The sequence below is a fragment of the Phragmites australis genome, chromosome 14, assembly GCF_958298935.1.
Source record: "Phragmites australis chromosome 14, lpPhrAust1.1, whole genome shotgun sequence".
In the NCBI taxonomy this organism is placed as follows: Eukaryota; Viridiplantae; Streptophyta; class Magnoliopsida; order Poales; family Poaceae; genus Phragmites; species Phragmites australis.
Genome location: NC_084934.1, coordinates 27,619,084 through 27,680,031, shown reverse-complemented (window position 1 = coordinate 27,680,031; position 60,948 = coordinate 27,619,084). Strand labels below are relative to the sequence as shown.

At 45.0% G+C, this 60,948-nt stretch overlaps 8 protein-coding genes and 1 pseudogene across 11 annotated transcripts; 5 read left to right on the top strand and 4 right to left on the bottom strand.

The window, feature by feature from the left end:
• Positions 1–1,546: 1,546 nt before the first annotated feature.
• Positions 1,547–2,585, bottom strand: LOC133890841 (uncharacterized). The gene has a single exon (XM_062331444.1). It carries the CDS (start codon positions 2,520–2,522, stop codon positions 2,034–2,036), a length of 489 nt encoding a protein of 162 aa, XP_062187428.1. The 5' UTR covers positions 2,523–2,585; the 3' UTR covers positions 1,547–2,033.
• Positions 2,586–2,751: 166 nt separating this feature from the next.
• Positions 2,752–7,905, top strand: LOC133890840 (uncharacterized). Of its 2 annotated transcripts, none has more exons than XM_062331442.1 (6): positions 2,752–3,044; positions 3,134–3,213; positions 3,985–5,556; positions 5,966–6,160; positions 6,230–6,381; positions 6,965–7,905. In XM_062331442.1, the coding sequence occupies exons 3-6, from the start codon at positions 3,990–3,992 to the stop codon at positions 7,433–7,435; spliced, it is 2,385 nt and encodes a 794-aa protein (XP_062187426.1). In that variant the 5' UTR covers positions 2,752–3,044; positions 3,134–3,213; positions 3,985–3,989; the 3' UTR covers positions 7,436–7,905. The 2 variants fall into 2 exon arrangements, with proteins under 2 accessions (XP_062187426.1, XP_062187427.1); XM_062331443.1 differs by having other exon boundaries at positions 3,134–3,232.
• A 547-nt stretch (positions 7,906–8,452) lies between these two features.
• On the top strand, positions 8,453–12,354 carry LOC133890442 (uncharacterized). Of its 2 annotated transcripts, none has more exons than XM_062330810.1 (12): positions 8,453–8,703; positions 8,800–8,887; positions 9,175–9,274; positions 9,363–9,436; positions 9,523–9,591; positions 9,723–9,800; positions 10,082–10,206; positions 10,621–10,693; positions 11,070–11,128; positions 11,255–11,605; positions 11,699–11,801; positions 11,885–12,354. In XM_062330810.1, exons 1-12 carry the CDS (start codon positions 8,621–8,623, stop codon positions 12,086–12,088), a joined length of 1,407 nt encoding a protein of 468 aa, XP_062186794.1. In that variant the 5' UTR covers positions 8,453–8,620; the 3' UTR covers positions 12,089–12,354. The 2 variants fall into 2 exon arrangements, with proteins under 2 accessions (XP_062186794.1, XP_062186793.1); XM_062330809.1 differs by having other exon boundaries at positions 11,228–11,605.
• A 138-nt stretch (positions 12,355–12,492) lies between these two features.
• Positions 12,493–16,572, top strand: LOC133890443 (uncharacterized). The gene is made up of 6 exons (XM_062330811.1): positions 12,493–12,853; positions 14,049–14,123; positions 14,966–15,105; positions 15,646–15,783; positions 15,887–16,104; positions 16,191–16,572. The coding sequence occupies exons 1-6, from the start codon at positions 12,613–12,615 to the stop codon at positions 16,210–16,212; spliced, it is 834 nt and encodes a 277-aa protein (XP_062186795.1). The 5' UTR covers positions 12,493–12,612; the 3' UTR covers positions 16,213–16,572.
• A 3,375-nt stretch (positions 16,573–19,947) lies between these two features.
• LOC133891020 (uncharacterized) lies at positions 19,948–22,250 on the top strand. Its single transcript, XM_062331701.1, has 5 exons — positions 19,948–21,023; positions 21,117–21,148; positions 21,225–21,589; positions 21,660–21,741; positions 21,814–22,250. The coding sequence occupies exons 1-5, from the start codon at positions 20,987–20,989 to the stop codon at positions 21,889–21,891; spliced, it is 594 nt and encodes a 197-aa protein (XP_062187685.1). The 5' UTR covers positions 19,948–20,986; the 3' UTR covers positions 21,892–22,250.
• Positions 22,251–22,706: 456 nt separating this feature from the next.
• Positions 22,707–24,424, bottom strand: LOC133891377 (uncharacterized). Of its 2 annotated transcripts, none has more exons than XM_062332089.1 (3): positions 23,814–24,424; positions 23,259–23,725; positions 22,707–23,145 (listed from the first exon to the last, which is right to left on the bottom strand). In XM_062332089.1, exons 2-3 carry the CDS (start codon positions 23,712–23,714, stop codon positions 22,915–22,917), a joined length of 687 nt encoding a protein of 228 aa, XP_062188073.1. In that variant the 5' UTR covers positions 23,715–23,725; positions 23,814–24,424; the 3' UTR covers positions 22,707–22,914. The 2 variants fall into 2 exon arrangements, with proteins under 2 accessions (XP_062188073.1, XP_062188074.1); XM_062332090.1 differs by having other exon boundaries at positions 23,881–24,424.
• A 1,166-nt stretch (positions 24,425–25,590) lies between these two features.
• Positions 25,591–26,065, bottom strand: LOC133890389 (SKP1-like protein 1B). The gene is made up of 2 exons (XM_062330775.1): positions 25,911–26,065; positions 25,591–25,813 (listed from the first exon to the last, which is right to left on the bottom strand). Exons 1-2 carry the CDS (start codon positions 26,063–26,065, stop codon positions 25,591–25,593), a joined length of 378 nt encoding a protein of 125 aa, XP_062186759.1.
• A 10,359-nt stretch (positions 26,066–36,424) lies between these two features.
• Positions 36,425–36,998, top strand: LOC133890388 (GDSL esterase/lipase At5g33370-like; annotated as a pseudogene).
• Positions 36,999–49,332: 12,334 nt separating this feature from the next.
• On the bottom strand, positions 49,333–53,240 carry LOC133890939 (trehalose 6-phosphate phosphatase RA3-like). Its single transcript, XM_062331586.1, has 11 exons — positions 52,869–53,240; positions 52,599–52,739; positions 52,368–52,439; positions 51,723–51,819; positions 51,519–51,568; positions 51,251–51,352; positions 51,032–51,109; positions 50,344–50,413; positions 50,161–50,231; positions 49,872–49,964; positions 49,333–49,613 (listed from the first exon to the last, which is right to left on the bottom strand). Exons 1-11 carry the CDS (start codon positions 53,106–53,108, stop codon positions 49,557–49,559), a joined length of 1,071 nt encoding a protein of 356 aa, XP_062187570.1. The 5' UTR covers positions 53,109–53,240; the 3' UTR covers positions 49,333–49,556.
• Positions 53,241–60,948: the final 7,708 nt, after the last annotated feature.

Sequence of the window (60,948 nt, the reverse complement as noted above, 5' to 3'; positions counted from 1 at the left end):
TCCAACACGAAGACTACCAGAAGAAAACACCGATGAAATGTTATAGCACGATAAAAGTGCAGCATCATGTAACAACAACCTAGTTTTGAATTTATGAGCAGCCTGTTAGTCAAAAGAGTTCACCAACAATAGCAGATTAGCTTGCAAACATTGCATTACCCAGGTTTCAGAAGCACTTGGTAGATCCCATAGCAAATTTAGCTACATAGTTCAAGTGCCGTAGATCTCAGCTCGGGTGCATGACTAAAAACCTTTGCTCAACACATGAGACACGAGTGCATCACACATCATGGATCAAGACTCCTCTCTTTTTTTTTCCTCGACAACACACAGCATTTTTACAACATTTCATTAAGTTGGAGAAACACACTTTACAACGATGCACACGATCCTACAATAGGTAAATGCTAAGCAGAGTACAAAGATGAAACATACAACACGATAAACTGCAACCTACTGCAGAAGACAACTCCAAATTTCCCGATGCAAAACAACACACAAGCCGTATTCCTAATATGCAAGAACTGACACCTACAAGTTTAAAGTTTGAATAGCTAAAGGACAGAACCTCATGCAAGTTTCATATTTTCTAGCTTTATAAGCACACTCAGAGAAGTTACAAGAGATGCCATAAGGTTTAATTTTTTTCCATATTGTTCACAAAATCTCTGTCAAGAATTTTAATTTGCATAAATACTAGCATGCCTAAACTATGGTTAGTGTCTAAGAAATAAACCATAACTAAATCAGTTTATGAGTATTCAACTAGTGGATGCTTGAAGCTAATCAGCTACTTTATAAGCACTGTGATAGTGTCATTCATGCACCACATGATGAACTCCGGTTATATCTTGTTCTAGATAGACGGTGGCTGAGTATTACATAATCTTAAATTATACGGAAAATCATCAAACAGCATGGCATTCAGCAGCAAAATGATCCAAATACCCATCTCCCAGCAAAACATGGTACATATAAAACATTCAAGTAGTGAAATTCGTACAACTATGCGAATGTGTTTGGTTAGACATTTCCATCTACGAAAACCTTTGTTCTTTAATGTTCATTCATTACAAAACAATCACTTTAGCATTGGATTTTGAAAAAAAAATCTTTGCCTCTTAATGACTGTCTTAAGCCTATCCAGGAATAAGCATCGTGTGATGAAACATAAGCAAACCATGAGAGCTAAAAAGTAGCAAATAGAAGCACCTTTATAATGCTTGTATTTCTCACAGCTAAACCTTTATATAAGCTATATGTCTTTGCCTCTTTGGACTAAATTATCCAAAACGGTTTAAACTTTAAACTTGTGATCTATCCATGGTATCAAATGTCTTCAATTCAAATGAGATTATTGTATACCACAAAGAAAACTTCCTTGTTTATACCTTCAATCCCAAACAAAGTCCAGTTAAACAGACAACAAATCCCAGATGCAAATGAACATGCGGAATGCAACAAATTCACCATTCATTATCAGGCAAACCTTTAGGCATTCGCTTTCAAACAGTGCATGAAACTAATGGGACTCATGGCCGATATCTGATCAAACATGGGGTTCAACTTTAACAATACGATCAGAAAATAGTTACATGCACCATAACAAAGAGAATGGAGGCCTTCCATTTGGGCACCACTCAAGATCAACAAAAAGTTGAAACTAGCATATTCTAGTCACCTTATACAGTAACGCTAACAACAATTGCATCATTTTTTCTCCTCAAAACACAATGGCACCAGTTTGTCTCTCAAACTAGTCAAGATGGGCTATTCTAAACCAATCGAGGCCAGGAAAACAGAGCGTAGCACAGGAACATCTTATTGTGTGATTCAGAAAAAATCTACCACTCTATGTCTCTATCAGTAGTGATTAGGCTTGAAACTACAACAATGCAAGCAAAAACATGCATCTTCTTATACCCCTACACGACCGCTCCAACCCCATCGAATTCCAATCCAAACAAATCAAGCCGCAAGCGTACGTTGCATCATCTAAGAACACTATGAACAGCACCTTCCGCTCGGGATCATCACTCGAGCGCGACGGCAGCGCCGGCGGCCTTGAGCTTTGCGGCGAGCGCCTCGGCCTCCTCCTTGGGCAAGCCCGCGCGCACAACGACGGGCGCCTTCTCCACAAGCTCCTTCGCCTCCTTCAGCCCCAGGTCCGTCACCGCGCGCACCTCCTTGATGATCTTTATCTTCGCCGCGGCCTCGTACTTCTCGATCTTCACGTCGAACGCCGTCTTCACCGCGGCTGCCTCCTCGGAGCCCGCGGCCCCCGAGGCGGCGTCTCCGGACCCGGCCGGAGAGGCTCCCGCAGCGGCGCTGGAGGTGAGCGAGAGGCGGAGCTTGAGGCGCAGAAGCGCCGCGTAGTCGTCCAGCTCGGCTGGGGAGAGGGCGAGGAGCTCGTCGGCGATCCGCAACAGCTTAGGATCCTCCCCGGCAGCGGTCGCCGCCGCGGTGGAGAGGCGGCGGAGGCGGGGGACCAGTTGTGCGAATTTGGAGAAGAAGAGTGGCATTTCGGTAATTTCTGGGAATTACGTGGTGGCGGTTAGGGTTCGAGCCCGTTTGGGACGAGGCTTCCAGGACAAAGAGGCGCTAACACTCAAATACGTGTTCCAACAGCGGAAGCGTTACAAGCGAAGGCGTACTCACTGACGCGTGACCCACCTGTCAGTGGATGGTCCGCTACTCCGCTGCCACTTGGCTGTCCTCCATGATGGACCCCCACTGGCTTCCGACTCCTGGGCACCACACGCGGCGCAAACACCACGCCATCTGTTCACAGTTCACTTGTAGTCTGGTACCTCTCGCACTCGGCGGAGGAAAGCAAAAACCCTCCTAGGAATCGAAATCGAAAGCGACGCGAGTGAAATCGCGGAATCACGAGCACGCGAAACTCCATTTCCTCTCCTCCTCTCTGACATAGTCACCGATCCTCCTTGCTGATCTTTTTTTTTTTTGATTTTTTGCGGCTTTTTCGGTGGTTTTTTTTTGTTTCGTTTCAGGAGCGCGCGGCCTCGGCAGTTTCGCGGAGTCTGGTCGGTGGATTTGCTCCTCATTTTGTGTTTGTGATTTTTCATTAGGGTTTTGCCACTTGGGGTTTGATCTGATGGCTGCATGCTTGTAGGTTTTGGACTTTGGAGTTTCGCGGCTTGGAGAAGGGTGGTGTGCGCTAGGCCCTGCCGAGATCTCTATGCGCGATTGTTGGTACATGAAGTTCCATCTGGTTGCGATTTTTATGCTTTTTTTCGAGTGCTCATACGTTTCCCCTAATGTTTGGACTATATGTTATCGAGGTTATTAGGGGTTTAGGCGTGGATTTTTGTTTCAGTGGTTTCGGTGTACGATGCATGTGAGAGGGATTAAAATGCGATCTATGGAGTTCGCTCTTTGCTGTTCTAGGATATATATGTGCGTTGTCTCTTGCGATGTTGTCACTGTGAAGATTTGCCTGAGGATCAAGTTGTTTATTGAAGAGTTCCATATGTAGTTTACCATGTCGCTTACGTGAAGAAACGGTCTGTCGAAATTTAATATTATATGCACGTTACTGATAAAGTTATGAGTATTTTTTTCTGCATTTAGCATGCATCTCTTGTCAAATTCACAGGGTTAAAATTCTGCATTGACATGTAACTTGTCACTCTGAAAAATGGGGATCAACGTCAGAAATTTTCAGTGTAAAGTTGCATCCACATCTAAGAGTTTCTAGAACAATTATGCTTTAAGTACAAACTATTACATTATCAGAGTTCCTAGAACGAAAGCAAATAAGTTTAGATACTCTCTAATTTTGTAGTAACAACTCAAGGACATATCAATCCTTCAATTTGATTCATAGACTACAATCTGATAATTTGGATAATTTTGTCTCATTAGAACTGTCGAATCTATTTTTCTGCTCTTGGAAATGTAGTGTAACTTTTGTAATAATTGTTTTAGACATTTTTATTGAGATTATGTGAAATTTTATTGCAGTCACTATGTCAACATATCCTGTGCTGAATGACCAGCCAATTGATCAGTGGAAGGTCACTGAGTTGAAGAATGAGCTCCAGAAGAGGAATCTGCCTATCAAAGGTTTGAAGGATGATCTTGTGAAGAGGCTCTTTGAGGCCATTCAGGGTGAGATAGTTGATGGTGGGGAACGAACACATGGTGGAACTCCCCTGGCTGAGGAGCTGAAAGGGGGTGAAACTCCTGGTCCTGTTGATGCATCTGTTTACCAGGCTTCAGTGGAACAAAATGTCGATGAAGATCCTTCTGAGGTTACAAAACAGGGTGAATATCCTGTTATCTCTGTTACAGAAGCTAGTAATGAAAGTTTAGTTGCTACTACAGAAGTTAGTCAGGAGGCTGTCGTTGGTACTGCGGAAGTTAGTCAGAGAACTTTGGATGCTGTTGCAGAAGTTGAGGCTCCTCCAGTCGATGTGGCACTGGCAGCAACTGATGAAAATCACTGTGAAACTAATGGAGTTGGCATAGAATCAGCTTCAAGTGGCAATACTATAGTGAAGGAAGTACATCCACATTCTGAAGGTGTCGTTGATACTATTGAGAAGACCCCAGAAGACACCAGTAAGAAAATGGATATTGATGATGTACCGTCTGATGTTACCAGGATTAACATCAAGTTAGGCGTTGATGTGGACAACAAAATTCTAGAACAAGAAGCAGTAACCACACCTGGTATTATCACATTGCATGCTGATCGTAGGGATTCTGATGTTGCAGCTGCAGAGGCAGAAGATGACACTAGCAAAAAAATGGCTATTGATGATGTACCGTCTGACTTTACCAGTTCTAATGTCAAGTTAGCTGTCAATGTAGATTGCAAAACCGAACATGATGAAGTACCCACACAGCCAAATGCCATTGCATCACATGCTAATGTTGTTGCGACTTCAGAGAGTGCGATTCCTGAAAACAATTTCAGTGAGAATACTTTTATATATGGCAAGGATCATGAAGATCCGAAGCACACTAATGGGGATTGCAAGACCATCCTATGTGGACCAAATGACCAGGTACCTGAGGTCAAACCTGATCTAGGGTCTCAAATTAAGTGTGTGTCGATTTCTCATGATAATATATCGAACCTGAATGCTGACAATTCCGACTTAGAACTAGAGTCTAAGCAGGAGATGGTCAAACCATCATCTACCATTCCCTCCGTAGGTGATGATTTGCTGGCATTGGACGATGACAAAGAGATGCATAAGAGCGGGACCTCTTTGCAAGAATTAGGATCTACAACTAATATAAACTTGGACAGAAAAGAGGATAGCCCTGATGGTAGTTCTCCTGAGAAACTGAATTTAGACGGGAGTTCAGGTGATGAATCAATGGATGAGGATATGATGGAAAGCAATCATTCCGATTCCAATATGAAATCTGATGATCCCAGAGGAAAGACTAAGGTTACCTCACACCATGTGTTAAAAGAGCTGACCCTCCTTGATACCGTCACTGAGGGTTTCTCTGCACATACTGAGGAAGTTGTGGCTGAAGAGAAGCCACCAACTCCAACTGAAAAGAGGAAACTTGAAGGTTATTCTTTATTTTCTTACAGTATTCTTACATTTCCAATGTTCTTTTACTATATGAATATCTTTAACCTTTTGTATTGTCTCTGTATCGTTAGTTCTTTTATGACATCCAAACTGTGTGGGTGTACAGTTGCTGCTAGAGTCCAGGGTAAAGTTTGAGTTGTATGATCCTTCTATAGTCTTTCTTTATCCTTTGGCATATATTGCATGGAATAATTGTCCCTTTTTTTGCACTTCTAGTCTTCTACTTTGCTGAGGTATAAGACAATTTTTTTTATTGCAGTCCTCTAGTAAGATTAGTGACCACCATATTTAATTTATGTGATGTTCCTCATGTCAAGTTGCCAGTATATAGTTTAAATGGTTGGTTTAATTCTTGACTTTCTTTTAACTCATTGTGAAATGAACAGATCAAGAAGTTGCTGCAAGTTATGAGCAAAGCAAACGTCAATGCCAATGGAATGCAGACACTGTCAATATTTCTGACCAACAAGCATCCACACTAACTGGCACTGGTACTCGGAAGGAAGTCTTTCGGTCTGCTCTGAAACGTTCTTTTGGCAGGTCTGATTCAACAAGTGGAGATTCTGCAAAGGAGCGGATTGGTGAGGTTTTGCCCTTCTAATAAAGCAAATATTTCACTGTTATCTAATTCTTTTCTCCTCCTATTGCAGTACCACCTCCTCAAAAACCAGCAACAACTTCCTTAAGAATTGATCGATTTGTGCGCCCATTTACTCTGAAAGCTGTGCAAGAGCTTCTTGGTAAAACTGGATCTGTATGTAGCTTTTGGATGGATCATATCAAGACCCACTGCTATGTTACAGTATGTCCTTATCTTCCATACCTTGTGTTTGCACCTTCTTGTAGATCTTCTCTTGAAAAAGAAATGCATAACATTCTTCTTCCGACTTGGTTTGTTTTGTCACAAGCACTTTCTCTTTCTTCCTTTCTTTCTTTCTTTCTTTGAAAGCTAACAGTTGCATTACAAGTTACAGCTAAGGTTGAAGCTGTTCGGAATATTATCGGAAGTGCATTTTAGCACAATGACCTTTGTCTGCGTGCACAATGTTGCCTTTCATGTGCCTGATAGTAGCCAATTTTACGTCTTCAATTTACTAAGTGCATCATGACAACAATAGTGTTTCAATCTATCGCTGTTAATAGTTTGGTTGTTGACCAATTGCTTTTGTATCTAGCTTGGTAACAATTGATTTGTTATCCTGTGGGGTTAGAACATGGTTTTGATATGACTCTGTATGAAGGATGCAATCTGAGATGGTAGTGTTCTTGTGTGGCGCTGTCTGATTGTTATTTAGAAGCATTTGATGATGTCACTTTGTTTCACTGTTTATTCCTCACAGTGTTTTGTGCTGACTTGCCTGCTTGTCATACTCTCTGATTCTCAGTACTCTTCAGTGGAGGAAGCTGTGGCCACCAGGAATGCTGTTTACAACCTCCAATGGCCTCCAAACAACTGCAGTTACTTGGTTGCTGAATTTGTTGATTCACAAGAGGTGAAGCTCAAACATGAACTCCCTCGCCCATCTCAAGTGCCTATCAGTCCCGTCACCGCTACAGCACCAAAGACAGCATCACCGTTCCAACAATCCAAGGCTAACCAAACCATACCTTCCCATGCTGCTGCTGCTTCAAGGGGGCTGTTGCCCACTCCACGTCTTGCCAAGCCAACTCCTACATCTGACCCTGGACCAGCAAGAGAGAGGCTTCCTCCCCCTCCAAAGAAGCCGGAACCTGCCTTGACACTTGATGATCTCTTCAAGAAAACACAAGCCTATCCGAGGATTTACTATACTCCCTTGTCCGAAGAGGAGGTATCAGTTAAGCTTGCAGCTCGTGACAAAGGAAAGAGGGGGTAGCGGGCTCTAGTTTGCTGCTCCAGCTGGTATTTTGGTGTCTTGTGTTGGCTCTTCTGTTTTTAAGTGAAAGTTGCTGGAAGATCCTACGTAGGATGATAAACAGATTCTCTCCTCGTACCTGACTCCATCAGTAGGCCGCTAAATACATTTTGGTGGTATTGTGTGAAAAGACAGGGAGTAGTTCTTGTGAGGGAAGGCCTGTTTACGTACGTGGTATTTTGGGGGTTTTTGGAGAGTGCCATGGGCCATTGTTTTCTCGAAGGTACCAAATGTTGGGTTTTTTTTGGGTACGAGAGATTGTAAATGCAGCAGGTTGTCAGAGCATTGCACTAAAACTCGTTGAGTTCGTATCCCTGCTGCTCTCATTGCGCTACAATGTAGGAGCATTTCCATTGTACTCGCCTTGACGATTCAACATCCACTATGGTTCTGACGTGGAATGCAGTGTTCTGTAGCCCATAAGTGCGTTCTGTTCGTGTTTTTGTTTCTCTTTTTTAATCACGGTACGGATATATCTTTTCCTTGCGGATGTTGGATCTACACTTTGTTAAATTGGTGCCTTGGAGGATGCAATTATAAGTTGGCAGCTACTAATGCGCGACCGGTACGTGACTGATTGCCGTCTTTGTCTCCGGTGAGTCACTCTCGACGCCTCCGCCGCTCGTTGAGCTACCGCCGCCGCCACGTCTCCTCGCCACATCCACTGCTGGTTGTGCTGTTCCCCGCCGTCCTTGGAATTCGCAGCCAGTGCCCAGCGGCGCCACCGTCCCCTCGCAGAACACAAACCACCACCAACCTCCCCGCTACAACCGGGTTCTACTAACTAGCGGTTTCAAAAATGAAAAATGTATCCGGTTCGGACTCATTTTGGGCTTTGAAAAGAACTAGTGTACGGCCCAGGTCTTCGTTAATAGGCCTCGGCCCCATGCAGATTGTGCAAGACGAAAGGGTCGCAGACTCGCCGTGTTCTCGCTGTGCCTGGGTTTTCTTCTCCACGCTGGAATTATCTCCCTCACGCAAAGGACTCGCACGGCTACGGCGCGACGGCACGGCTACGGCGAGCCATCACGCCTTGTCGCCTCGCCGCCGCCGGTGATCTGGCCTCCTTGAGCGCCGGCACCAGATAGCCATCCCCATACCTCCCCTCCCCTCCCCTCCCCTTCCCGTCGAATCGGCGCCAAGAGGATGGCGTCCCGGTGGGGCAGCAGCTGCGCGCTCTGCGAGGGATCCAACCTCCCCTCCTGCTGCGCCGCGTGCGTCAACACCAGGTAGGAGTTGGCTCCTCGCCTCACCTCTCCGAAATTCGGAGCAAGCTTGCATCTTTCTGCCGTAATCCTCACGCTGCCGCTGCTGGATTTGTGCAGGTTGGTCGAGTACCACACGAGGCTGCGCATGATGAGGAGCCTCCGCGACTCCCTCCACTCCCGCATCGCCGCGCGCCTCGAGGCCAAGGTTGCTCTCCCTCGCAACCTTGATCCCCCGTCTCCAGTTCGGCAATCAATTTTGGGTCTTGATTAGCAGTTTCCGCTTGGAGACTATATTAGTTAGTTGTATTATTGCTGGGTTAAACATTAGCATGGCCGAAAACTTGTTAAGAGGAGGAGTATATGCATGAACCAAGTATGATGGTGTCGGAGTAACTGTGTCTGATCTTTGAATTGATGTGGCATTTTTGTGGTTCGTTTGGGAATTTGTGCGGAAAGGTTTTAGCTTTTCCCCTGTTTGTGTATTTGTAACAGAGCAAAGCGGAAGAGCAGAGGACCTGGAGAGTTAGCAAAACTCAGGATATCAAGGAGTTGAGGGATCGGCTTACTGAATTGAAGAGACAAACTGAGATAAGTAGGTCAATTCTTTTCACTTGATAGATTTTATGAGCGGTTGCTGGTCAGTTAGTGATACTGAGTTCTGGTTATTGCTGTTTTCACAGAGAAGACCAAGGTCAGGCAGGCATCGAGTGATCACAAGGCACAAACTGCATTGTTGAATTTGGCCTTTGTCACGGTATAAATATGTATATCTCAGTGTTATTAAAATCAAACTCAATAACACCTTACTAATGCTGCATATATCTTGCTTCTCATTGTCAGCTGAAAAAGAGGCGAGGTGATGCAACGATGATGCACACCAACGCCATGAAAGTCGCACAGATGCATCTCGTGAGTCTTAATGTGCCCCTTCTTTTCTCACTTGTTTGGTCCACATAGCAAGACTTCCATATTATCTATCATCTTTGTTATGCACATGAGCGTTTTCCCATGCAATTGAAATACGTGTACTTTGTTGGCAGATGACAACCACCTCAGAACGTTTGAAAATGCAATCAAAAGCTATAAAGCAACTGTGCAGGTTGTTCCTGGTGCAACGAGTAAGTTTCTACAATCCTTGGTGACAACCTCACCCGGCAAGATTCAATTTTGACCACATTTTGGAGCATGTAGTTTTTAATGATTTGCTGTAACATCTTTCATTGATCATATATTAGTATGTTATTATGCTGTTTGCCTTTGCATGTTCACTTGTAGAGTTTCATTGCCTAAAATGAGGAGTGTTTTTTTAAATACTTTATGATATTCTCTAATATGATCTGCTGTACTCAGTTATTCATGCTTACGTGAGGATTTATATTATAAAAATTTAAATATGCAGGTTATTAAAGATGGAGAAAAGAAAGACGGCTACAGTGGCCCATACGATGCAATATGCGGAGTTCGTCTTCCTCGTGGTCTCGATCCACATTCTGTTCCATCTGAAGAGTTATCGGCTTCATTGGGGTTATACTTTTGCTCCAACTACTTCTTATCATAATTGAAATGCTATGCTCATAATAGTTGGAACGACTAAATGAATGGATGTTCTTTTATGACTCGTAATGTGATCTTCTAACCTCAACCTTATGCATGCTCTCTGATTTTTTGTATTTTGTAAAGTTGCTTGCTTCTAAACATTAAGAAGTGCTGTCATGACCATAGAGAACTGTTATCAACTTCATTTTAGTTTATGGAACTGGAATTCATTGCAAGATAGTTCTGTATGGACACCAATAGTATTCCTTGTTATCTACAGCCATTTGAGATGTTGAAATATTATTCTCCTGGGTTGCGCATATTATTTGCTAGAACAGTTTGCAGTAATGATTTGTGTATTTGGTTCTAAATTACTGAAACTAAAGTTTCTTCTTGTTACAGATACATGTTACAACTCGTCAACATTGCAGTTCGTATCCTATCCGCACCTGCTCTTCATGTATCAGGATTTGGGGTAAGATCCATTTCACTGTCTGTATCAAACTTTGGGGTAAGATCTATAATTGCAATGCCAGATTGTCAGATTCAATTGGCTAGTCCTGGAAGTTAAATAGTATGTACCACAAATAGTAGTATGTCCTGTAAATTTGGTTATTTTCATCAAGACTATCTGTTGTTTGATTTTGAAGTATCTGTAACTATAGCACTTTGCACTTAATAAGGATATGTCCTCCCGACCTCCACATGTCATTTTTATGCAAACTATGTGCAAGTGTATTCTGCAAGTTATACTTGTTTAGATTTGTGATATGCATGTGTAGCAGCATGAACTTTCAATTGGCTATCCAGTTGGTTCATTGGCTAACATATTTGTAAATGTGATGTCTTAGGCTTCATGTTCACATATATGGCAGCGGAGTTCCTACTGGAACACACGACAGTCCCAGAGGTATTGTATCTAGGAAGAGCAGCTGCTCTCTATCTCATATTCTCATGAACATGAACATATAAAACTCTTACTGACATGAGACTGTTTAATTCTATTCAGCAAGGTTTACCCACTTTTTGTACCTAGGCAAAATATTTGCTCGGATGGTGAGGAAAATTCATTGACAGGAAGTGATTCGGGTAACTTTGGTGTTGACTCTGTGGATTCTGTCAAGAAACCATCTTTTGATTCCAAGAGAAGCAGTAGCTTCAACTTTTCTGCTGCATCTTCTCACTCCATGGAAAGACATCAAGACTTGCAAAGAGGAATATCACTATTAAAGACGAGTGTTACCTCCATTACTACCTACTATTATAATTCATTGGGCTTGGATGTGCCATCCAATCTTTCCACTTTCGATGCATTTGCAAAGTTGCTCCATATGTTATCGTCATCAAAGGCCCTTCGAGCTGCTCTTGAATTGAACATTGCTTCTAGGTATCTTATGTTGTTTCATAATAGCAGTGCATATCTGTGATCACATATTCTTGGTTCTCAAAAGGAAAAACTGACCCTGTATGCTGCTCGCAGATCAGAGAAGCAAGCACAGCAGTTGAACAGATCAATTTGGAAGGCGAGCTCGGCCATCTCATCCGAGAGCAGTATTATGGACAGCATGCACACAGCTATCATGGTAAATTGTTACGTTGCTTTTGCTTGCATTTCATCTGCTTCTATTCCATTGCATCGCATTGCCTGAATCTCTGTTCTGATCAGCCGAGCTCCCTGAACAACCTCCTCCTGAACTCCAACGAGAGCTTCTTGTACACCGGTAAGCCAGCAAAGCACCGTGGCGTGCCCGACAGCATCTTCGATGGCTGGGATTTGGTGGAGCGGGAGGTTTTACCGCCACCACCCTCGCAAGCTGAAGACGTTGCGCAGTGGGAAAGAGCCATGTCTGCTGGCGCCAAAAGGAAATGAAGCTTGTTTATGCATCTCTGAAGACCAAGCTGATAGAACACTGCAAGAGCTTCAGTTAGATATCTACCTGATCATGAGTTGTTGGTTTATGTACAGAACTGACCTCAACCTGTGGCTGAGTTATGCATATTACAGTCTTCACAGACTGCAGACAAGAACGTAGTAGGGTAGGGTTGATCAGCTCTCATCTGTACATCACATGTAAATTTGTAAATATAACTTTTATAGCGTTTACAGAAGGAAATAAAATGCTTCGAATGCTCCTACTGCTCTCTTTCCTGTGAAGGAAAATATTTCTTTTACACTCACTGCAGCCTACACGTATAACCAGAAAAGGAGTGTAAAAAGCAGCTGTGAAGAGGGAAATTTTAATTTTATTTGAGAAGAGAACTGATCCACGTGTCACCATCGTGAGGCATTCCCTCCGTTCCACCACAAAACCGCTCCTCCGACCTCGCCTCCTCGTCGTGCTCCTCCTCCACGCCCGTAGCCGTAGCTCCCCCCACCCCCCCGCGTTGCCGGCGATGAACAGCCTCCGAGCCATCTCCTCCCTCCTGCACATCTACTCGTCCGCCGCCACCGGACGAGGCGCCAGGCGGTTGGGGTTCGCGCCGGCGCTCGGAGGTAGCTTCCGGATCACGTCGAATCCGGGGCCGCCCGCGCTCGTGCTCGACGAGGTCGCGAGGGCGGCGGGCGGTGCGCGGAGGAGGGCGTCCACGCGCGCGGCGAGCTGGGACTCGGAGAAGTCGCCGTACGAGACACTTGGTACGTCGCTGTGCTATGGTCAGTGTGAGTGAGAGCGAGTGCACGAGTTCGCAATTAGGATTGGTGTCTGGGCGTTTGCTCTGTGCAACCTGGGGATCTACTTGTTCGTATGATGCCGATCAATTCAGTTGTCAAGGTCTTTGATCCGTCGGTGCTTCGCCTGATCGAAATTTGGTGATCGGTTGCCAAATTTTGATCATTTGCTGTTGTCATGCTTCTATGGTTCGGTCCTAAATTGGGATAGTTCTAGTAGTAGTACCAATCTGGCGTACACCTTCTTTTGTAGTTTGAGATGTCCTGTGTATTATGGACTTTTTTTTCGAATCGAGAATGTCCCCTTTTCCATTACATATGAACGGGAAAAGAAGCATTACATGGGCAGTAAACTGACTCAAACTAGCCTATCAAACTCAAACTCAGACAGAGTTCAGAAGCCAGAAAGAAAGAAGATAGGTAGAGTTAACTGACTCAAACTAGCCTATCATAAACTCCAGAACAGACACCTGAACAAACTGAAAGAAAAGATAGCTGGACATCAAAAGCACATCCTTTTTGCCTCAATTTTCCATCTCGCTATCCTGCAGTTGTCCTCCCGCGGGCGTGTCAGCACAAGCAGGAAGGAGGAGCAGTGGCAGCATCAGGTTGTTGAGTAGCAGCACCCCATCATCCGCTGTGCCACATATTGCATCATGCCTTCCACTCCTTGCAGAAGTTCTTCTTTGCTCATCCTGCTCAGCAACTCTGCCCAATGTTTCAGAAACACACATGCATGGAAAATTATCTCGCTAGGAGATTGAATTAATTTCTTTTTGAAGCAGGCTCGATTTAGCGTTTCCCAAATTGCCCAATACACAGCTGCCAACCCAATTACATGGAAATTATTACCTTTTGGGTTAGAATTTCTCAACCCACCGGTAAAATTGAGTAGCTGATCCGGGAATAACATCACCACGAACGAACATTGTCAGCACTCCCCAAACAACTTTAGTTATAGCACATTCGAAAAATAGGTGTTGGACGGTTTCAGATTGATCACAGAAATAGCATTTTGGGTTCACCCTGCCCATTTTTTTTAACATGTTGTGTTTTGTTAACAGCACACCTTGTTCTAACGGCCACAAAAAAGATTTTCATTATGGACTTGGAATTAGAGGTGAAGCTAATGTGTGTTCTTTCTGTGGCATGTCGCTCGAAGAGTTGGGTAGGGATGCAGACGAGGAGACCATAAAGACAGCGTACAGAAGATTGGCCAAGTTCTATCACCCAGACGGTTCGTTCATTCACCTTTCTGTATTTTTCTAGTATTCAGCAATTCTCCTTACTGCATTCCAGGCATTATTTGATTTAGCTGGTGTTTCCAGACTTACAATTCACATGCTCCTACAAACATGATGAACGTCTCTTTCAGTCTTTGTTAAGCGTTGGTGTTATGTTTGTTTGTCACTGAGCTGTTTGTTCGCCACAACACGATTTTTGCACAATGCATCAGTGTCAACTGTACAAACTTGTGCACTGTGACTATCGCTTCACAGTAATGGACCCTCATGTGAATTGTCGAAGTGAATGAGAACATCTGGTTATCTGTGAGTTACTTAATGTGCTGTGGATTCAGTGCTAAAGCATCAATTGCCTTATGTACTGCAGGTCAAGATAATTTTTCCATTGGGAATTTATGTGTTTATTTATCTTAGTAGCATGATTTACGCAGCATTTAGCTATTTCTCCATTCATAAATATGTGTCATTACAGTGGATGCATCTTTAGCTTGAGCAGCGGTTGTAGTGTAATACGGTCCATGGATCTTTCTTAAACTAGAGCTGCAATGGTAGAGTTCCAGACCATGTGGAGGACTAACGATCAGATTCCTTCATTCTTAATTATCGAACATGTGTAGTTCCCTTAAGTATCCTCTTTAGTCCTACTGACCGGAGAGTATGCACTAATAAATAAACTCAAGACTAACAAAATACATCTAGCAAGTAAAGGCTGTGGCTGGCTGTAGTTTACCAACAGCTAAACAAGTGATTCGTGGAAGACACCGGTGCCATAGGAATATAGGTTAATGCTATTTGGCACACATGTATTCTGTCTGATTATGTTGTTCTGTTACAGTTTATGATGGTAAGGGAACCCTTGAGGAAGGGGAAACTGCTGAAGCCCGTTTCATCAAAATCCAAGCAGCATATGAGCTGTTGATTGATGATGAAAGAAGAAGGACATATGATAGAGAGCACCATGTGAATCCAATGAAGGTCTGAATTTTCTTGGCCCACTTATTTATTATTTGATTATGTGCAGCATTTGGTTCAATCTTTCTGTTTGTTTGTTTAGTACTGTTGACATTTTCTTACTCATGCTCTGCCAATTTTAGTCACATAATTCGTTTTTCAATCCTGATTTAGTTCCATGATTCTGAACCCAAGAAAAGGAAATTACTTAAAGGTAGCACCATTCCATCCTTGCGAGAGAACCTACAAAACAGCGGTGTTTGTCATGCTCTGTTTATTCTTGCTGCAAAACTGGACGGGGGACAATGGCATTCATAAAGAACTAGCAACTGGTAACAAAAGCCAAACTATAACAACTACAAGTGGGCCTTACCATTCATTTGTCTTGAAATAGTTAAGCACTCTATTGTATTATCTGCAACTAGGAGCATGCAAATCAACATTATAAATTGTTTGATCATTACAGTAATTTGAAGTTGAGGGCACAGAATTTGAGTTGCTGAGCGATGTCTGTTTGAAAGAGGTATTCTTGCTGTTCTGAAAACCATCTTCTCCATTAATCAGGCTTCTCGGGCATGGATGGAATGGGTAATGAAAAAGCGGAAAGCCTTTGATAAACGTGGTGACATGGCTGTGGCTGCTTGGGCTGAGCAACAGCATCGTGAAATGACATTACGCGCACGGCGTCTCTCACGGTCAAAGGTGACAGTAGAACATTACATTTTTACATTCTCCATGATGTCCAACATCATTCTATCCTCATGCTGTTTATCTCTAAATCTGCACCTCCCAATACTGAATCTAGGTTGATCCTGAGGAGGAAAGGAAGTTATTTGCCAAGGAAAAGAAGGCATCTATGGAATTCTACAGCACAACTCTAAAGAGACATACCCTTGTCTTACGGAAGAGGGATATTATGCGCAAAAAGGCAGAGGAAGACAAGAATAAAGAGATCAGTAGACTTCTAGCTGCTGAGGGGCTTGAGCTGGACACAGACGAAGATGAGGACAAAACATTCTTAAAGTAATCCTTTTGATATTTACTGCCAGTTTCTTCCACCTCCAACCCAGAAAATAGCTGAGAGTTTCATTGAATTTCCGTGCAACGAGTATACAAGGCGAGAAGAATTGAGCTCATGGAATACCTGGAGACATACACATACAAATGTTGAATCAGAATACAATCCTCTCGGTGGTGCAAAGTGTAGTATTCTCCCGGGAGCAGAAAGGAAAGGATAGGAAGTAAAATTCATCAGCGTCAGGGCGTAGGGTTGTAGTATGATTCCAGCAAAATTTTATGGACATCATCTTGCAATATACGGAGTAAACAGCAAGCTTAGCAGAAGATGCATCATGCACGTCTCTCAGATATATATTCTCCCGTTTGTCAACCATGATTAAGTGCTATCCGTTTGTACCCCAAATGCAAATACCTCTGAAACATACATATTTGTGTTTACTGAACAGAATATTGCACTTTCGGTCTCGATTCCAGGCCTTGTTCCAGGGCAGGTCCGTCGACGAGCAATTCTTTTCCTCGACGATCCAGTAGCTAGTATTTATCAGTCCAGCATCAATTGGTCAATTTGGATAAACCATTCGCAGGAACTGATCGGGCTAAGCGCCAAGACAATTGTGGTGCCCGGGAACTTCTCTATCGGGTGGAACCGGATTCGTATATCGGAATGTATAATAATGTAAGTTTGGGTAAACAGTACCCTACCATTATACTGTAATGGTTACTGTGTTCCGAATCTAACGGTCCAGAAAGACTAATGTTATGATACTATTTATCCTCTGATATTACTTTAGCAAAGTTAGAGAATACTAATCCGGCACAACCCGGTACCTGAGTACATGATTTGGAGGAATCCCACAGGCCATGACCAGCTACATCGCCTCGGACATGTGCAGCCCATCACACGAGACGTACCTGGACGGGTCGGGGCATTGCACGGCGCCGGGCTCAGTGCAGTGCACGGCGAAGCTGCCGTTGTGCGCCAGTCGAAGGGGAGATGACGTTGAGGACCTCGCCGTAGTAGTCCGGCCACCATCTAACCTTCGCCTCACTATGCAACATATGGGCGATATGATCTTTGAGTCCCTTGCGTGCTACATATATCTCTTCATGGGCACGACGAGTGATCTTATCTCTCACGTTTGGGTTTGTTACTATACAATGCATGGTTGGCATGCAGCCATTTTTAAAAACGATTTAAAAAAAAAATAAACGAATGCAGCCAATTTTGAAGTCCATCCATCCGCATACCTTAGTGCTCTGCTTCTCAGGATGTGACACACTCGTCACTTTTAACTGAGCTCCAAGTTGATCTGTGCAACGATGAAGCATCTTGTATTTTGCCCCAACCACGATGCCTCTTCCTTCATGAAAAGTTTTTTTTGTGAACTTCCCTTTATGAAAAGCTGCATAATTGCACAATGGCCACTGATGCAACTTTCTTTCTCAAGTTCATTTGCAGGCAGTGGCGGGCCTAAGATTTTGAACTTGGGTGTACATACAATATTATATAGAAATTTACTAGATATCTGTTGACAAGTTTCTTCCAAGAAATCTGTCGAATTTCTAACCTTAGGATCCGTAACGAGATTCATGCTCCAGCCATCGAAACATCTTCTCCGGTGAGCTCTCATCATCCCCGGCGATGCCATCGACATCTCCGGTGAGGGTTAGGGGGTTCAGGTTGGAGTTAGGGTTTAGGATTTTCGGGGGGGTTTGGTGACCCCCGACTATAGAGGGATGGCTGGGGAGTTTGTCAGATAGGCGGTGGTGGCGAGCAATGGGCGGGACGATGAGGCGTTGGGGGCGCCGCCTGCTGCGGGTGGTGGTGGACCGCTGATTGGGCAGGGATGGCGGCGGGGGCATCATGGTCGCATCGGTTAGTGAGGGAGCGATCGTGGCTCCGGTGGCGTCTGGGCAGTAGCAGAGGCGGGGGAGCGAGGATCCATTGCCGTCGACGTAGAAAAAGGAGCGTGCAGAGGGAGAGGGGGAGGGGAGGGGGAGGGAGTTTGGCAGCGGAGGAGCTTGGCGGCGGTCTGCGTGGAGCCAGGCACGGCGCCGGCGAGGCCACGCTGAAAGAATCGAATGGCCCAAGAGGGAGAGGGGTGAATTGGGCAATTAAAAAAAACTTCTTTCGATTTCTAGAACAAGAAGCAACCTTATCCTTAGATGAAAAAAAAATACAACTACATGATCAGGCTAAGGAAAGGGAACCAAAACAAACAAGAAAAAAACACAAGGAGAAATACGGAATCAAAGGCTTGTACGAAAGTAAATGCTCAAAGTAAATACGGGATGTAAAGAGATGGACAAGAGAACACCGGATTTTTTTCCCAAGGTATCGAGAAATTGGCACTCCCCCTAATCCTCGTTGGAGCATTCACTAAAGATATCGCTCCTCCTTGAGTCACAAAGACTCAAGTGCTCCCTTATGATTACCATTTCTCCATCTTCAGATTGGCATGCATCAAATCAAGTACAAGCTCTTCTCGGATCTCCCACAAGAACTCCAAGAGCTCACCGAGAATACCTCTAATCTCACCAAGACCGGCTAGATGTTGCCAACCACCAAAAGTAATAAGCCAATAGCTTCACTTGACCAAGATCAAACTTAGACTGCAGCTAGATACACACTTGCTACTCTCTAATTACTAACGATGTCCTTAATCTTCAATTAGGGATTTGGAAATTAACTCAAGTGCTCTCTCTTACTTCTTAATGACACATACAATATATGAACTACTCTGAGTCGCAAGAACAAGGAATGAAACCAAGTGGAGAGTATTAATAGGCTAGAGATCCAAATTATAGCCGTTGCCTAACCATCAACTTTTTCTATTATCACCGAATGGTCCGGTGAGTATACCCTTACTCACATCGGACAATCCGGTGAGTACAATTTTCATACCCAAGTGACAGCTGTCATTAGCCATTACTGCTGAGAATTAGTCCGATGATAAACATCCTGTGATCAATACACTGACACCGGACCATCCTGTCAGTTGAACCAAACTAAACTTCACTTTGCAAGCCTCTCCGCTGAAAATACTCTGATGCTCATACATATCTATCACCGGACCATCCGGTGAGTAGACCACTTCAAACTACCCGAAGAAATCTCTCTGTAGAAATTAATCTGGGGATCTCAACCTTTAATCACCGACTTTTTTCTAATTTCCCTTTCCTCCCTACGGTGGATGAACAGTATCCACTTTTTTCTGTTTTTTTCTTTCCTCTTTCTCTATTTAGATAGTAGAGTTTCAATGCTACAAAATTCACAAGACCTTTTTTATGGCCGATAATTCATGATGAATCTATTTTAAAAAGATTCACATCAATACTCCGTGTAGGTTTCAAAATAAAAGAAACTTCAAAAAGAGCTACTTTTAGAACTTCTAGCAATTTTTAAGGACTCAAAAAAATTCCCATAAATCTAGGAAATTCACTAATATTCCTCTCATGTGTCTTAATAATATATAAAATTATTTTCAATCATAAATTACTTGGTGAAAAAGTGAGTTCCTATACAATGCTCCATTTATATTCATTTTATCATTTTATGTGATACTATCTTTTTAATTCAATTTGAATTCAAACATGTACAGATACAAGGAAATTATTCATAAATTTCCCTTACTGCGACAAATCAAGAGTAGTCTTTCTTGATCTCTCTGTCATGCTCATGCATTCTGCATGTACCACAAAAATATTCTTTTGAGTTAGAGTTGTTCTTTTTTTTATCTTATCTTTATGATTCCTTTTCTGGTGCACTTTGCTTCATATGGGAAAATATCTATGGGTAGTACCATTCGAAATGTAAGGTCCATGTCCATATCCTTGCATCTATGTTTTTCCCTCGCAAACTTGTTTGTCTGTACGCTAGACCCCGTTCGTGCAGCTACACCGAGTGATAAATCAAACAGATTTTTTCTTGTCTTTTGCCCTCTTCCAACCAGTCCTCTTTCTCAAAATTTGCAGCTTTGCCTCAGAATTTTTCGTCTTATTCTGCAGGCTGCAGACTGCAACTGCAGAGATTCCACTCCTTGCCTGTGAAAAGGAAAAGGAAGAAAAAAAGTTTGAGCGAGGCGACGGGAGCAGCGTCGGCTTTGTAGGGAGAGGCCGCAGGAGTGCGTGCAGGGGCTTGGTGTCCTGCTGGGGGTCGAGGGCTCCTTTTGTAGCCTAGCATGGCATGGGAATCGCGTCGATTTCAGTTAGGGTTTAGGCGGCGGCGCGAGCTAATCTCGATTCCATTTGGCTCTGAATCGTCGTTTAAACTTGGGGATAAGGGTCGAAATTGGAAGAGGAGTCCTTCCCGAGTTTATCCATGAGCTTCTGGACGATCTTCCCTCGTAGTCAAGGCAGATTTGGCTGAGGAATGCTCAGCCGGTTTGGAGTCGTTTTCGGATGGGAATCGTACCGTCGCGAGGTGGATGATGGACCTGACCGGCGGGCCCGGTGCTGCAGCGATCGAGAGAGCAGAGGGGGCAGGTGTGTATGTGGGCTGCGGACCGGGGTGTTTGTCTGTACGCTAGACCCTGTTCGTGCAGTTACAGTGATCAGTCAAGCTTTGCCCTCTTCCAACCAGTTCTCTTTCTCTCTTTCTCAATTTGCAGCTTTTTTTCGCCCCCGTTCGCCCCCATTTCTGCCTTGGAATTTTTCGTCTTATTCTGCAGAGAGATTCAACTACTTGCCTGCGAAAAGAAAAAGAAGAAAAAAAATTTTTGTTCAAAAGAACAGAAAAGAATGTGTTCTGCTTGACTGAAAGTTTCAAAAGAAAACGACAACCAAAAGAGAAGGGAAAAAAATCCCATATAAAGCCTCCGTCTCGCTAGGCTTCCTCCACCGTTGCCTAGCTCTCCTCTCCCTCGCTTGCATCTCCCTCGGCAAGATGGATGGAGGCCAGGCTGCAGCCGATGCCCAGCGCGGTATCTTGCTGTTCTTCTTGTTCCTGCCTGTTTTTTGGTATTATTCTCTGGTTTTTGGTGTCCCTTCTGCCTGACTCTTTGCATCCTTTGCAGCGCGAGAGGTGTACACGCACGGTGTTTCGAAGGTGCTTCTCTTCCTCTTCCTCTTCTGTTCTTTCTCTGTTCTACGTCTGCTGAGTCCTGTGAGATTTGGGTTTTCAGGTGAAGGCGGTCCACAACCCACCGCTGGTGCTCATGCTGATGCTGTATCCCTCGCTCCTGGCATTCTCGATGGCGGCGCGCAATGCGAATTTTGCGCTCCTCATCCCCACCCCCACCACTCCAGGCGCTCCCTCTGCCGCTCTCCACGGAGACGATGACCAGTGGGAGAGACCCCTCTTGTACCGTACCATAGTGTGTTTCGTCGCCATCATCTTCGACCACATCTACCTTCTCGTCAAACTCATGGTCCGAGGCCCCGCCGGTGTTGGTGCCCCAAGGATGACGCGTGCCTTCGCTTGGTTTCCGCCCATTGCCTTCTGGATGACGACGTCGGCGTTCTTCTACAACTACGTTACCCTCGCTCGGTAAGTACATCTTGCAAACGTCTGTTCTTGTGTTTTTCTTCATTTACTGCTAATCCGTGTTACTCTGTAGCTATGGCGCAAGCATAAAGGAGTGGTTCGCAGCGGGATGCTCTTCCGGGATCATCCTACTCATTACCATTGTTGTTGTGCTGGTAAGCCCCTGGCTCTTCCATCATGAGATGATTCTCCTGTTCGTGTTCGATCTAATTTTTATTTGGTTTCAGACATCTGTTCCGGTGGAGAGGGTTATGCATCTGCGCGAGGAAGCCGAACCCGTTCCAGCGGCGCATCAGCAGGTCTGAGGGCTGTCTGAGAGCACTGACGCAAACCCGTTTTGGAAAAACACATGTTAGGACCGCTAGGTTTGAGTTACCGAACAATAGCAAACCTTTTTTTGGAAAAACACATAGCATCTGAGTTGGATTAGCCTGAAATCTACGAATTTGCAGAGTCATTCAGTTAGTTGTTTGCTTCAGTTTCAGAATTTGTTAGAGTTCAGAGCATAAGCCGCAAATGTGTGCGAGCTATGCGCGTCCTGGGTGCCGCATGATCTGCTCGTGGGATGGCACGAGGTGACCGGATCGTGAGGAGCAAGTTCTTACTATTTTGATATGCAGAACAATTGCATAGTTATGCATAAGCCTGAAATCTATTCCCCCTACCTCAGCTGCTCTGCTCTGCTTCTCGGAAGCTGATCACTTTTAACTGAATTGCGAGTTGGTGTGGGCATGATGAAATGTTGGGAGAGTTTCTGGGTCTGTATCTTCTTTTTTTTTTTTTTTGCGGAGGACATTGCCCCCTCGGTAGGCAGTAACACACAACGGAATCCGTTGAAACGGATAACTGGCTAGATCGATGGCAACTGCACACTATAATATCTCGTCGTCCTCGCTGGCCATGCGGCGAGACGACGACTCTGCCGCCTTTAAATTCCACCACCACCCCGCGCCAGCCAGCTGCTACCCATCATTCCTCCCACGGCGGCTGCCTCGATAGAGTTTGTACTTCCCGAGTGATAGAGTTTCAACTGGAAACAAATTTTAGCGATAGCGATTTTTTCATAGGAGAGCAGCACAAAGTTCAAAATATTTACAGGCAGAACAGAAAGGAAGGGTCCATCTCGGGGCCGAAAACAAAAACAAGAGAGCCACCGCAACGGGTGCACTGCAGTGCCAGGCGAAAAGGACAACTACAGCCGACAAGCTTCTGTTTGTTTCGTGTCCTGTCATTGCCCGAGGATAAAGGAAACACAGTTGTTGCACAACATATAAATGGTCAGCTTGCCCTCTCTTCCTCACAAGCCTCCTTGTAGTTCTTTCTAGTTGCTAGTAGGGAGTCCCTAAAACACGAATTTGTTCACGAATTTGTTCTAGCTCCAGAGGATCTTGTGTGCACTTGATACAAGACCAGATTATGGTACCAATCAACATTGGAAAGAAGATACCAACCGCGTAAGCTCTCACTTGCGTTGACCTGGGCTTCGTTTGGTCTGCAAGAGCCATACCGATAATTGATCCCTCCATAAGCCAACAAAGGAACCATACTATGAACCAAATCTGTAAAACCATGGGTAAATAAAAGGTAATTAGGTGCCAAAGGCTCTACATGGGGCACTTAATATAATTCATCAACAAGACACCTTGACAATAATTAAATCACATACACCTACCCATGGTTGATAGAACGGCGACAGGATTCCTTCACATGCAACCCTCGCTGCTTCGTACTCTTCTTCATCCTCGAAGTAGGCCGCCGTGTGCCTGTGATACCAGTACTTGCCCACCCGGCCCTCTCGAAACGTAAATAGCGGCAACGTCGACAGGACAGTGCTGCTGGCTTCTCTCTTGGTTACGATGACTTTATAGCAACGGGTTCTGCAGATGATGCAACGTTTGTTACGGTAGAAGAAGCGCATGCGCACCATGCACCCACGGCACACGACACGGTGGCCACACCGCCCGATAGCCACCCACTCAAGGGGCGCGGTGCACAGCACGCAACGGTTTTTACCGTCGTCGTCGTTGTTGCTCTCGGCGTCGTCGACGACCTTGACAGGTTGCAGTTCGATGTCCACAACATAACAGTCCGCACTTTGAACGCCTGTGGGATGAGGTGGTTGCTCCATAGGATGGATGCCTGGGATTCAAAAGAGCGAAGGGGTAAGTTACGATTTAATATAGACTATTCAGATCAGAACGGATGGTTGAGATTTAATGAGACCTACTTGCAACCAGGGACGTTGCCGTGCTGGATCTTCGGCGGCGGAGCACGACCAGAGCGTTGTGGCGAACCCGCTTTGCGGCGAATCGGGCGTCGCAATCGGCTGCAGCGTGCTGGCACCGGTGAGAGGCGACGGAGAGGGTCGGTGCGCGTTGGTGACGGTCCTCCGGGTGTAGACGGTCGACGAGCTTGCCACAGGGAGCTTCCTCGGGAGCTCGCGATGCCGTAGAGTCCTTTGGTGACGACGGAGCGGTCTCGGTGAGGAAGATCGAGCGAGGCGACGGGAGCAGCGTCGGCTTTGTGGGGAGAGGCCGCAGGAGTGCGTGCAGGGGCTTGGTGTCCTGCTGGGGGTCGAGGGATCCTTTTATAGCCTAGTATGGCATGGGAATCGCGTCGATTTCAGTTAGAGTTTGGGGCGGCGGCGCGAGCTAATCTCGATTCCGTTTGGCTCTGAATCGACGTTTAAACTTGGGGATAAGGGTCGAAATTGGAAGAGGAGTCCTTCCCGAGTTTATCCACGAGCTTCTGGACGATCTTCCCTCTTAGTCAAGGCGGATTTGGCTGAGGAATACTCGGTCGGTTTGGAGTCGTTTTCGGATGGGAACAGTACCGTCGCGAGGTGGACGATGGACCTGACCGGCGGGCCCGGTGCTGCAGCGATCGAGAGAGCAGAGGGGGGAGGTGTGTATGTGGGCTGCGGACGTGGGTGTTGGCGGCCCAATGGGAGAGAGACGGCCCAGGGGGAGAAGTAGCGGGATGGGACGGCTGAGGTGATTTTTTATTTTTATATTTTCTAACTCCGTGATAATTCATGATGAACTAATTTTAAAAGAATTTACCTTAATAATTCGTGTAGATTTTAAAATAAAAACTTTAAAGAGGGCTACTTTTAGAACTTCTATTAATTTTTAAGGCCTAAATTTTTTTCCAAAAATCTAAGAAAATTCACTAATATTCCTCTCATTGTGTCTTAATAATTTATAAAATTATTTTCAACCCTAGATTACTGGGCGAAAAAGTGAGTTCTTTTATGATGCTCTCTTTATTAAATAAATTCAAACATGCACAAATACAAAGACTTTATTCATAAATTTTCTTTACTGTGACAAATCAAGAGTCGTCTTTCTGGGTCTCTGTCTTGCTCATGCATTCTGCATGTACCAAAAAATATTCATTTGAGTTATAGTTGTTCTTTTTTTTCTCTTATCTTTATGATTCTTTTTCTGTTGCACTTTGCTTCCTATGGGAAAATATCTACGGGTAGTACCATTCGAAATGTAAGGTCCATATCCTTGCATCTGTGCTTTTCCCTCGCAAACTTTTCTACGGAGAACATTGCCCCCTCCACGGACGGTGGCGGCGGCATCGAGGGCCGGTGACATTGCCCGTTGGAGGAGAAAGAGTGGGAAGATGGCGGCGCAGTCGCGTTGCCGTCACGATTTCCAACGAATCGGGCGGTAGATGATCGCATCTCGCGGATTTCTCTAGGGTCTATTTGTTTGTCTGTACGTACTCTCAATTAGATCTAGTGGATGCAGGTGCATATGTTTGATAGCCTGTATGTTCTCTGAGGCCAGGCTAGGCCCGTTCGTGCAGCTATACTGTTAGAGCCAGACTCGAGGAAAACGTAGAGAAGTTTCTTCGCTCCTTAACCGCTGGGTGATCAGTCAACCAAACACGCCCTAGTGTTTTCAATTGATTCTAGCCTAAAAAGTCGTGCCATTTTGATAAACCACACCGACGGCCAACCAGCTAGCAGCAGTAGGACACCACAGAATCCGTTAAAACTGCGCCGTGGTCTTGCACTTCATCATGTCGGTGACCTTCTGGCCGGTGGCGTTGAGGAGCCCTTGGATGTCGAGGTAGTTGGCGGCGATGATGAGGTCGTAGAGGGCGTCCTGGCCGAGGCCGTCGACGAGCTCGCGGTCCCACTTCTCCAGGTTCTCGGATGCCGCGGTGTTGACGCTGCTGTTGCCGGTCGCGGCGCTGGGGTCGGAGTCGGGCCTAATGGCGGCGTTGGCGTGCTTGTTGCAGTACTAGGTCACCTTGTCGAGGGCCCGGGAGGTGACGTTGGGGAGCGGGATGTTGTCGTCGCCGAAGCCTTCGCTGATCATGGCCGCGCGCGACGATCGACAACAGCCGCGCCACCGCCTCCGACACACGGAACTCCTTCCCCTTCGAGCTCTTCAGGGTGATCTCCTTGCTGCCGTCACATGCATCCTTCTCCGCCTCCGTCGCTCCCTTCTCCGTCGCCATCGCTCTCGCTCTCTCATTGACGAAACCCTCGCTTCGCTAGACGCTCACGATGAATGGGTGAGGGAGGGGACTCGGCCGGAATGATCGGGTTGGGGCTTTGCGGTGGCGCCGATTTATACGCGCGTCTCACGGGTTCGGGTCGGCCGGGGAGAGGCGTGCGCTGGCACAAATATGTTTCTTCTGCCCCAAGAACAGGTCGTGCCGTCTGGGCCGGATGGGTGTGTTTGTCCATCCAACTGGTGGGCCGAAATCGAGACGAGCTCAATTTTTCGGACCACCTCTGGGCTTCTCTTACTGAGCTGACTGGGCATATTTGAGATTAGCTGGTTCGGCCACTCATGCGGGCCATAGTTATATTTCGAATTCATCTAAAAAAGGGTATATTTGAATGGACGACTTTTTTGTTTTTTCCTTCGAATTATTTCGAATGGATTTATCTTAGCAGTCATTCTGTAGCTATATTAGTTTGTACAAAAAGAGAACATAGATCATTATAAACATAAAGGGAACCTTTTCTCCTCTTATGCTATTGCTAACTAAATTGTGGCACTTATGAATAAAAAATACATTTTTAATGTGTCAAAAACCACCAGGAATCGCTTAATCTACTTCCGTATCTGTTAGGAAAATTGTAACAAAGAAAACATTTGTAACCGGAGATATTTTTTAAATTGTGCCATTATAATTGCACCACCTCTAGCTGCACAATTTTTCGATTTTGTCTGTGTTTGCTAGCCCAGTGTCTCTGGGTGTTGTGCTCAGGTCTGAATAGCAACACACCTTCCTCTAAAAAAAATTAGACTACACCTCAATAGAAAAGGAACACTAGTACAGTTCCTCCCAGCCTCCCAGGGGAAAAAGCAGCAGTATCACTAGGATGAGGCATGTTCGGTGACTGTTTATGTAATTTTTTTAGCATTTGGATGACAGTTTACTCACCGTACATGTTACATGTAGCATTCACACTATATGACGCCAAAAAAAAGAATAAACAGTACATTCTGTAACAAAACACAAAAGAAAACAGAGCGAGTTCCCTTGTCATTCTGGATGCAATCTCTATAGCCATCTAACCCTCCTTGCCATGCGAAAACTATTCTAAAACAGCACAATGGAACAAATATTTTCCATTTGTTGACTTGCTGCCAACTCATGCACTGAAGGAAGCAGAACACATTCTGGGATTGGGATGCTACTCCCCTGTTCAACTCATACCGGAAACCATGCAAAGTCTGGAACTGGATTATACTCGAGCATTAGAACAAGACATGATTCATTGATCCTTATCCAATACATGCCGATAATTAAGTGCTAAGAGCTAGTTAACTGAATATAATCAAACAAACACAACAGGCAAGTCAGGAAAAAAATATTCACTTCATATCCGTGCAATCAGATCACTACAGAGATAGAGTAATCATGCAAGCAGGATGGGACTGAATATACATGACATGCATTTCAGGATTATAGATTCGCTTCATGCAAGCAGAATAGCAAATCAATAAGTGCTAGCTAGAACACTTTTGATGTTTGATCAAGAGTAGTTCTAGCACATTGCAATTCACGGGGTTAATGAGAAGTGACAGACACATCAGGATATGCAAGCAGTTCAAACTATTCACTGCAACTTCATACAAGCAGAACTGCAGAGACTGAGCAATCATGGCACCGCCAACTGCAAGGAACTGAACAAGACATGGCATGCATTTCGGGGAGAAAAGCTAATCACTTCACTTCATGCAAGCAGATCAAGGGTACCAGAACACATTGGACGGAGACGGTAGAAAAGGGATTAACGACTAGAAACGTCAATAGATGTCTCAATGATTTTTTTATAAAATCGATAGTGTCGAAAAATTAACTCTTGTCGCAGGGATCCCGAGAGACCCCTTTTTAGAGATTCGGCCGGGGGATGATTCTGAATAAGTTCGTCGGAGAAATGAATGAGAGTAAACGCAACGGCCGGTGGATGGGGTGATAGTCCTAGTGAAGAAGTAAATGCACCGAAAATTTAGACAGATTCGGACCGCATGGGGGTGTAATACCCTACTCCTGTGTTGATGTAATAACTGTCCTGAGGAAGTCCCTCAAGGATATTGTTGGTTACAAGAATGTTTGTCTAACTAAGAGCTTGAGGCTCCTTGTTCTTGGGCAGGGACTATACCTCGAGTTGGTCTATGGTTCGATTCTTACGGTCTCTTACTCGATTGCTTGTTCGCTTGATGGGTTGTTGGGTTGTTTCTTCTCTGTCTGTCTCAGGGGGCCTCTCTCCTTCTTGTGTGTGCCGACTCTTTTATGCACTCGCCGGCTGAGGTATGCCCTGAACGGGAAGGAGGGGGCACAAGTTCCAAGATGTCACGACTGGGAAAGGCGTCATCATTTTTTCTGGGCGAGGCGATGGGGGGGGGGTGGGAAACGCGGCGCACGCCCGGTCACCTGTCACCATAAACGCCCTGGCAACGGGCGCCGTAGAGAGGGCCCACCGGGCAGCCACAGAGCAACCCGGCGTGCCCGCTCTGTCTTGTTCCTCTGCCACGGCAGGGCGGCAGGCGGAATGCCTTGATCCTGGCGACGTTATCCCAAGATACATCGGGTGATACGGGACGGGACCCTTGCAATTAATGGCCCCACGCCTCTCTGCCAAAACGTGGCAGGAACTGACACTGCGGCGGGAGCAGTTGGGGATGTCAGGCCGCGCATACTCATTAAATGCGGCCTCAGACCTCTGACTGATTGACACCTCATCGGCGGGCCCCTCGGGGGTCTTTCTGGGTCGTCGGGGCACCGAGCGCTCGGGGGTACTGTTCACCTCCCCGAGCACTCTCTCCCGAGAATACCTATCCTTATCCTCGGGGCACCGGGTGCTCGGGGGTGCTGTTTACCTCCCCGAGCACTCTCTCCCGAGCACTCTTGCGCGAACCTTCGGGGAACCGAGCGCTCGGGGGCTGCCACGTGCAGCCCCGCGCACTCTCTCTCGAGCACTCTTGCACAGATCTTTCGGGGAACCGAGAGCTCGGGGGCTGCCACGTGCAGCCCCGAGCACTCTCTCCCGAGCACTTTCACACTGACCCTCGGGGAACCGTGCGCTCGAGGACTGCCGCTCACAGTCCCCGAGCGCCCTCTTCCGGAACTTAGCTCTTCTGATCGTCGGGGGACTAGGGTGCTCAGGGGTGACCGGGCACCTCCCTGAGCACTTTCTTCCCGGGAGACTCTGCGGATCATCGGGGAACTGGGGTGCTCGGGGACCAGGGACTGTGGCCACGAGCACCTTCTCCCGGAACTTGGACTTTCTTCGCCCCGCAGGAGGGACCTCGCGGGATGGTGACACGTGGCGGACGGCTGGCCTGGCCTCGGGACTCAGGGACCCCCGGTTCCTGATACACCGACAGATAGCTTTCTATTTGAATCATCTAACACACCTTAAAACTCAAGCGGAAGCAAAAATCAAAAGAAATTTTAATAAAAGAAAATCAAGGCAACACGACTTCACAGATGGTATATGAACCATATGTTTTATTTAAGATCAATTCATGTGTCTTAGCACTCGAAAGATCATAACTAGCAAATAAATAAGAAAAAATAAACACCGAGCAACGAAACTCTCCAAATTGATTGTGTAGATGCAAGAGAATTCAAGACCCCGTCATATAAGCGTGTGTATACGAATTTTATGCCTCTAGCAATATGAAGTATGCCTCTAGCAATATGAAGAATGATCTCACGATGTGCTTAAATTTCAGCCAAAAACAAAAATGAAAATAAAAACCGAAAAAGAAAAACTTGCACACAAGATAAGGGAACCAAGAGAGGGAAATTAGAAGGAGGAAAATTCAAGTACATGCAACGAAATAAACTTCATTATCAAAGAGGTCAATCCTATTTTAGGCAGATTATAAAAATTTTTCTTTCAAAACTCTCACCTATTACATAGGCCAGCACTTATTCTTCTCTCCACTAAAATCCTAGCACAATGCTCTTATATGGGTCGCACAAGGGGCTCAAATAGCTGGTTCACCATCTCCTATAGCACTACCCCTCTATTTATAGGTCTAGAAAATTTGATTCCCAAGTTTTCTAACTTTTTTCCAAAATACCCCTATCTTGTAGTACACTTTTACCTATCACCGATGGTATTTTAGTCCATTTTCTTCTCTATTCATCAGACGATCGCGACGCCTTTACCACTTAGCTTCGCCTCGACACAAACTTCGCGATGGTGCTACGTACTCCTCCAGTCCTCCCACGGTTTTGAGGCCAAACCACGAAATCCTAGCACATTTCTCAAAGCGTGACTAACCACCACTTGCTTCCACCTAAAACAAGCACTCCGATGATGACGTGTATCCTCCATCTTGCGATCTTGATCATTGGCAAGTCTCTGCTGCTCCCGATCCCTTGGGCCGTCTTATCACTTGTATCGACATCCCATTCGCTTGAGTTTATTAACACACAATCTTCATCATCTGTTTCATACTTTGCTTGACCTTCATGTGCACAGCTAGGATCACCCTTGACTCCGCCCGACCCTCCTTGATCGTCCGGTGCCAAGCACCCTCTTAGCCCTGATCACTCACTGTCGACCGTCAAGTTGCATCCGTCACATGCACACCTTAAAACAAGCAAACACATTTCTTCATAGTCCAAAACATCTCCAGATTAGCACAAAATAAAAAAAATTCAACTCAGAGCACATCCTGCAGAAAACATGAACATCGGATATTCCGGTGTGTTCTGCTCCTGAACATCGAACCATCCAGTGAGTGTAACACTATCTGTTCTAGGAAAACATTGCTCTCTGCAAGAAAAGGTCCGGTGAAAGCTTCTGGTGATCTTATATCCATCACTGGATAAACCGGTGTGTGCTAATCCACCGAACCACCCTCTCTGCAACCTCTCTGCAACAAAAGGTCTGATGCACTCTCTGGTGTTCACAATTACAGCACCGGACTATTCGGCGTACATAATCAAACTTGACACTAAAAATCTCCTCTCTGCAGAAAATACTCTGATGCTCTCAAAGTCTATCACCGGACCATCTCGTGTTTGCTTTCATTTCTGCTTTAGCACTGAAAGTACTCTAGTGAAACCCTCCGGTGTAGTCACGAAACTCATTGGACCTTCCGGTGCATTGATCTCTAATTTCGCTCAAAAAATTGCTCTCTGCAAGAATAGTCCAGCGAGTATACACTGCCCACACAGTAACTTCCGGGGCATGTATTTTTCTGCATATAGAAAATAATTCGCTAATTCTAAATACCGCCAACTCGAATTAGATATGAACAAAAATAAGCATCAACAAACATATGCTAATCAAGTTCAAGACACATCAATTGTTGCCAATGCCTCATCATATGCAAACCAAGATACTTCTCCACTTGGTTTCTCAATCTTTCCCTTGATGAGTGCATTGACAACCGTCAAAGCACAAAGATTTAGGATAGAAGAAGTGAAGCAAACTCAAGTGACTAAAAACTCGAGAAAGAGTAAATACAAATCACTTGGCATAAGATAGATTGCAAAAGACCGAAGATAAAAACAAGCCAAAACCTCAAAAGAACAAGAAAAGCTCAAAAACTCAAAAACAAATTCTCTCCCTTGGTGAATGCACATTTTTCATTTTTTGTTGAGGTTTGTTACAATTTTTCTCATTTCTCCTCCTTTGTAGCATATTTGTGCATATTATCTTCTTTGTACATATGCTCTCCCCTTTGGCAATGTAAACATGAAGGATAAAACATTATGCAATGCATGAATATGCAAATTTAATGGGCCTTCACATGTATACCATAAAGCATTTACAAAGGCTGGAAACATCAAAGGGCTCTGGAAAGAAGAAAGTGGAGCTCACAATCGCATAGAGGCTAAAAAGGAGACAATGACACAAGAACATAAAGCTTTACAAGCTAAAACCGAAGAATTAGTCAAAAACCTCTTGAGAATATAGTATTGAGTCATCTGTCCTGAAGTGGTAAAAGCTGGTGCATGTAAAACAGGTCTAGTACACTAAGGGCGAGTACCGTGTTGAGGAAAATGTGATCCGCCAAAGCGCTAAGACTCAAAACCTCTTACACGTAAACAAAAATCATACGAGTCATGTCAAAATCTATGCCGGACAACACCTCTAGGAAGAGACTAAAAAGCGATAGGGACTCGTGAGTGGAAGCGAAGAAAAGACTCATGTACACCAATAGAGGGGCTGTACATGTCCTTGGTGCTTCACTCCCACTCACATCGCTCATCTCTCCTACGGCAAAAGCAAAATCCAACCAAATGACCCTCTCTCTAGCAGTAGTTGCAGTGGTAGCGTTTCTCGGGAACTCGACTGCCGGTCACTCGGGGCTCTCTCATCTTAGACTGTGGAGCTCTCTTGGGTTGTGGTGCGGATTTCTTTTTTTGGTTGAGGAATGAGTTTCTTGATGGGTTGTACTATGGCATTGATTTTGGACTTCTCAGTTTCTAAGGTAGTATGTGTGGTGAACACAATCCTACTCTCCCCACTGTAAGTCACCCTCTCAAAATCTAACCCAAGAGCCAAACCCGTCTTATCAGCACACATCTTGGTCTTGGCCAAGATCAAATTCATTTTTCCTTTGCCCTCTGAGCACTTCTCCACCAGAGAAAGAAGGTACTCATTCTTAGTCAAAAGCTTTTGAACTTGCACTCTAACCCAGCTGAGTTTGTCCTGAAAGATGGTGCAGATGGAACAATTTGGCTGCACATCTTTAGAACTTCCAGCACTCTCTAATTTAGACTCTAGCTCCTTCGGGCGCTTGTCTCTCAGTTCAACATCCTTTGCAAGCAAAGAGCAATTCTTAGAAACACCTAAGAGAGTAGACCTAGACTCCTCCTGAAGGAGTTTCTTCTCGGTACACTCAAGCCGACTGTCTACTTGAGCATGCACATTACAAAGCTCGGCAAGTTCAGCTATGACAATCAAGCAACTCTCACACTCCTCAACATCGGACTTAGACCTAAGCAATGCAAGTTTAATAGAGATAGACTCATACTTAGGCCTAAGATCCTTCAACTCACGCACAACTTTCTTAAGTAACTTATCCTGGCTAATGAGAGCATCATTCAAGGTATTGACTTGGATGTAAAGCTAGTCGTAGAAAGGCAATACCTCGGAAGGATCCAGCTCAGGGTCACTGTGGTCGTTGTTTTCGCCCACCATGAAGAAGAGGACAATGAAGTCCTTGGCCTTCTTTTTATTCTTTGCTTGCGGTTCATCCTCCTTTGTGCCATGAACACCCTAGAAGTAGTCTTGGCCGCATTCTTGGCTATCTTGTCACACTTCTTCTTGAAGAAGGGCTTCGTGTTCTTCTTCTTGTGATTGTTGTAGTTATGGTCACCGTCTTTCCTCTTATTGAGCTTGAGCAATCCTCCTTGAAGTGGGTAGTCACCACACTCAAAGCAGGCACGAGAACCACCCCTCCTCCGATCTTGACAATTGTTGTAGAAGCGGGTGAACTTCTTCACGATCGGCGCAAGGTCCTCATCATCCAACGTGTTCACCTGCTCCTCTATGATAGAACCAAGGAAGACAAAGAAAATCCACTCGATGAAGTGTTAGCATAAGAAAAACCAACTGTAGACTGATTATCACCACCAGGTCCGGAAACCAATGCCATGTTCTGAGACAGGGGATTTTCGAGACCGATCCGAGCCGCCTTGGCTATCTCGATGGATTTAAGCTTTCTGAAGAGCTCATTAAAAGTCAACATGTCGTAACTTGGAGATTCTTCAATGCTCAAGATCTTCATTTGCCATATACTACGGTCAAGAGTATAGAGAAGCTTGATCGCTCTCTCGTGGTCAGAATAGGGCAAAACACCAGTTGATCAAATATTGCTAACAATCCTACCAAACTGAGCAAACATCGCATCCAAAGACTCTCCGGGGCCTTACACAAATATTTGGTATTCTTGTTTGTATGTGTTTTGACGTCTGGACTTAATCTGAGTAGTGCCTTCATGAATGACACTCAGAGTATTCCAGATCTTGCGGGCAATACAGAGGTGATAGACCATGTCAAACTCATTCCAACTAAGTCTAGTAAACAAAATATTTTTGGCCTTGTTGTTGGTTTCATACTATTCGATTTGAATCTGAGTTGTGCGAGCAACACGGATCTCGTAGTTGGAATCAACTACTTCCCATATTGCACTTCCTTGCTTAGAAGATACGACTCTATGCGTACCTTCTAGTATGAAAAATCATGACCATCAAATAGCGAAATTCTCCCACTTCTTTCCATGTCGTATACGGATCACAAAGCTAGTTAAGGTTAACAAGTGATTAAACCGGCTCTAATATCAATTGTAGGAACGAAATTGACGACTAGAGGGAGGTGAATAAGCACCTCAACAAATTTCTTGCGAAATCGATGGCCTTCTCCTATTTGGATCACCCAACATACCTCAAAACTCAAGCGGAAGTAAAAATCAAGAGAAGTTTTAACAAGACAATATCGAGGCAACACGACTTCACGAATGGTGTGTGAACTATAGATTATTTTTGAGATCAATCCATGTATCTTAGCACTCGAAAGATCACAACTAGCAAATGAACACCGAGGAACGAAACTCTCCAAATTGATTGTCTAGAGGCAAGTGAATTCAAGACCTCATCATGTAAGTGTGTGTATGTGAATTTTATACCTCTAGCAACAAGAAGAATGATCTCACAAGGTGCTGAAATTTCAGCCTAAAAATAAAAACGAAAATCAAAATTGGAAAAGAAAAACTTGCACACAAGACAAGGGAACAAAGAGAGGGAAACTGGAAGGAGAGGAATTCAGTCACATAAAACAAAATAAACTTCATTACTCAAAGAGGTCAGCCCTATTTTAGGCTCATTACAAAGATTTTTCTCTCAAAACTCTCACCTATTACAAAGATTTTCCTCTCAAAACTCTCACCTATTTTAGTCCATTTTCTTCTCTATTCATCGGACGACCATGGTATCTTTACGACTTAGCTTCGTGTCGACGCAAGCTTCATGTTGGTGCCATGTAATCCTCCAGTACTCCCATGGTTTTGAGGTCAAACCGCGAAACCCTAGTACGCTTCTCAAAGCGTGACTAGTCGTCACTTGCTGACGTGTGTCCTCTGTCTTGCGATCTTGACCACCGATAAGTCTCTTCTGCTCCCGATCCCTTATGCCGCCTTGTCACTTTTATTGGCATCCTCTTCGCTTGATTCTGTCAAACACGACATCTTCATCATACGTTTCATGCTTTCTTGATCTTCATGTGTACATCTAGGATCATCCTTGACTCCGTCTGACCCTTCTTGATCGTCTGACACTAAGCACCTGCTTAGCCCCGATCATCCGCCGTCGACCACCAATTTGTATCTGTCACCTTCACACCTTGAAACAAGCAAACACATTTCTCCACAGTCCAAAACATCTTCATGGTAGCACAACATCAAAAACTTCAACTCAGAGCACATCCTGTAGAAAACATGAACACCGGATATTCCGGTGTGTTCTGCTCCTGAACACCGGACTATCTAGTGAGTCTAACACTATTTGTTTTAAGAAAACTTTGCTCTCTACAAGAAAAGGTCCGATAAAAGCTTCCGATGATCTTATGTCCATCACCAGATAATCTGGTATGTGCTAATCCATCGAACCACCCTCTTGCAACCTCTCTGCAATAAAAGATCTGGTGCATTCTCTGGTGTTCATAATTACATTACCGAACTATCCAGCATACATAATCAAACTTGGCGCAAAAAATCTCCTCTCTATGCAAAAATATTTCGACACTCTTAATGTCCATTGCCGGACCATTTGGTGTTTGCTTTTATTTCAACTTCAACATTGAAAATGCTCCGGTGATACTCTTTGGTGTAGCTACCATACACACCGGACCTTTCGGTGCATTAATCTCTAATTTCGTCTGAAAAATGCTCACTGTAAGAAATAGTTCGGCGAGTATACAAAAGGCTATGTGCAGGGTTTAAAATTTCGTTACAAATTTCTAAAATTTTGGAGACAAACGAAATATCTAATTTAGGATTTTTATTTCAATGACACATGAGACCTATAGGTCATTAGACAAAAATAATTAAAATTTGATAAATTTCGGTTTTTTCACCGTGAAAAAAATTATAAAATAAAATTGAAATCCTTTGTCCTGCGGTATGGACCGAATGGGTTCATTTCTTCGATCCGACTGCTGGGAGAAATCAAACGGAGTTTCTTGCGCAGTCGCTGGCTGAACCGAAAACCGACCAGGCATATATACGTACATGCATGCATGCATGTATGTATGTCTGTCTGTCTGTCTTGTGCTTGCCGCTGCACGAGCTGATTGATTGGCCACTGAATGATCGCGTGTATGGGCATGGCATGAGTGCAGACTCTGTACTAGCTGGGCGTCGCGTGCTGGTGACGGACGTCGTGGGTCTGATCGGTGGCGTGCCGGCGGAGCTTGCGCTGCTCAGCCGGGACGGGAGCTGCGATCCGGAGCTGCAGCGAGCGGCGGAGATGCACCCGGAGCTGGTGGCAATTCCGGGCGTGCTGAACGCGTGGTTTGTGGGGGTGAACACGCAGCGGATTCACATCGATGACCCCACGGCGTGCGGCTTCGCGACGGCCAGTTCGGCGACGTGTTCGCGTGGGCGTGAACACGCAGCGGATCCACAACGACTTCATCGACGACCCCATGGCGTACGGGTTCGCGACGACCACGGAGGCATGCTGAGGGCAGGGGCGGTTCAACGGGATAGCCCTCTGCACCATGGTCTCCAGCCTCCGCAACGAACGCGAAGTCTACGTCTTCTGGGACGCCTTCCACCCCACCGAGCGCGCCAACCGGCTCTTCGTCCAGCAGTTCATGGCCGGGTCCATCGACTACATCACCCCCATGAACCTCGGCACCATCCTTGCCATTGATCACAAGAACCAGCGGCTGCGCACATGATCATCCATCGTGATGCCCGCCCAGGGGAGGCCGCTGTCCGGGTTGGTGTTCGACGGTGCCCGTGATCGACTTCCCGGCCATGTACCTCGAGGGGGCGCTCGCAGCCGTAGCCCGTGGACATCCTCCACTGCATCGAGTCCTGGGCGCCTGACGACGAGCGCCGCGGCTGGCTTGAGCGAGGGGATTATGATTCATAGCATCGTAGCTGTGCTTTGGTACTTCGGTCTGTCCATCTGTTGCGGGAAGAACCGTTCTTCCTTGGCGAGGCGCTTCAGGGAAACGTCCTCGCCGGGGGACACCAAGGCGGCGGAGCCCATCTCAAGTCGAGGCTTGCTTGCCGTCCGGCTACCTGGATACACGCGCGTCGTGACAACTAGATCACTCCTGCAACTCGAATTGTCTACTCGTGGAGACGATGCATTCACGCGTGTGCCGTCTGGACATACTCCCCAAGAAGCCTGTTTAAAATCAGTACGTGCTATCCTCAAGAGCCACAGAAAACAGCCCAATCTGGTGCCGTGCCGCCAGTCGGCCAGTGGGAGCCATTTACCGTCATGCCAAGCAGAAAAACACAGTAACATCTCAACAATTCTCAACAGCCAAAACCTCCAGTGTGTACGAACCTCAGTGCAACTGCAAGTCTGCAACGTCACTAGCTCACAAACTACATGCAATAGGGATAACAGCACTGATATATTACAGGCTTTGTCGTTAAGATTATTGGTGAACAATCCTCCACTAAAATACAGTCTGTAATTGGTGATCAGTGAATGTTATATTACTTCTGAATGTGCTAGTTGGTTTATATGACCCCCCTGATCTGGGGATTGCCGGAAGGGATCATGTTTCACCCACGTAAATGGGCTCAGTAGCGAACAAACTCTGAGTTGCCTTTCGATGGTTCAATTCTCAAAATTGATGGAGTCAATAAAAGTTGTTCTGCCCTTACGATATGATCAACTTTAGGTGCCGTAATTATGTTTATATAATTGCGCACATTTTCAACAAAAAAAAGGAGCCCTAAAACGATAAATTGCTCTCTCTCTCTCTCTCTCTCTCTCTCTCTCTCTCTCTCTCTCTCTCTCTCTCTCTCTCTCTCTCTCTCTCTCTCTCTCCAACGTTGATGAGATGCAACTTGAAAGTTAACAATAAGATCCACTTATGTACTACTTGGCTTATTTTTTAGATATACTAGTAGCAGCAATATTCTCCTAGGAGAATGAGAATTACTAACTTTGACCATTGGATCATATATAAATATGTATTGTTTGCCCAAGATGAATGGCCAGAACCCCAAATTTCGTTCAAAAGCGAGCCCCTGCATTGTCCATATTTATTCAGCAGATTATTGCAAAATTGCCTTTATCTACAACATCAAAATCAGATGTCGTGTCTGATGTAGGGTTTTCATTCTCCTACTATCCAGCAGATTTTATTTGACAATAAGTGGAATTGTTGCCCATAAATATCTCATTCCATGAACAATGCAGTACAGCAGTCAATCAGAGCGTCAGCTAAATGGTGATTGTGCTTGACCCCAATGTGTAATAAGCACTTGATTAGTTTCCTGTGCAACCATTCTATAAGAGATGCCATCGTCTTGTTGGCTTCACCAATGAAGAACACGAAAATTCTACTGGGCCTGCGGACGTATGGATTATCATGATCCTTCATTTGTATTGAGATTCGTGCTAAAGGTATAGGTAAAATAAATCATAGAGTATGTAAGAGAATCAATAAGTAGATGTGTATTATATGGGAGGAACGGACGACTGAGATAGACTATGTATGCGCAAGGCAAGCAGATTTACATTTTTCCCACCAATGAATGGTCTCTTCCATCCCATTCATTAACCTCATTCAGGATGGCATGAGTTGCTGCAGAAACTATAGTAGAGTTTGACCTTGAATAGGTTTCAGATTTCAAGTAACTACTTTTTCAGAAAACAAAATGCTTCCTTCTCTTGGCTTTCATCAGTATGATTAGTCAGCTGCTCGTGGGTTTCATTAAAACTTTCTTTTGAGTGGGTGTTTTATCACACTGATATTATGTCCACTGTTGACCTTAATCAACCGGTTTTCTTTTTATGACCACTGATTTTCATGTCAAGTAAAAAAAATACTTTCATAACTCATAACTCATAAATTTATTAGATTTTATAAATATATTGTAGTAGAAAATAGTGATAATATACACATTAGAGACCGTGTAATATCTAAAACATCAAGTATTTTTGACCGGAGGGAGTACTCGTTTCTCATGGATGATGCCTTTGCTTGCAAGGTGCAAGGCACAAACCATAAAACAACTACAATAGTTACCGAAAGATAGTTAAGTGAAAGCCAGACCTTTAAGTCTCTACTACTTAAAAAGTTTCTAATGAGTCCTGCGCCCATCCTAAATCCCATGAATCCCACACCACCCCTAAATCTCTCCTACTTATAAGAAAACAATATATTTCCTTTCACAGCAAGAAATTGCTAAACTATAACGAAATATCTATGATAATGTAGTAAATCGTCATTAGTTACCTACTATTCATAACGTTTTTTGACAACAAGTGTCATAAGGAGTAACCCGGGGATGGAGCCCCTCATTTAGTGATGCAAAATGCTAGAATTTTCATAAACTACAGAAACAAAATCGTCGTAAACAAGAGAGTTAAATCTTTGTGATGATCTGAGCTTGTTCGTGACGAAGAATAATCATCATGCATTTTTAATGCCACAAATAATATATGACATGGCGAGCATGTTGACTGTTTAGCCTACCTAGCAGGACAGAAGGGTCCCACATGTCAATGGCTCCCAACGGTTGGTGTTGTTGTGGGTCTAACATGCAAGAACATTATTATTATTTGTTTCACCATGGGATCCACATGTAAGCACTTTTTAATTTTTTAGTTGGGCCCACAAGGTTGTACTGTGAGACCCACTTAACATGTGGGCTCACACCTAAGCTAAAAATTAACCAAAAAAACATACTACCTATGCTAGCTAGATAGGTGGATTCAAACCTAAGACCTTACAATCACCATCCACGACACTTGCCACGGAGACAGTAGAGCACTTGAAGAATTTAACTTGCCCATATATTCAGAGTCTAATGCTTTGGACCGGCCGCTAGCTACAGTTGCCTTCAGGCTTTCTTGTGCTGAGCAGAGAGAGCCATGGCAACAAGGCCTTCGGGCTGAGATTATGCCATCTGCTCTTTTGGATTACTCAATGCCTTCGGGCCAAAAATCTGTGAAACACGGAAAACCTGAAGATTGGTTTATTCTTTTCTCTAGTTGACCAACTCTTGACCAGGCTGGTTCACCATATTTTAGATTAGTTCTCAAAGTTTCTCTTCCACCAAAAAAATCATACAAATACCTTAGAACCTTCCAAAGGCTTTTAGACCCTCCTACCAAACCATTGTAGTTGCATCTCATAAAATATATATTATAAAAACCAGGAAATAATATATTTTTAATTATGAAAATAATGAAATACCAAAAATTAATAAAATTAACAAATGGACTTATAAAATTTCAATAAAAATTAGGAACGTATGAATTCCAAGCTTCTAACTCATATTGTAGCGCATCCGATACAAATGGTAACCTTCCAGTACTACCTACTACGAAGCTCCCCTCTTGGTCTCGGATCACAACACCCAATCCACCTTCTACTTTAGTTGCATCAAAAGCATCATAAAATTTGAATGCGAGTTAAGAATTTAAGTATGGTGTAAAGCGTCTTAACTATAAAGTGACCATCTAATCCAACCATTGGATCAAATATAGGGAAAGGCTCTCGGTTAATATTATTTTAACTTGACTCGAACCTCCGGGTTGGTTCGGACTATCCGGGATATACTGGACACTTCGAGTGAGGTTCCGAACGAAGCTCTCGGCTACGCGATCACATAACTACCCGGAGTCTCCGGGTTTGTCTGGATAATCCGAGCGATACAGACTTGGTTTCTTCACGATTTTTCCACTCGGGTGTTTTGACGCATTTTACAAATCTGTGCTACACAAAAGTGTACATGCCCTAACCAATGGATCCTAAACCAAACTTGCACCCTAAACCCTAACCAATTTTGAACATAATTCATCGGACAAATTCTGCTTAACCCGGAGTATCCGGGTGAGTCTGGAGTATCCGGGTGAGCCAGAAAAGGTGTTCTTGAGTGGATTTTTGGTCGATTCGAGTTGCGATATTTTCAAATCCTAAAGGGAATATGTTAGGGATAGTCTAAGGATACTAGAACTTGTTCATAAACTACCAACATGACTCTAGAGCTCAGATTCGACCAAAACTCTATTTTTGCTCCAAAAAGCTCAAGAATGCCAAGAACTTCAAAAACTACTCGATTCTTCCATGAAAACAAAAATGAATTGGATAGATGAGTAGCTTATGAGATAGAGAATGCAATGGTACCACATGCATACCTTGAATCTTCCACTTGAGCTCTGATTTTGGAGGAAAAGAGAGAGTGCTTGAGTGGGAGAGGGAGAGAGGAAGGGGGCTGCTGCTGCAGCAGCTGGGGGAAATGTGGGGAGTGAGGAGAGGAGAGAGAGAGGGCAGGTGGGCTGCCCCTTTTTAGTGGAGGAGGTGTGGGGCCGGGTGGGTCCCACATGTTAAAGAGAAAGAGGTCCGTTTTAACTGCGAATATAATTCTTTTCCCTCCCAAATTTCTTTCTCTCATCCAATTGATTTCAAACGAAGTGTTCTAGTACGCCAAAATAATTTACCTCGAAATTAATTATGATGCTAATGATGCATGATTAAGCTTAATCATGTGATTATAAAATTTGGGACGTGACAAGCCCAGAGGCTAAACCTTGGGTTGTTGCATCGATGACCAACAACTTCGAGATGCCTTTTATCTTGACCTTAGTTTGGGCAAACCTCCAGAAGTACTTGAGGATGGTTTCGCCTTGCTGTTGCCTGACGGCGAACAGACTCCCAGAGGTCACTGGCTAACGAAAATGCCCTAAAAGTTGTTGCAGAAAGCGTCTCGGAGCTGGGCCCATGCGTAAATGGCCTCGGTTCCAGCACCTAGAACCATCGGAGGGCTACCCCTATAAAGTGAGGGGAATCACTTGCCTATTGTAGCCTTCCTATCTCCATTGGCCTCGATGTAAGGCGTACGAGCGAATAAACTCATCCTGGTCCGAATCACCCTTGGCTTGAGGTAGCTTGGGGGTCAGAATCCGTCTGGGAAGGACACGGCCTGTAAGCTTGCATGTAGGGGATAGTCAGATTCTAGGAGCGAAGCTTTGCGCCGACAGGCCCGAGGCTCAGCTACCTGCTATCTGGCCATGGCGATGCTTGGGGACGATGAGGGGAACAACTGATGCCCTTGTTGGCCCCTGGAACCCGGGCTGCCACAGCGTCGGTCGTCCTAGGAGCGGCCTCCAATTGGTCCTGAAGGGTCGCCATGTGTGCCTGCTAGCTGGCTGTGGCAGCAAGTACAGCTACGGATTCAGCTGCGGCCCCTTGGGGTACCACGATGTTCTCACCGTACTGCTGTAGAAGGGCCTCCGAACTAGTAGGGCCCCTAGTGTCAGCAGCAGTTAGGATTGTGGCCATGTCGGCGGTGGCCACGGGGCACTCGTTCCGCCCAAGATTGGACTCATTGTCTCCCCCAGTTGGGGCGCTAGCGTTGGCATAGTGTGCTTTTGGCCACGGCTGTCGTGCGGACTTTCGCACAGGCATCACCGTGGAGCCAACGGCTTGGGTCGCCGCTTTGATAGCATTTTTCTTTGGTGGCATTTTATCTCTCTGGGTGCTTCACAATTCTCACGGACGACGCCAACTGTTGGTTAAAGAAAATATCTTCCACAAACAAGATGCGACGAGAGCCAACCCACATGAGTGGCTTAAGCTTGGAGAGAAAATGGAGAGGTTGTGAATGCTCAGAGTGATAAAAAAAATCCGTTCTTTGGCATATTGGCATTGCTCTCCCAAGCCTCTTGGGGTACGGCTCCGAAGGCTCGCATCTCCGTAGCGGTACGAAATCCAGGGTCTTCGAAGTGGTTCTGATCCTGATAACCTTCGAACTTAGGCTGATAGAGCCGAGAGCATCAGGGTCCTTGATGGCGACCCCAGCACCGTTTACCCGTGGTCTGGTCCTGTGCAGTGCCTGATTGCTTTGCACTAATATATATAGTGGTGTTAGTTGTCTGGTTGTGGTGTGTCTCTTGAGCTTCCGAGCCAAGGCATCCATTGCATTTCTAGTTCAAGCTAGGCTGCCTTAAAAGTGCATTGTGCGATTTTGCGCCGATGCTCCTGGTCCAGAGGCATGGGTGGTGGTGGTTGCCTGTCCCCACATCATCATGCATGTGTTGAAAAAGGAAAAAGCATGCAAACTTTCTAGAGAACTCCACAAATGTTAATTGTGAGATTTTTATGTTGGGAATGTTCTTGTAAAATGATAATCCTTCTAGCACCTACATATACTAGTTTGATTAGTGCGCCTATGCCGCGCCTATTTTTTATTTTTTGTATGGAGCACGATACAAGAAGACTAAAAAAATTAGGTTCATAATTTTTGTATATTTCAATATTTATTTATGAAATTATTAATGTTAAACACATTTAATTAATTATAGAGAAAACGATAGTACTTTTATGCATGCATATAGTTTTAACATGCAGGTGAAAGTAATACTAACCTAAAAAAATTGTTTCATATTTTTTTGAGTTTTAGATATTTTTCTTTGCATTTTAGATTTTTTCAGCTAATTTATTAATATAACTAATATTCATTTCAACATTTTCTAGAATTTCCCGGAAAAAAAAATTACATATGTATATACATATATATACATATATACCTAAGCCCACTGTTACAGTAGCAACAGTAGCAGAGGTCCTGAGAACTTGAGAATTTTTCCACCGTTAGTATATTGATATTGATATTGATAAGTAAACGCCAGATGCATAACCGGGCAGTAGGTATACAATTAACTTTACACCGAATTGGTAATTCAGCTTAGACACCCCCCATGGATGACGTATTATGTATTACGTATATTTGCTCCCATTTGCAGTAGCACAGCAGGAGATAGACCAGCTAGTACGATCGAGCAAGTAGAGTAGGAGTATATTCTTGCGAGGCTAGCGTGCGGAGCTACTGCATGCGCCGATGGAAGCATGGCCATGTCTGTTGTGGTCACAGGACCGGTTCCTGCTCCGGCCGGCTGATACGCCGGATCACTGCATGCAAGCAAGCAGCATCAGCAGCAGGGAAAGGAGCTGAGCCGGTAGCAATCGAGCCAGCGAGCGAGGGGCGGCAACGCCTGGTCAGGGGAGACATGCATGTGACCTCCGCAGTCTGAACCCCCAAAAAGGCGAGTCGAGAGACGTACGCGGCCGGCGAGAACGGCTCGCCCGGCGCGCGGCAGCGGCAGCGGCAGCATCGGCACATTGCTTCTCTGCTGCTGCCCCCCCCCCCACCCCACCCCCACACACACGCACCACCACCACCACCACTTCCATCGCATTCAATAACCAGAAGCCCCTGCCTGCAGGGTGATGTCAAATTATATCCATTACCTGTTTACTCGTGGATAAATACAAGAATAGAGTAGAATATAGGTAGCATTTAGTACCTATAGCAACATTCATGTTGCCTTCTACATCAGGATCACATGCATGCCTGATCACGATCAGTACGTGTGCGATTAGTTCGTGTTCGACCATGAACACATCTGACCACAATCAGTACGTGTGCGATTAGCTCGTGCCCGATCACAACCAGCTTACGACCAACCACTCGACCACGTGAGTGACCAGTAGTGCATGCTCGACCACATAATCTCTCGACCACATAGGTGTTCGACCATACAGATGCTCGAGCACGCGACCACCGAGTACGTGCTTGTGTAGTTACACACGAGTCGCGACCTACTTGACCTGATACAAAGACAAAACGAATACGCGTAACTCGAACTTGATGAAAACGTATTCCTGCAATCTTGTCATGAACAAGCAAGACTCAGGAGCAGATCAAAACTTCTCTAGAGGAAGATTTAGACTCTATTAACTCGCTACACCCCAGGGGTTACAATTCAATATTTAAAGTGACTGCTAACCAAACTCTAAACTGAATCAATTCTGACTTGAACTCTAACTGTAAGTACTCCTACACACATACGACATTCGACCCGTATACGAGAAGTTTAGAGTGACCGCTAACCGAATCCAAAACTGAATCAATTCCGACTCGAACTCTGACTATACGTACTCCTACACACATGCGACATTCGACCCATATACGAACTAAAGTTTCTAACTTGAACACGGCTCCTTGCTTCCGCTCCGCGTAAAATGAGTCCCCGGGGCCTACCCTAGGATTAGCCCAACATACTCCCCCTAATCCTGACATGGGCCGAGATCACGAATTCCCAGTAGATGTCGCATAACCATCAGCTTTACCACTGGCAATGCCTTCGTTAGAGTATCGGCTTGTTGCTCCTCTGTGCAGATGAACTCCACTTCAATCTGGCCTCCTTCAACACACTCACGAATGAAATGAAACTTAGTGTCAATGTGTTTGCTGCGGTCGTGAAACATTGGATTCTTCATCAAAGAAATTGTCGATTTGTTGTCAACCAACAATTTCACTGCTTTGGACTCTTCTCCTGTTAGCTCCTCCAACAGACTTCTAAGCCACAAAGCTTGGCATGCCGTCACCGTTGCTGCCATAAATTCAGCCTCGCACGAAGACAAAGCCACTATTTTCTACTTCTGCGAGTTCCATGGCACCAAGCTATCATTAATATAGAAAGCAATACCTCTGGTACTCTTCCTGTCATCTATGTCACCGGCCAGATCACTATCAGTATACCCGCTGATTTCTTCTTCTCTTTATCCTCTCGAATACACAAGCTCATAATGAACGGTGCCCTTCAAATACCAAAGGATCTGCTTCAATGCCTTGTGATGCATCACCATGGGCTTCTCCATGAATCTGCTTGCCACCCCGACAGCAAATGAAATGTCAGGTCTTGTATGGAGTAAATACCTTAGACAAACAATGATGCAACAATATTCAGTTGCATCCACCCACTGCCCATCTGGATCCTTATGCAGCTGAGTCTTCTATCCCATGGGAAATTTTGTGGGATTGCAATCCAACATACCGAATTGACCAAAGACCTTCTTCACATATGCTATTCGCTTGATTGTAATTCTCTCATCTTCTTGCATTACCTCAATCACAAGATAGTAATTGAGCAATCCGAGATCGGTCATCCCAAACTCACTCATCATCTGTTGCTTGAATCACATGATCTCCTCTGGACTTTCTCCTGTCACAATGAGATCATCAACATATACTCCAACTATCACACCCTCAAGACCTGATCCTCTTGTGTATACGGCCTGCTCTTGTGAACATCTGCTGAAACCAATCTGTTTAAAGCTCCTGTCAAGCTGAACATTCCATGCTCGTGGCGCCTACCGGAGTCTATACAGTGCCTTGCTTAGTTTGAGCACAAGGTGCTCTTTGTTCTTCACTGCAAATCCCTCTGGCTGGGCCACGTATACTTCCTCTTCGAGCTCACTATTTAAGAATACTGACTTGATATCCAGGTGATGAACCTGCCAACCTCGATTGACTGCAACAGCAAGGATGACGCGCACGGTGTCCAGCCTAGCCACCAGAGCAAACACTTCTTCGAAATTGATTCCTTACCGCTGCACATATCCTTTCGCGACCAGCCTCGCCTTGTGCTTGATCACGTATCCTTCAGTGTTCTTCTTTAGTTTGTAAACCCATTTGAGTCCAATCGGCTTATGACCAGCTGGTAGTGCCGGCAGAGTCCATGTGTCATTCTTCTCTATGGACTTGATCTCCTTAGCCATGGTGTCCTCCCAGACCTACCACCCAGTGATCCTCGAATTAGCAAGATGGCTTCTCTGTCTCTACGAGCATGGCCTCTTCTTCCATGTCCTCTTTATCAAGGTCCACCATTCGAGAATCTCTCATGATGTCATCGATGTGCCTGTAATGAACATGCCCTTTGTCTGTGCTGCTGCTACCGCTCCGTGGCGATGTAGCCTGATCATCCACCGGTGATTCAGGGGTCGGCATCACCGTCTGTGTGGAAAGACGGCTTCTCTGTCTCTACGAGCATGGCCTCTTCTTCCATGTCCTCCTTATCAAGGTCCACCCTTCAAGAATCTCTCATGATGTCATCGATATGGTTGTAACGAACAGGCCCTTCATCTGTGCTGGTGCTACCGCTCGGCAGCGATGTAGCCCGATCATCCGTTGATGATTCAAGGTCAGGGTCACCATCTATGTGGCAGGAGATGTCGGAGCGGTCAGTGCCGTGTGTGCTGCAGCCCGCACCCTGTTAACTAGTCCTACCAGTGTCACCTCGCCGGCCAACAGAGTTTATGAAGGAGCTGGATCGACTTGTGCCGCCGGCGCTGGCACACCTGCTAGGCCACACCTGTGAGGCGTAGAGTTGCCCACTGCCAGCTCGATGCTGAACTCCACCTTGACGGAGAAATCTGATGGATCCCTGCCATCTATGCTTGTACTCCAACTCCGCTCCACATTTTCTTCAAATTTGACATCACGACTTACATGAATTTTCCCGCGTCGTGGATCAAAGAGATGGTGTGCCTTGTAGCCATCCTCGATGCCAAGATACACCATCAGCTAGCTTCGGTCATCAAGCTTCTCAAACACAAGCCAACAGAGAGGTGGGGCAAGGTGTGGATGTCGCCCGCTCCAATGGCGACGGGGCAGAACTCTAGTAGGCTGCGCTGGTCCAATTCCTGTATGGCATACCACACCGCCGATTTCCGAATCCCCTTCATCTGCTCTGTGGGCTGCTGCATATGGAGAGAGATGGGAGCAAGAAGAAGAGGTGAAGAAGCAACCAAGCAATGGAGGATGGGAGGAGGCTAGAGGCTCACCACTCACCAGTTACCAGCAAGCGGAGTGACGCGAGAGGCCAGGAGAGCTACGCTGCGCAGAGAGGAGCAGCCACAGCTAGCTCATGGGGAAGCGTGCAGCTCAGCGGAGCACACACATAAGTACGAGAGAGAGAGCAGCAGCCGCAGCTAGCTCACGGGGAAGCAGGCAGCCTCACACAAGTACGAGAGAGAGACTGCGCGAGAGAGAAAGCCGATCGAGAAAATATCTGGAGCCGAACTTGTAGTTCCTAAAATTAAATTGGAACAAAATTTCGGGTCTATAGGCTATCAGTGCCGGTTGACTACAACTGGCACTGATAGTTGCAGCTGGATATATGGTCGAGACAAAATTAGAATGGATCAAAATTTTGGGTTCAAATGAACTACCAATGCCGGTTGTAACTAGAATCGGCACTGATAGTCAGTATCAGTGCCGGTTCGTGTTACAAACCGGCACTGATGTATTAGTGTCGGTTTGTAACACGAATCGACACTGATATGGACTATGAGTGTCATTTTTTGCGGCTCCATCACTGTTCGGGCGCGGGAGGTTAACAACCGGTACTGATACATCTTCAGTGGTAGTTCTTGTACAACCGGCACTGATGTATCGCTACTTTTGATCAGTTTTATAGTAGTATTCGTGGGTATATCCACGAGCAGCTTAAAAAACCGGGGGTATGAATGAACACTACATGACCTAATTGCCATCCCTAACTGAAGGCCATGTGGATCCTTGCCGTTTTCACCCACCCGGTGCTGTCAAACAGTAGCACAGCTATCCAAGAACCGGCCCGGCCGCCTACTGCATGCACGCTCTCAAATCTTTTTGGCACCATACCATTGATGATGCCGACTCGTTTGGGAAGCCATGAACACTTTGAAGCAGTAGCTGCTACTTGGCTACTCCTGTCCTGCCGTCGTCTCTCTCCTGGCAGTTGCTGTCTGCGAGCACGGATTTGGTATGATTTAATGTGGGGAGAGCCATTATTAGAAACTTCAATCTACGTGCAGCATCTGAAGATTCAGACTTGGTCGTACCAGCCGGGCACCGGTCTGCTTCCGCATCTGACAGGTGCATGTTGCATTTACAAACCACTGGTCCAGTCCAACTGCGGGAGCCAGATGCGCTAGCTGCGTGCACTGTGTGCAGTGTGTTCTTTCGGTTCCTTCCACGCCGGCCGGTTCCGGTTTCTAGTTTCCACCAACCAAAGTAATTGCGATCAAGTGTCCCCACTGAAGAGAGAGAGAGAGAGAGAGAGAGAGAGAGAGAGAGAGAGAGAGAGAGAGAGAGAGAGAGAGATTGCAGAAGCCTTGAAACAGACTATGAATCGATCGATGATAGTAGTTCATGTATGAGAAAACTAGAGCAAGCAAAAGATGCTTCTTTTATTCTTCCCCTGCCATTCTCTGTCACAGCAAAGGCTAATTACAAGACCTTGCCAGAAGGATACATTAATAGGGACCTTCGAAGACAAGGCCTATCTTGGTTTCTCGACGGTCTTGTATATCGACCATGCATGCATTGTTCTAGACTATGGCATAATAGAACAAAAAGAAACAGCAAAAGAGACGACACTTCTTGCTCGCCATCCATGTCTGAGCTCGAGTAGCTAGTTACAACATCCACTAGATCTTAGGCGCTCCGCACTTGGACTTCACCAGCTTGCGAAGGAACTCCTTGACCTACATATCACAAAGCACAAGGATCCATCAATCCAAGTTACCAACAAATGTCGAGCCTTCAACAGAAAGAAAAATCGAAAAGCGACGGCGATCGATCGAACTTTTAATCTCGGAGCATGCAATGCAAGTTGATGGAAGATCTCCTAGCTAGCACTTGTGCGGTCGGTCACTTTAGGATCATTGTCGAGCTTGGACAATGGAAGATCTCCTAGCTAGCACTTCTGCAGGGCGAAAGCGAGTAGATTCTATTCTTCTTACCTCGGCAGGATCACGCAGCGAGTAGGATGCAGCCGTCTCCTTTGGAAACTTGGACACCAGGATCCCCACGCCCTGCCCCATGTTGCGCAGAACCTATTGGATCGATCGCATGTCGACCGACAACAGAGTTCAAAGCGTCACTACCACATATAGTGCTGGTACTAGAACTAGACGCAAGCTTCTTTCTAACACTAGCTAGCCAGGTAGTTTTAATCAGTGAAAATTAAGTGTCAGTAAGAAAGTGAATTGTGTCTAGCATTATATGGATCAGTACTGTAAGTAGAAATACCTTGAAGGCGTCCTCGTCGGTGCGATCATCTCCAATGTATATCGGGAAGACGTCATTACGCCCCGTGTAGCCTTCAGAAGATTAGTGTGTGTGTTTTGCACTTTGTAAGTATTTAATTGATTACACAATGGACTAGTAGGGTTTAGATTAGTGCCGAGTTAGTTTTGCAGTGCTACTACTCACCAAGAGACTCGAGCAAGAACGCAAGTGCCTCGCCCTTGTCCCACTTGATGGACGGGCGAATCTCCAAGACCTGCCATGCATGAGACCAAATGCGCATTACCATCATTGCCCTTGTCCATGCACGTACGTGACATGGATAGCAGAACAGGACAAGGCTAGGCTAGGCCACCGATCGACCACGTAGCTAGTTCTGTAGTCCAGCCCAACTTGTAGTGCTAGGGCACCTAAATTACGTGACATGGTTCTTGTAAGGACGTGCTTAGAAGTTAGTACTCCCTCCGTTCAATAATGGCATGCTTAGTACTAGGACACCTAAATTACCTAAACTTGTAGTACTAGAGCTACTAGTACAATTATTTTCTATTCAATGGCATGCTTAGTAGTCGCTCCACTCAATATTGTAAAGCCTATTTTGTTTTTGAAAAAATCATAAAAATAAACTTTGACTGTTAATTTTTTTATAATATATTGTCAATTGTTATAAAATCATTATTATATCAAAAATACTTTGAAATATAAATCTATTGAAATAAAGTTTGTAAACTAAACATACATATAATTTGACTAATTATCAGTCAAAACTTATTAAATTTGTTTTTTTAAACAAAATACGTCTTACATGAGTAACTAGTAACCGGACCAACCCATCAGCAATGGAATATTTGACACGACGAGATATGATGCTCACCTTTCTGCCATGAGTGAGCTTGAGGTCCGGGTACTCCTTCAGCACCGACCTGACTTGCTCGTCGACGGCATCCCATTCCTGGCGAAGTTGGTGTAATTAACAAAAAGCAATGGTAATTACTACTAATGAATCGAAGCATGTAAATAAATAGACCACAGAAATTAACTTGGCTCCGTATATATACTGCCAAATTAATCCTCCGAGATCGTTAGTTCTCACCTCCTCCTGGACGCAGCGGAAATGGACGGAGAGGCAGTACTTGTTGTTCTCCACCTTGGCGCCGGGGATCGACTCCATCTTGGCCGTCAGCGTGCGGTAAACCTGCAGGATCGAAATCGCAGGGCACGATGGTACACGCGTGCCGTCAGATTTTTCTGCTTGTGTTTGAGACATGTGATCGATGGTGCAACAAAGAACAAGGGCCATGCATGGCGGAAAGTTTCGAGGAATTGAAGACGACGAGCGGTCGGTCGATCGCTTATCATACCTGCTCGATGACCGGCAGGAACTCGCTCGCCGCTTGGTAATGAACTGCTTCTGCCTGCGTGACCAAATCATCAAGAGATCACTAAACTAATCCGATCGACCACGATCGATACGTGTACCAAAGTCACAGACATGCTTACGTGGACAATCTCTTTCATGAGAGAGAGAGAGAGAGAGAGAGAGAGAGAGAGATGGGGACTAACACTTGCCTGGACGTGTTTGGACTGCGCGATGGGTCCCTTGATGTCCATGCCGTGGCTCCCGGCGTAGTACAGCTCGGCCAGTTTCACAAAGTTGAACACCTAGATATTGCGCCAAGGCCATGGCCATAAATACAACAGTCGTCACTTCCTCACTCCACTACTAGGAAACAAAGGAAAATGCATGCAGATAGGAAAGGAAGAAGAAAGGCAGAGAGGGAAGGAAGAAAAAGAAGGCGGCAACCAAAGTATGCAAGTGAGAGAAAAAAAAAGGCAGGAAAAAAGGGGCCGTGCATGCCGTCTGTCTGCCGGACTCATCGGCAGGCACGGCTGCCTCGGTGCCTCCTATGGCCTGCCCTGCGCGTCTAGGTTCGCAGCCGCATGCAGGCAGGCGCCATGCCGTGCGTGTGCACGCGGTGGTGCCGTGCATGACGCTGACGCGTGAAAACAAAATCTCGCTGGACATCAGTACAAAAGGAAACCTCCAAGACTCTTTTTACAGTGGTGTGTAGTCGGGAGGAGTTCATGCGAGGCCGGCCCCCCACAAGAGAACAAAACATTCTTTTTCTTTTACATCGTGGAAAGGTCAAAAGGTTGTTGGAGTAGTTGCGACTAGCAGCAAAGAAAGAGAAGGTGGTGGCATGGAGTACCTTGTCTCTGCACCTTCCGCTCACGATCGCGGTGGGGAAGTGCTCGGCGACACCTCTCACCGCATCTCTCATCTGAGGTAAAAAGAAATCACGGCGAGGATTAGTTTAAACACAGTTAGAGCAGGGCCCCGTGCGAGGGAGCAGAGCATGCTCTGTTTCGAGAGGCGAGAGAGACTTCAGAAAAGGAAATCTTTTTACACGCAGAAGAAAGGGGGAGAAAGAATTGCTGACCTCCTCGGACATGACGGCGCAGTCGGGGTCCTCCACGATCGGCGACAGGGTACCGTCGTAATCTAGGAACATCACGATCTGCTTCCCCTTCGCCGCGGCGAGGACCGACTCGAACCAAGTCAATGCCGACGGGTGCTTCTCCTGCGGACGATCGAGACCAAGGAACAAGTGAGGCGCGGATCGATCTCGGCGTAAGGCCTCGAATCGGCCGACACAGAGGGAGGCCATGGAGTACGCGTTCGAACAGCTGGCGTTGCCCGGGGTACGTACCATCCAGTCGCCGTGCTCCGCGTCGGCGGCGTGGCGCGGCGAGGAGGCCTTCATGGAGTCGTTCCAGGAGCCGCCCATGACGACGCCGGCGGCGGCGAGGTCCATGTGGACGGCGGCGTTCTTCTTGCAGTCGCGCGCGCCCCTCGGCGGCGGGAACAATGAGAAATGCCGCCCCGCCGGCGCCGGAGCCGCTACGGCGGTGACCGCGTCTGCGGCGGCGAAGGCAGCGTGCTTCGTCATGGCTCGGGCAGCGGGATCAAAATCTAACAGCCGACGAGGCGGAGCTACTGCTCTGGAACAGGAGGTTGCGGGCTACAGGGGGAGGAGGAAGCTTTGCGCTGCGATTGCGATGGTTTCAAGCGCAGGCTTGGACTGGTGTGGTCTTTGGCCTATTGGGGCGGTGGGGTATGGGTATATATAGGCAGGGGAGGGGCACCCCACCTGCAGGGTTCTTCTTTGATGGGAGGTTTGTTGCTTCGGCTGCTGGATCCCCCCGCCCTTGCTTTCAGATTGTTTAGTTTTAGTTAGTAGATTCTGACGTAGGAATCACAGCTACCCCTACATCTGTCTTATACATACCGACATGATTACATGTATGGAAGGTATCTCTTACGTCTATCTTTATATACCGACACGACTACACGTAATGTATGTTAAATACGCGATGTAATTTTATCGGTTGCTCATTGTATTGGTGTTTTACATCTGCGATGACAAATGTCATGTTTCTTATAAGTTAATTTTTTAGTTGGTTAGTGTTAACTATGAAACTTTTTCTCTCTTAATAGTAATGATTACCAAAAACTTAACGGTGGATTTAACTAAAAGATTAATATATTAAACCTATAAAAATACTGTAGTGCTCGGGCATATCATATATGTTGCACAAATTGATTGTTGTCATATAAAAAAACTATTTTCAGAGATGGTTAGTAACCTGTTTTCATATGTGTTTAGCACACCTACTTGTAATTGAAGACCTATAGAACTGGACGATTTTTTATAGATGCAAAAGAGACTATTTGTGAAAATCTATATCCACAGACGATCCCTTTTGCATCCTCATGTAGATAGATAGATTTCTATATACGGGTGACATAAGAACCCGCATGTGCTATGTATTTTATTCAAAAATTAATAATGAGCATATATTTTATCACCTCCAGATTTTAACATATTTTTAAGATAGATTTAAACAACATTTGAATCAACATAAATCTAATATTTAAAACAAATATAATAATACTCACAAGTACAATATTTTTACATCACAAGTCAAATATTTAACATAAATATTATTTCATGACCCACTCATAAAGCCTCGGATGGCTAGTCAATTCACCTCTGAGGTCAAAGAACCTACCACTCTTGTGAATGACTTCGTGTATGATAAACCGACACGTGTTACGTTGGATGTTTTAGATATCTTCGTCTTTGACCGAGGGGTGGGTACATTCGATCATCTATGTCTAAAATAAAAACACAACTAAAAGAGCTAAAATACTACTGATAATGGAAACAAAACCAAATAAAAATGTACAAGCGCACTGATGACTTACATTCTCAGGGTTTGTTGTGTACCTCCCATATAACCTAAGAAACTGACAAACATAGTATCCACACATAACGATGTCTAAACCTTGTTTGTGGCACTTAAAAAAATACAACACATTCGTTTGTTCAATAAGACTCTTCGTCATAAGATACAAGCATTAGAGGTGCATTATTACCAGAAAGTATGTATGACCGTATCATGTATTTTCCCTTTCAGTACATACCACTTGTAGGTCATATTCGAATGCAATAAGTTATTATTAGTTCATAAATAATTTATAAGAATTTTATGTATAAAGATTTTTTTTACCTCTATATAACATCGATGAGATCTTGGTAGGATGATTGGGGGAGATCGGTTGAGTCAAGGATCTTAAGTCTACTCGACTTTGGCATCAGCATTATACAAATAAAGTGGTCGCTACATGGATAGTCCTCAACTTTCTTATGATCCTTACTTTCTCCTTGTTACTCTTCCCTTTAATCTCGAGGGTATCAGTCCTCAACTTCACAATCATGTTGGATTGGGAAATTCGATGTGGATTAAGGAATCCGACCGGTAACTTCAACTTTTTTCACATCGTTAAATTGCATTCTACAGAACAAATCACTAATCATGACCTTTTATAGCATACATTGGTAGATATATAAACATAGGTGTAGATGTTAGGCACTTACAGGCACCACACGCTTATGAGATTGATGTCAAATTTGCACGGCAAAACAAAGCGTGCATGTCCTTAAAATCCACCATAAGATAGGAGTCTCTGCTAAGAAAAACATTAACAGGGATAGTAGCAGTGATTATTGAGAACCCTGTATGACATACCCCTATGTACCATTTGTGGAATCTTCTCATTTCATATGGACTTTCTTGGAGTTAAAACAATGGTAGAAATAGCTTACCATTCTCATATTTCTCAGGAACATCCGGTGTAGGCAAGAAATTCAACTGAGGGGTACTTAATGTTTTATCGGTCTCTTTCATGAGATCGCCCTTTTGCTGGAGATTCCTGAGCAGATGATGATTTTGCTTTGGAGGACAAAAGCCACCTCTTCACTGGAGATGTTAGAGTCTTTTCATATGGGGTAACCATGATAGGGACTCTCCCATGCTCAGGTGAAGGTGTCGGAGGCACAGACGCTGGAGGCAGAGATGCTAGAGTCACAGACGCTGGAAGTGGAGGTGCTGGAGTCGCAGACGATGAGGCACGATGTGAAGATGCCTCAGGCGGAGAGACTAGGTGCGGGGGCGAAGCTGCCTAAGGCGGAGAGGCTTTGCACTGGGGTGAAGGTGCCTGAGGCAGAGATGTTGGGCGCAGGGACAGCCGTGATGCTGGTGATTGTGAGTGTTGTCGGCTGAAGATGATATCTCGTCTGGGCCACAGAATGAAGTTACCAACAACCTCATTGAGAATCTCGATACCCTCATGGGTGCTGATGGCTAGCTTGTACTCCATGAAAAGTGGTTGTATTAAGTCCACTTGTACCTTAGCGTAATAGGTTGGAATTTCTTGATTGTGAAACACATGGCTTGGAATGACTTGACCTGTGGCAGCCTCGACAGTGAAGTCTCCCTTGCTGAACGGAACATGTAGCATGCAAGGGGTAGCCTCTGTGATATTATCCATAGGATATCTCTGGTTATTGGCCTACGTGGACCCGATGCTGCTCCGAAAACCTAGGCTGGCTGGTTGCTCTATCATCATTAATGCCACCCTTTTCTTCTCATTTTCATTCCACATTTTCATTTACTGGACCTTAACCTGTTCTTGTTTCTCTTCTGCTATGATTTTCTTATATCTATTATGGGTCTTGTACTGGCCCATGGCGTTTGGGAACCCAAGCTTCCAGCCCACTTTTGATCTGATATCTCGAGTGTGATCCAGGTGTTCCTTGTTCTTCAGGGCCTTCGTAAGCACTACTAAAAACAGTTTTTAAAAGCGGATGGTAACTTATTTACAGAAGCGTTTAGCCACCCACCTCTGGTCGAAGGTCTATGGAAATAGATGATTTCCACAGGTACAAAAGAGACCACCTGTGAAAATCAATTACTAGAGATAGTTCACTTAAAGAACTGCCTGGAAACCGATTAATAGAGACGGTTCACTTAAGAAATCGCTTATAGTAGTCGGTCCCTGAATCGACGTTTTTTGTCTAAAAAACCGAAAAAATTGTGACAAGTCACACAATTTTTCATGGGTGCGGTTCATGGCACTCGAACCTCAGCTCGAGCGATACGTTTTTACAATCCCACCACAAAAGTACTAATAATACTAATGGCATATGCAATCCTTTCTATCTCTTATGTCTGAAAATGCAAATGATTATTTGAACATCTAAATGACTTTAGATGAAAAGGTTTTAAATTAGAAAGTTGTAGATCTCGTCAAAGACTATAATTTTTATATAGAGTTTGTCCTCATCTGACTTCGTATGAAAAAGTTATTTTTAAAATAAATTATCATCCATTATCACAGACAGTTTCTTATGTGACTTACCTATGGTAATCATCTCAGTACCCTAGGTGATTCACATAAGGAATCGCCTCTGAAAATGATATTTTATACTTACAGCTTCTTATGTCGTTTGCCTCTAAAAATTGTACCATTACAATAGTTGCATGTAGAAATTTGTTTTTACATATGGCCCAAAATCATAGACCCCCGTCAACTACTCAGATTATTTGTCATATGAGTCATCTATAGAAATTTACTTTGGGTGTTCCAAAAAATAATTTTTTTAGTGTAGGACAACCCTATCGCAAATGCCACCCCTTGAAAGAATACCTCCGAATCTATGGGCTGCTATAGCTAGCCGCTTCAAGTGTACAAGGCACTAGCTAAGTCATGTGACCATTTTGGCAAAAGGTTCAATAACTGAGGGAAAGAGCTCTTACTTTTTTCCTGAAAGCAACATATATTATTTCCTTACAATTAGCATGTGCATGGAAACTAGGTAATTTGATATTAAAACAGAAGAAACAACATGAAATTTTGGCGGTGGATATTTACAACATTTTTGGGAACCAAATATTGGTTCTCACAAAAACTCAGGACATGTATAGAAGTTAGCGCGTAATGGCAAAATATATCTAAAAGCTGTAGAAGTTCAGAAAAGTGTTACAATTAAGTTTTTGTTTTTAAAAGAGAAGGCAGGGAGACTTCCTATTCATTATGAAAGGAGAAATAAATACGAAGTCGATTACATTTATAAATTTATTGCTTGGCTTAGCCTTACTACATGATATGCTCCTTTCATTAATACTCTCTCTATCTCAAAATAGATGATGTTTTAGAGTTATATATAAGTATTAAGATGAATGATAAAATTATTTTTTAAAATTAATATTATTTATTGTGTGAAAAATAAGATTTATATTGGAAAGGAAGTTACTTAATGAAAAGAGTAAGATTAGAAAACTTGAACTAAAGTAGAACGTTATGTATTTTAAATATTGTAAAAGAGGCTAAAACATCGTTACTTTTAAGACAAAAGTAGTATCTCAATCGAAGTACAGGTGCAAGTTCAGATGATCCTTCTGTACTGCTTTTTATAAAGAAAGTAGTACTAACATTGATAAGGCGCATCATGCGTATACACCGCGCCTATTGTAGGCCTGGGCCACGTATATCCCTTCTTTGATTAAGATGAAATCTATTGTTTCAAAAACGAGGACCTTTAATTTGCAGGCATTGTAGAAGTTTAATTTACAAGCAACACACAATTCAACCTGAAGAAAATTTCACATTACTGGAAATCGAAAGTTTCTGTAATATGGTGATTGGACGATCTCTGTTCCCATTTCACCACCATGCAATACGTTGGCCGACCTCTAGAGCAACTCTTGCTCACAACTGCCCTCGAACCATAGACACAGGTTCCACTCTTGCTTCATCCTCGTCACTTGGATTCAACCGAAAGAGCGCAACATGCATGTCTTCGATGGTAACTTCTCGGATGTTAATGATGTGGTCACAGTGATCCGACACTACTGTAGAACTGATCATAGAAGGTGGTTCATCATTGCCGGTTATGCAGGAACCGGTAGTGAAAATGTATCACTGCCGGTTCTTAATCTCCCATGCTTGAATCATGTTGGGGCTACTAAGAACCAGCACCGATAGTCTGTCCGAACCCGGAATTTTGATCAATTTTAGTTTTGGCTCGCCCTCACATCCGGCTCTAGAGATTTTTTACGACAATGAGTGCATTTGTCTTATCTCCTCCACCACGTGCATCTCTCTCTCTCTCTCTCTCTCTCGCTCGCTCGCTCTCTCTCTCTCTCTCTCTCTTATCACCTCCCCTGCCACCTCCCCCACTGGCCTCCCCTCCCCACCTAGCTCTTCCCCCTACCTCCTCCCCCACCGGCCTCATCCTCCTCCTCCCCTCGCGAGATCCACGACGGGATCTAGCAGGGATCCACGATAGGATCCAGCCATGGATCTCGCTAGGGGTAGAGATACATGCGGTCGAGTTGGGTCGGGAGCAGATGGTGGACTGCAGTGCGGTGCGGACGGTGAGTTGGGGCACGGCGTGTTCTGTGGCAGCGGTATTGGTGCCACCGCATCTGGATGTGTGTGCGTGTATGTCGTCAAGCTAGGGCCGGGAGCAGACAGCGATGCGGTGCCATCGACGAGCTAGGGGCGTGGCATGTTCTGTGGTGGCAACCTTCGTGCTGTCGCATCTGGATGTGCATATGTGGGACATAGAGCTGGCGTGGGCGGTGGTGGGGGGGAGGGGGGGGGGGGGGTCCGTGCGGGGCGGTGTGTTCGGTGAGGTCCACAACGACGACCTGAGCTCCACGACGGCGAGCGACGTGGAGGCAGGCTCAAGTGGCTTCAGTTTGAGCGGCTTCGGCTCGAGCGCCCGCTAGAACTTAGATTTTTTTTTTTTTGAAAAACGGCTTCACTACCGAATTCACAATCGGTAGTGATAGCACTCGATTTTCACTACCGAGTATTCACTATCGGAAACAAAACTGGCAGTGAAGACCGATTTGCAACCGATAGTGTTAGCCAGTTCTGTAGTAGTGCGAGAGAAAGGCAGAACAAGGCATCGGGCGGGTGCCATTCGCTTGTGTCAACTATGGCCTTATCTTGCGACCACTCTTCTATAAAATCAGACATGCAAAGCTTTTGCATGTTCGAAAAGAACAAGAGGTTTTGTAATCAAGGTCTTATAGCAAGCTAAGGGGTGGAGCATTATTGTGGTTAGGATGGGCCGTGCTTTGCATGTTCGAAAAAACAAGAGGTTTTGTAATCAATGTCTTATAGTAAGCTACAGGGGCGGAACATTGTTGTGGTCAGGATGGGCCATGGGCTATCTTGGCCTAACAAATTTTCTGTATTTTGTTGTGTATTTTTTGCATTTTGTAGTGTATTTTAGATTCAATGTCTTATATTTTATTGATTCGGCCCCCTATAACCTAGTTGGAACCAATTTAGCTTCAGCTCCCTCTGAATTTTGACCCAAGCTCCACCACCGGTTAGCTAGTCTTCAAGTCACGTGATCCTATACAACACCACCGAACATTTGGACATGCATTTCCAAAATTCGCGCCCAAACTTTAGACTCTGGAGATCTTTTATATTCAAAATGCATGTGTACCTACTTTGTCTTTGTTCTGCATTATTTTTATTTCTTTTTGAGCATCTGTTCTGCATTTTTTTATAGCTAGCTATCTTCCATTTTGTATAGAGACACTTCCTTGAAGAAGAAAAAAGATTTTGAGATGCATGCATGTTACTTCATCATGACTCCATGGTACTATTGACAAAGGTATCCCGGCCCCTTGACGACGACACAGGTTGTTACTAAGAAGTAATGACCAGTTCGATTCCTGTCGGCGTTGGTTTATAAGTGGCTCTAGACTGGACTTTGTGGGTTCATGGACATTGGGCGCGACCCATATTTGTAGACTAGTATACAAAAAGTGAAGCTAAACTATGCAATTACGCTCTTGAGTCCTGACAAGTACTTACCTAGCTAGCTCTGAATCTCACTACTCGACACACATTTCAATAGGCGTGACATAGATTGAGAAATGATATCGAAGTCCAACACAAGCACGCTTCAAGAAGGTTCATGTTGTTGTTGTCACAAACTCACAAGCAATCACATTATTCCTTCTTCCTCTTACTCTTTTTTTAAAAAAATTTAAAGATTAATCACGCATTCTTTTTTGGCATGCAATGATGCAAGTACTATCCTGCCGCGCGCAAATATGAAATATCTAATGCCACGCATGGCGTGTGATGCGTTCGGACAGCACAGAAAACAAGCAGTAGTCGTGGGAGCTTTCTCTGCCCTACGTACAAGATTCTAGATAGGCTGCGCGCATGCATGCAAGAAGGCAACGTGAAAGTTAATAAAACGTGCGCAGGCTTGTGGAATCTTTTACGTAAAAAAAAACCCCTCTTTTACGATGGTCAAGGTCTCGCATGTTACTTCAAGTTACTAGAAGTCTAGAATGCAATGCATCTAGGAGATGTGACCCGTGAGCACATCACGCACGCATGAGACA

What these genes read in the sequence shown, in the direction of transcription:
- LOC133890442 (XM_062330809.1), top strand. Translation starts at nt 8,621, where the DNA reads ATGGCGTCCCGGTGGGGCAGCAGCTGCGCGCTCTGCGAGGGATCCAAC. An exon ending in CCGCGCGCCTCGAGGCCAAG is followed by an intron (nt 8,888 to 9,174) that starts GTTGCTCTCCCT and finishes TATTTGTAACAG; the next exon opens with AGCAAAGCGGAAGAGCAGAG. An exon ending in AAGTCGCACAGATGCATCTC is followed by an intron (nt 9,592 to 9,722) that starts GTGAGTCTTAAT and finishes CTTTGTTGGCAG; the next exon opens with ATGACAACCACCTCAGAACG.
- LOC133890841 (XM_062331444.1), bottom strand. Translation starts at nt 2,522, where the DNA reads ATGCCACTCTTCTTCTCCAAATTCGCACAACTGGTCCCCCGCCTCCGC.
- LOC133891377 (XM_062332089.1), bottom strand. Translation starts at nt 23,714, where the DNA reads ATGGAGCAACCACCTCATCCCACAGGCGTTCAAAGTGCGGACTGTTAT. An exon ending in CGCCGTTCTATCAACCATGG is followed by an intron (nt 23,146 to 23,258) that starts GTAGGTGTATGT and finishes ATGGTTTTACAG; the next exon opens with ATTTGGTTCATAGTATGGTT.
- LOC133890840 (XM_062331442.1), top strand. Translation starts at nt 3,990, where the DNA reads ATGTCAACATATCCTGTGCTGAATGACCAGCCAATTGATCAGTGGAAG. An exon ending in TGAAAAGAGGAAACTTGAAG is followed by an intron (nt 5,557 to 5,965) that starts GTTATTCTTTAT and finishes TGAAATGAACAG; the next exon opens with ATCAAGAAGTTGCTGCAAGT. An exon ending in AGACCCACTGCTATGTTACA is followed by an intron (nt 6,382 to 6,964) that starts GTATGTCCTTAT and finishes TCTGATTCTCAG; the next exon opens with TACTCTTCAGTGGAGGAAGC.
- LOC133891020 (XM_062331701.1), top strand. Translation starts at nt 20,987, where the DNA reads ATGGATGGAGGCCAGGCTGCAGCCGATGCCCAGCGCG. An exon ending in TGCAGCCGATGCCCAGCGCG is followed by an intron (nt 21,024 to 21,116) that starts GTATCTTGCTGT and finishes CATCCTTTGCAG; the next exon opens with CGCGAGAGGTGTACACGCAC. An exon ending in TTACCATTGTTGTTGTGCTG is followed by an intron (nt 21,742 to 21,813) that starts GTAAGCCCCTGG and finishes ATTTGGTTTCAG; the next exon opens with ACATCTGTTCCGGTGGAGAG.
- LOC133890389 (XM_062330775.1), bottom strand. Translation starts at nt 26,065, where the DNA reads ATGGCGACGGAGAAGGGAGCGACGGAGGCGGAGAAGGATGCATGTGAC. An exon ending in CGCGGCCATGATCAGCGAAG is followed by an intron (nt 25,814 to 25,910) that starts GCTTCGGCGACG and finishes CGCCGCCATTAG; the next exon opens with GCCCGACTCCGACCCCAGCG.
- LOC133890443 (XM_062330811.1), top strand. Translation starts at nt 12,613, where the DNA reads ATGAACAGCCTCCGAGCCATCTCCTCCCTCCTGCACATCTACTCGTCC. An exon ending in GTCGCCGTACGAGACACTTG is followed by an intron (nt 12,854 to 14,048) that starts GTACGTCGCTGT and finishes TGTCGCTCGAAG; the next exon opens with AGTTGGGTAGGGATGCAGAC. An exon ending in CAAGTTCTATCACCCAGACG is followed by an intron (nt 14,124 to 14,965) that starts GTTCGTTCATTC and finishes GTTCTGTTACAG; the next exon opens with TTTATGATGGTAAGGGAACC.
- LOC133890939 (XM_062331586.1), bottom strand. Translation starts at nt 53,108, where the DNA reads ATGACGAAGCACGCTGCCTTCGCCGCCGCAGACGCGGTCACCGCCGTA. An exon ending in GCGCCGTCATGTCCGAGGAG is followed by an intron (nt 52,440 to 52,598) that starts GTCAGCAATTCT and finishes TTTTTACCTCAG; the next exon opens with ATGAGAGATGCGGTGAGAGG. An exon ending in CGCTGCGTGATCCTGCCGAG is followed by an intron (nt 49,614 to 49,871) that starts GTAAGAAGAATA and finishes TGTGATATGTAG; the next exon opens with GTCAAGGAGTTCCTTCGCAA.